Source organism: Leptodactylus fuscus, chromosome 5 (genome assembly GCF_031893055.1).
Source record: "Leptodactylus fuscus isolate aLepFus1 chromosome 5, aLepFus1.hap2, whole genome shotgun sequence".
Lineage (NCBI taxonomy): Eukaryota > Metazoa > Chordata > Amphibia > Anura > Leptodactylidae > Leptodactylus > Leptodactylus fuscus.
The window spans coordinates 1,836,064-1,908,152 of NC_134269.1; the positions used below are offsets into that span (position 1 = coordinate 1,836,064).

At 42.4% G+C, this 72,089-nt stretch overlaps 7 protein-coding genes across 7 annotated transcripts; 4 read left to right on the forward strand and 3 right to left on the reverse strand.

The window, feature by feature from the left end:
• Positions 1-738: 738 nt before the first annotated feature.
• On the forward strand, positions 739-1,686 carry LOC142204655 (olfactory receptor 1468-like). Its single transcript, XM_075275962.1, has one exon. The coding sequence runs from the start codon at positions 739-741 to the stop codon at positions 1,684-1,686; it is 948 nt and encodes a 315-aa protein (XP_075132063.1).
• A 12,576-nt stretch (positions 1,687-14,262) lies between these two features.
• Positions 14,263-15,309, forward strand: LOC142202263 (olfactory receptor 6N1-like). Its single transcript, XM_075272322.1, has one exon. It carries the CDS (start codon positions 14,272-14,274, stop codon positions 15,307-15,309), a length of 1,038 nt encoding a protein of 345 aa, XP_075128423.1. The 5' UTR covers positions 14,263-14,271.
• An 8,280-nt stretch (positions 15,310-23,589) lies between these two features.
• Positions 23,590-24,642, forward strand: LOC142202264 (olfactory receptor 6N1-like; the record flags this gene model as incomplete). Its single annotated transcript, XM_075272323.1, has 1 exon — positions 23,590-24,642. A coding segment is annotated over one exon (1,053 nt), but the record flags the coding sequence as incomplete, so codon positions are not given.
• Positions 24,643-30,776: 6,134 nt separating this feature from the next.
• On the forward strand, positions 30,777-31,664 carry LOC142204656 (olfactory receptor 11L1-like). Its single transcript, XM_075275963.1, has one exon. The coding sequence runs from the start codon at positions 30,777-30,779 to the stop codon at positions 31,662-31,664; it is 888 nt and encodes a 295-aa protein (XP_075132064.1).
• A 9,616-nt stretch (positions 31,665-41,280) lies between these two features.
• LOC142204238 (olfactory receptor 13A1-like) lies at positions 41,281-44,602 on the reverse strand. The gene is made up of 2 exons (XM_075275547.1): positions 44,248-44,602; positions 41,281-41,666 (listed from the first exon to the last, which is right to left on the reverse strand). Exons 1-2 carry the CDS (start codon positions 44,600-44,602, stop codon positions 41,281-41,283), a joined length of 741 nt encoding a protein of 246 aa, XP_075131648.1.
• Positions 44,603-51,429: 6,827 nt separating this feature from the next.
• Positions 51,430-52,380, reverse strand: LOC142204239 (olfactory receptor 11L1-like). Its single transcript, XM_075275548.1, has one exon. The coding sequence runs from the start codon at positions 52,378-52,380 to the stop codon at positions 51,430-51,432; it is 951 nt and encodes a 316-aa protein (XP_075131649.1).
• A 16,926-nt stretch (positions 52,381-69,306) lies between these two features.
• On the reverse strand, positions 69,307-70,966 carry LOC142204240 (olfactory receptor 5P52-like). Its single transcript, XM_075275549.1, has 2 exons — positions 70,726-70,966; positions 69,307-70,334 (listed from the first exon to the last, which is right to left on the reverse strand). The coding sequence occupies exons 1-2, from the start codon at positions 70,964-70,966 to the stop codon at positions 69,307-69,309; spliced, it is 1,269 nt and encodes a 422-aa protein (XP_075131650.1).
• Positions 70,967-72,089: the final 1,123 nt, after the last annotated feature.

Sequence of the window (72,089 nt, forward strand, 5' to 3'; positions counted from 1 at the left end):
ACTATGTTTATAGATAGGTTCCTAGGAGCCCTAAGAGTATTCTACACTATGTTTTAAGCTATTAACCTTGATGTGTGCTTCATATTCCATGTGTTTGACCCCAATTACATCTTCGACCCGAGTCATCTGAAACAGAAATGAACCAAATCTTGAGCGGTTCTATCTCTATGTGTATGATATGTGTCCAACAATAAGTCCAATCTTTTTTTACCCCTCTGCCTAAAGGTTTGCACAGAACTCTATCCTACAAGTAACCTACTAGATAGATAAGCTCTCTGTATAGTCAGTAGTTATTGCAGTCACTATATATTTAGAAATCATTAATATTCCTCCTGAGACTCATTATCTTTATATCTCTAATTGGAAATATCATGAGATTCGATGTAACAGGAGTCATTTGTGCTACAACCTCCAGCATTCTCTCCTCAGGGGTATAAGCTCAGGTTTATATACAGGACACAATATTCTAAGTCAGTTTTATATCCTAAATTAATCCGTGTACAACTTCTTTTATGCTACTTTATTTTTTCTTGAGTGACTGATGGAGGAAAGGAACAATATAAGGTCTGGTGACTGATATCTATTACAGAGATTATGATTATCGTTATGGTAAAACAAGAAAACTTCACTGCAACATTTACCTTCTTAAAATCAACTATAAAGAATATAAAGTCTAATCCGTCACATCCTTACATTGGTTGTAACTCTCTACAAGACGCCTCCATATAACAATTACAGATGGAGGGGCATCAACTTAATTCTACCACAGTCACTGAGTTCCTTGTATTGGGATTCCCCGAGCTGAATGATTACAAGTTGACTTTCTTCTCCATCATTCTTCTCTTGTATTCCATGACTATATGTGAGAACCTCTTGATCATTTCACTGGTGTCCACAAGCCAACGTCTCCAGTCTCCGATGTATTTCTTCCTTGGACATTTGGCCCTGTCAGATATTATCCTTGTAACAAGTGTTGTCCCTACACTGCTGGATATTATCTTAAGGGAAGGGAGCACTATACCTTTTGTATGGTGTTTTGTTCAGTCTTACTTGTACGGAGCAGTTGTCAGTGCTGAGTGTTTTCTGCTCACGGCCATGTCCTATGACCGGTACTTGGCCATCTGTAGACCTCTCCATTATGTCTCTATCATGAGTGTGAAGCTTAGATACGGCCTGGTCATCTCCTCCTGGGTCTTCAGTTATTTGTTTATACTTATCACACTCGTTCTTATATGTTACTTGCGTTTCTGTGGGCCGAATGTTGTTGACCATTTCTTTTGTGACTCGACCTCTCTTTTAGAACTCTCCTGCTCAGACACAACCATTGTGGATATTGAAATGATCGTCCTCTCTTTTCCAATAGTTTTGCTCCCCTTCGTGTATGTGATCATTTCCTATGTCTTTATTTTCATCACCATCTTTGGAATGTCCTCCTCTTCTTCTGGCTGGAAAAAGACCTTCTCTACTTGCACCTCCCATTTGGTGGTGGTTTCAATCTATTACGGCTCCATTCTTATCATCTACATGGTCCCTTACAAAGGACATTCTGTGACTATTAAGTTTATTTCCCTTTTCTACATTGTTATAACCCCCCTTTTAAACCCAATGATATACAGTCTTAGGAACAAAGATATTCAGTCTTCTGTGGTTATATATCTGATGGTTGGTGGGAAGAGAAGGGTCTAGTAGGAGAAGAGTCACAATCTGTGAAGTTGTCTCTCCGTGGTCCCTCTCTGCTACTATGGTCGAGATGTTACCTCCTCTACATTCTGTCTGTTTCTTACTTTTTACACTGATGTGCACATTCACTTTGGGCTATGCCCATATGCCCTATTCACTATGGGCTGTGCCCATAGGGTGGCAATGAATTCCCTTCTTGTTACTTAAAGGGCCAGTGCACATTTCCAGTAAACCATCCGCAGCCTCTCTCTGACAATGTACAGGTACAGCATTTGCCACATCCTGCCTAAGTCCTTTGCATGTGGGGTGGCTAAGGTTGAGCGATCGGGATCAGAAAAGATCGGATTCCGATCGGTGATCTAGTAAATTTCACGATCGTGATCTGTATTCTGATCCGGATCATTTCTGGTGGTATCGAGGTTGGAGGTTAGTTCCCACAATGCTTGGCTACTGGACAAGCATTGTGGGAAAAGCTAACATTAGGGTTCAGAAAAGATCAGATCCTGATTGGCGATCAAGCAAATTTCACGATCGTGATCAGGATTGGGAGCAGCTGGAAAATTTTTGAAAATGGGATTTTAAAAACAATACTAAAATCTCAAGATTGGCTCAACCCAGGGGTGACCAATAGTCTGGGGGCTTAGCCTGCCATAAGGGTGCTGTTGGGCTGCTTGGTGGTATCCTTTATATGTCCATTGTTGCGTTCCTTGCAGTGGCCATGTGGTACCACATCCAATAGAGCTACAATGAAGAGGTCACCATGAGTGGTCAGTGTTTGTTTCTGTACATTGTGAAGTTTAGATCCATGTATAGTACTTGGATGAGCGCCCCATCACTTTTTTCCTAAACTGTATTATACCGTGAGTTGTATTGATGAGAAGTCAAAGATTTAGGTGGACATATTTTCTTCTCTATTTCAGACTGTTAACCCTTCTTTGGTTTGGTTTTGCAGGTTCCCAGAATTATTTGGACTACTTTGATCGTTGTTTTTTTTTTTTTTTCAGGATTCTTGGTAATAAAAAGGATCAAAGAGATTTTTGTGTTGGAGTTTTATTTTGTTTTTCTTTCTGTGTGCGTTTTTAATGATTGCCTTAGCAGGGGATAGTGGTCTGATTGTGAGGTGTCCATTACTATGGTGGGACTGAGTATTCACCAGTTAATAGGTTAGCACTAACCCACCATTATTACCCCAATAACCACAGGTCCCAGGATTAGAATCAGCCAGTGATAGCCCAGAACTTTTAATAGACATCAATAAATAGCTGATCAATAGTCAACCAAAACACACAATACCTGGAGTGGACGGAGTCATGTGAACGGTAATACATTGTATCCAACAGGTAGCAGAATATGGAACTGTCTCACCACAGTCGGATGTAGAGTCCATTCAAGGGAAGTCACCTGGTTTGTAGATTGATCCTTTTTTTTTTTTTTTGCCCCTACATGTGCTACAATGACCTTTGCCATGTCACGTCCCCCTGAGAAAATTATAATTTGTCTTGTACAAAAACAAATCCTATTTGAGTTGAAAAAAAAAAAAAAAAAAAGTCTCATTGCACAATGGACATAACCTAATGGTGTACAGCTCAAGTAAAACCACAGAACATCTTTCTCTATTCTGTATCTTCAGACATATAAGAATTGGTGCCTCGGTGATAACTATATAAGTCATGTCCGGCACCTATCTGACCTGTATAACTTCGGAAAGTATTAGTATCAGTGTAGCTTCTTGTTTGTAACAGGACATATATAATAATAATACATTTTATCTCTATAGCGCCAACATATTCCGCAGCACTGTACAATTTGTAGGGTTCAGATACAGACAGAAAGATACATTACAAAGAAAGTCATTTCACACAATGGGACTGAGGGCCCTGCTCACAAGAGCTTACAATCTATGAGGTAGAGGGGGTGACACAAGAGGTAGCAGGGGCGGTATTACTTATACAGGGGTCAGACAATGTTGTAATAGAGGTGACTGTCATTACACAAACATAAAGCTGTATGAGCCATCACCAGTCGTGTCCTGTAACATGTGGATGGAGCTTGGACATATAAAGTTAGCCTGAAATGGCCTCATATCATGTGGGAGCGGGGACAGAGGAGGGTTAAATTTTGGGGATTCTAATTATAGTGCGGAAGGGTTTACGTTAGAAATTGGCATAGGCCTTTCTGATAATATGCGTCTTTAGTTTGCATTTGAAGTTGTAGAAATTGGGAGTTAATCTGATTGTCCGGGGTAGAGCATTCCAGAGAAGTGGTGCAGCTCGGGAGAAGTCTTGTATACGAGCGGGGGAGGTTCTGATAATAGAGGATGGAAGTGTTAGGTCATTGAGTGAGCGGAGAGCACGGGTTGGGCGGTAGACAGAGATGAGGGAGGAGATGTAGGGAGGTGCGGCATTATGGAGAGCCTTGTGGGGGAGGGGAAGAACTTTATATTTTATTCTATAATGAATGGGCAGCCAATGTAGTGACCGGCACAGACCGGAGGCCTCGCTGTAGTGACTGGCACAGACCGGAGGCCTCGCTGTAGCGTCTAGCCTGGTAGATGAGCCTGGCCGCTGCATTCAGAATAGATTGTAGAGGGGAGAGTTTAGTGAGGGGAAGACGGATTAGTAAGGAGTTACAGTAGTCAAGGCGAGAATGAATCAGAGAGACAATAAGTGTCTTTAGTGTATCTCTGGTAAGGAAAGGGCGTATTCTGGAGATGTTTTTGAGGTGGAGGTGACATGAACGTGTGAGTGATTCAATATGAGGGGTGAAGGAAAGGTCTGCGTCACACATGACCCCAAGGCAGCGGGCCTGCTGCCTAGGAGTTATAGTAAGGCCTGAAACTGCAATGGATATATCAGGGACAGATCTATTAGATGGTGGAAACAGTAGTAGTTCAGTCTTAGAGAGATTTAGTGTCAGATAGAGCGAGGACATGATATTAGAGACAGCAGAGAGACAGTCACTGGTGTTCTGTATGAGTGCAGGGATGATGTCACGGGAAGATGTGTATAATTGGGTGTCATCAGCATAAAGATGGGACCTGAAGCCAAATCTGGCGATGGTTTGTCCAATGGGGGCTGTGTAGAGAGAAAAGAGCAGGGGGCCGAGGACCGAGCCCTGAGGAACCCCAACAGCATATCAATGTGCTTGAATAAGACATCATCCTCCCAGTGGGCAAACCCAAGAAGAACCAAGACTAACCTTCCAACCCAAATCCAGGATGGTTTTAAAATGCGAATTCACTCTTACCAATGTTTTACCGCACAAATCTCATGTTTGACTGTATAGTTCTAAGTATTTCGTAGCAGGTTAGAAATTGGGCCCTTTGCTTCTTTCCCAATACCTATTGACTATTTTTTTTTTTTGTTTAATCTCTTTTTATTAGTTTTTAACATATACAGAAATGCAATGGAACAAAGCAGTAGTTCACTGGAAACATATAATAGAGAAAAGAAGCATGGGTAAGGCGAAGCGTTCATCATGGTATCATATCAAGCGACTTTGCCTAGTGTGCAACGTAACAAACAGTACATATTGTAATGTGTAGGACTAATAAAACAAGAAGGTAGATGAGAGATGTAACATCATCTACACCATAAAGATAAACCAATAATTCTATAATAGTAATCAAATGCTGTGAAATGGAGGATGATTATCGTGATATATGGAGGTAAGTATGTGATTGAAAGGGCGAAGGAAGAATAAGTAGTGAGGGGGGGTGGGGGGTGGAGGACAGATGTGTTCAAAGAAGGGGGGGGAGAGATAAGTTACTACCCATAGCATGGGATCACTGGAATGCTTTCCACCATCTGGACCAGATTTTGACATATTTGCCATATGTCTTTTCCTCAAAGCGTGCTATTTGATGTACCTTTTCCATCCAGAGATCTATTGATGGGGTAGATGTGTCTAACCAAAACAAGGGGATTAGAGATTTTGCAGCTCCAAGCAATTGGAACCATAAAGCCATCTTGTGTGCTCTGAGGGCACCATATGGACCTGATAATAAAACACTATCTGGGAATAGTGGCGTTGATGTTTTTAGAATTTTGTTAACTTGAAGCTCTATTTCCCTCCAGAAAGACTGTATCAAGTCACAGGACCACCAAATGTGTAGCATTCAACCAGTGTCTCTATGGCAGCACCAACAAGTATCGGAGTCACTAAGGCCATGTCTGAAAAGCCAGTCGGGAGTGTGGTACCATCTGGTAAGTACTTTATAATGAACTTCTTGCAGTCTGACATACATCGAGTGGTCATGAGAGTCTCTCAGGATATAGTTTATGTCATCTTCGGAAAAATTGAGGGTCAGTTCATTCTCCCATGCAGATAAGAAAGCTGGTTTGGACGGTTCCGTTACTCGAGAGAGTGCCATTTTGCAGGACGCTACTTTCCTTTGTGACGAGAGTAATGAAGTTAGACCTATTTCAAAAGGAGTGAGTTGTCTACTAGGGTTTGAAGAACTCAAAAGTCTCTTAATCATATTGGAGAACTGGGCATAAAGAAGAAAGTAAATTTTAAGCATGGAAACCAAAAGCTTGAAGAGCCTGCTGTGAGATTGGTGAGCTGTCTTGGATCAAATCCTTAAGTTTTATATCTTTCAGCATATTCCAAAATGAGCTACCAGCCATGGATTTTTAGAGTCCGTAAGCAAAAGAGAAGAGGTCAGGTATGCTTGGAGATGGTGTAGGCGCTGAACTCTCTTTATGTTCAAGCCAGATTTCATATGGGCCTTGAAGCAGAATACACATCTCTTTCCGTGGTCCATGCGACTTTGAAGGAAACCATAAGGAGTGGATAAAGTTGGGATCAAACAGTTATTTTGCTAAGTCTGTAGTAAGGGAATACCTATTGGGCAAAACACAAAACATTCAGCAGGACAGTTGAATAGCCTTGTAGCTGAATCGAATATCAGGTAATGCAATGCCCCCATCTCGTTTCTTTGTAATAAGTAATGCGTGTTACAACCTCGGAGGTTTGTGTTTCCATAAAAAGGCTGAAAAAAAGCCTTAGGAAGATGTATAGGCAACATCTGCAGCACATACATAACCTTTGGTATCACATACATTTGCAAAAGATTTCTCCTGCCTAACCATGACAAATAGGGCAGATCATAGTCTCGTAGAATCGACTTAAGTTCTGTAAGTAAGGGTGTATAGTTCAAGGGGTAATCATTAAGCAGGTCAGAGGGCAGGTGTATACCATGGTACATGATGGAGTTTTCTTTCCATTGGTAAGGAACCAACGTTTTCAATTGGGAAACTTGTGCTGGAGATACAGTCACATTGAGTATTTCAAATTTAACTGCGTTGATTTTATAATTGGAAAGGGCACCATAGAGAGTTATAAGGGATTGTAATTCAGGGAGGGCCACTAAAGGATTAGGCAGAAGGAACAGGACATCATCTGCGAAGGCCATTGTATATAACTACTTATTTGCTACCTGAAAACCTTGAATATTGGGGTTTTGGCGGACCGCCTGGAGGAAAGTTTCTAAAGTAAGGACAAACAGGGTAGGAGAAAGGGGGCAGCCCTGCCTAGAACCATTTGAAATCTCAAAGTGATTTGAAAGGGATCCATTTATTTTAAGTCTAGAGTGAGGCTGGGCGTAAAGAGAAAGTATGGCTCGTACAAATGCTGGGGGGATGCCAAAGGTCAGACATATAGTTCCAGTTGACTCTGTTGACTGCCTTTTCGGCATCGACGCTCAGAAAAAGAAGCAGGCGATTCGACTTTTTAGCTAATGCAATAGTGTGGAGTAGTCTATGTGTATTCTCCTTACCCTCCCTACCCTTGACAAAGCCTACCTGCTCTTCATTAACCAATTGCGGGACAAGGTCTCTCAGTTGTTTTGCAAGAAGTTTGGCCCAAACCTTTAGGTCAAAGTTCAGTAATGAAATTGGCCTGTAGTTACAACATTGTGTCGGATCTTTACCCTCTTTATGGATTATGGTAACATGTGCTTTTTGCGTTTGACGCGTCATGGGTGACCCCCGGAGGAGGGCATTACAAAAGGATGTGAGATGAGAGATTAGCTGGGTTTGAAAAGTATTATAGTAATGGGAGGTTAGCCCATCAGGGCCAGGGTTTTCACTGGAAAGTGAGGCCTTCACTTCAGTTTCTGTAATAGGTTGCATCAGAACTGATTTGTCCTCCTCTGTGAGGAAGGGCAGGTGGAGAGAATCTAAACAATTTCTTATGTGAGCGGTGTTCTCTCTAGAGTCACTTGGCGTATTAGACTCAGCTGGGTGTGCATCAGGACTTAAATTATATAGAGAAGAATAGTATTTATGAAAAGCTTCCGCAATGCTAGGGCTATCATATACTAGTGAGCCATCCTGTTGTCTAATCGCCTCTATGTGAGCTCTTGCCCTTTCGTTCCTCAGCATTGCTGTCATGAGCTTACTGCCCTTATTACCATGAACTATCCCCACATCAAGGTAGGGGATAGTTCAGGAGACTGGTTCGTTTTGAAAAACTGATCTAGTTCCTTTCCTATAAATTCCTTAATCTCAGATTTGTCTAAGACAGGGGTGCCCAATACGTCCATCGCGATCTACCGATCGATCGCAGTGGACGTATGGGTCGATTGCGGGATGCAGCCAGGGATCCCCGGTGTCTGCTTGTTCACAGTGCAGGCTGAGAGTCGACTCTCAGCCTGCACTGTGAACAAGCACTCCGGACACTTGCAGGCCGGGCAGCAGCAGCTCCGGGGGATGACGCGTTCCCCGCTCTTAGGGATGGAGGGAGCCGGGGTGCTGCTTGTTCACAGCACAGGCTGAGAGTCATCTATGGACACTGGCAGGTGGGGATGCTGCAGCCCCAGCCTGCCAGTGTCCAGAGATCACTCTCAGCCTGCGCTGTGAACAAGCAGACAGTGGGGATCCCTGGGCGGCCACAGAACGCCGCTGTCTCCTGCTCTCAAGCTCCGTCCGGCCCCGCCCACATGTACGGTTCTGCCCACAGACATGTCCCAGCCCCGCCCACAAGAAGTGGGTAGTAGATCTTTGGACTTGGTCATGTTATAAAGTAGCTCACATGCTGAAAAAGCGTGAGCACCCCTGGTCTAAGAGGTGTTCATTTAGGCGCCAGGTCCAAGCTCTAGGCGTCAGTTCTGGGAGGGCAAAGGAGGTGGAAACTGGGGCATGATGCGATATGCTTATTATGCCTATTTGTGATCAAGTGATGCTGTTAGATAGGGTGTTGAAACATAATATATAGTCTAGAAGTTGGTGAGAATTATGGGGTGTGGAGAAAAACGTGTAGTCCTTGACAGTAGGATTCAATAATCTCCAGGAGTAAACCAGGTTTAAATCCTGAAGGGTAATGTGCAATCGTCTGGTGGCCTTTTGGGACAGGGAGGATTTTTGTGAGGAAGAGTCTAATAATGGGTCTAACAAAATATTTAGATCACCTCCTAATAAAATTTCTCCTTCCAGAAATTGGGCAAGTTCAGTTAAAGAACGTAGTAACCAGGTCAATTGACCCTGATTAGGGGCATAGAGTGAAGCTATGGTTATAGGGCGGTTGGTTATACGGCTCTGCCCTCTGTGTCTACATATTGTTGTGAAATGACAAACGAGAGTGATTTCTTCCGAGGTATTGCAATTCCTTTTAAGGAGGATGCGGGGTATGATGAATAGTACCATCTATCGAAGTCAGACTTATAAGGCTTGGGAATATTGTCAGCTTCGAAGTGAGTTTCTTGCAACAGCAGGATATCAGCATTTAGTTTCTTGGATAGGGACATGAGCCAGTGCTGTTTATTTGGGGAGTTCATCCCTTTAACATTGAATGAGGATTGTGATAGAGTTATGACCCGTCGAAGACATGTTTCTCAGTGAATGTTAGATAAAGCACACAAAAAAAAGAAAAAGGGCTAATAAATTTGTTAGCTGGCGGGTGGCTTAGGTGGGGGGGGGGAGGGAAGGAGGAGTGGGGGGGAGGGAAAGGAAAAGAGAGAGAGAAAGAGAATAATAGAAGAAGGGAACAGAGGAAGGTGAGTATGCTATGCACTAGATCTATTCCAATGAAGGTCGATATTGATTGATCTAGTTTGCCTTTCAAAACCGTTATTTTGCATTGTGTCAATGGCGTATGTTCTATTGTAAAATAAATCACTATATTCCTTCAATACTATTTTTGTGTGCAGCAAGATTTATCTTCCTATGATTACATGGGTCGGAGGACCCCTTCTTTGCTAGCACCACAAATTTCTTATGAGTGTGCGGTACCACTGATTTCTCTGTGTCTGCCACTGGGTAAGTGTATTGCCTCGTAATGTTGTTGCAACTTCCACACTCTTCTACTGAGTCATTGTATGGCCTCCTCATGCCATGCTGCTGGTACATCCAAACTCTGCCACTGGATCACTTTATGGCCTTCCCATTGCTACTGCCACCTCACCAGCGCCGCACCTCCCATGAGGTGACCTGAAGCGACCGCTTCAGGCGGCACTATGCCAGGGCCTCGGGAGGGCGGCATTTTTGCTGACCTAAGCCAGTCCAGGACAAGCTGTCCTGGACTGGCTCAGAATCACCGTGTCTGCAGCCCGACATGGGAAGCGAGCGGTGTATTGGGGCGGTCCTGCTGGACGCAGCGCTGCTCCAGCGGCCGCCCCTCACACTCAGGCAGAGAGCAGGTCCTTTCCCTGCCTGCTCTCTGCCTGCAAACACCGCTCGCTCCGCTCGGTCACACCCCCTTTCCACTCGACCATGACCCTTCAGTTCGGCCACGCCCATTTCTTGTGACCCCGCTCCCTCAGCTCCTCCCCTCCTGGGGGGGCGGCTTTCTGACACCACTTCAGGCGGCAGAAAGCCCAGGTTCACCCCTGAACCTCACCATTCTGCTATTGGATTACTCCACACTCTGCAACTTGGTTTATGTATGGTCTCCCTACATTGTTGCTGCCTCCCCACTCTGCTACTGGGTAACTCTATGCTCTCCTTAGGTTGCTTCTCTTCCTCCCTATTCTGCTACTGGGTTACTGAATGGTCCTAAGGCTGCTGCCACCTCTACATTCTGCCATTGGGTCACTGTATGGTCTCCTCAAACTGCTGCAACCTCCACACTCTGCCAATGGGTTACTATATGGCCTCCTCACACTACTGCTTGCCTCCCTATTCTGCTACTGGGTTACTGTATTGCCTCATGAGGCTGCTGCCACCTCCCCACTCTGTCTCTCATCAATGTATGGTCTCCTCACACTGCTGTTGGCTTCTTGTCCTGCCAATGGGTCACTGTATGACCTCTTAGGCTGCTGCAACCTCCACACTCTTCCACTGTTTCACTGTATGGCCACCTCCCACTACTGCCTCCTGTCTATTATGCCACTGGGTTAATGTATGGCTTTCTCAAGATGTTGCCACATCCAAACTCTGCCACTGGGTCACTGTATGGGCTCCTCATGCTGATGCAACCTCCACTCTCTGCCACTGGGTCAGTGTATGGCCTTGTCATTGCTGCTGATGCCTCCACACTCTTCCACTGGGTCACTGTATGGCCTCCTCACGCTAATGCAACCTCCACACACTGCCACTGTTTTGATTCCCTACAATGCTGCTGCTTCCCCACTCTCCCACTGAGCCACTGTATGGTTTCCGAAGGCTGCTGACACCTCCACACTCTGCTGTCGGGTCACTGTATGGCCTTCTCATTGCTGCTGACACCTCCTCACTCTTCCACTGGGTCACAGTATGGCCTTCTACTCCTGCCGCATCCTCCACACTCTGCCACTGGATTACAGTATGGTTTCCTCATGCTACTGCCGCCATCCCATTCTGCCCCTGAGTTACTCTATGGCTGCCGCCACCTCCACACTCTGCCACTGCATCACTGTGTGGCCTCCATAAGCTGCTTCTACCTCCAAACTCTGCCACTGGATCAAACCCTGCCACTTTATGGCATTTTCATTGCTGCTGCCGCCTCATCACTCTGCCATTGGGTTACTGTATGGCCTCGTAAGGCTGCTGCCACCAACACACTCGCTGCTGGGTTACTGTATGTCCTTCTCACACTGATCCAACCTCCACATTTTGCCACTGTGGTACTGTATTGACTCCCTACACTGTTATTGCTTCACCACTCTGCCACTGGGTCATTGTATGGCCTCCTAAAGCCTGCTGCAACCTCCACACTCTGCCACTGGGTTACTGTATGGCTTCTTCACGGTACTGCTACCTCTAAACTCTGCCACCGTGTTACGGTCAGCAGGCTTACTTAAAATAATAATAAAGAAACAATAGCCTGCGGAGTCCAACTGGTCTCTGAACCGTAGGGCAACCAGGTGTGAATGAGGCCCAACAGTTAACTTCACTGCCGGATTACACCACCAACTGAGTGCTCCGTTACCTTACAGGGTGGCTTCCACTGCAGCACAGAGCAGCCGCAATTGAACTCAGAATCTAGTAGTTGCTTGGCTGCTGGACAAACTTAAACTATGACCATGTGCTCCCAGTAGCTTTACTGGACCACTCCCACCACAGCCACCTGCTGTTGCAGCCCAACCAGGAAGCTGACAGACTGTGTGAACTAAGTCCTAGATAAAGAGCTTAAATTTCGGAAGGGAGACCCACTTCCACAACACATAGGACACAGACAAAAACATATATCAGTTCTAGGTCACACACAGAGCAGCACCACACACAGTGAATTCAGAGATGATTCAGAGTTGAGGCTAGGGCACTGGGTTGACAAACCTGCCTCCTTAAATGGAGGGAAGGCGGGCCTGATCAGTAATCCCAGGTTCCCAAGCCAGGTGTTCATAGGCTCACACCACCATCGGTCAGAAGACTTTATTAGGCTGCAAGAGAATTAACACCTGCTATGCTGGACTGCCAGCAACAAGGAGGGAATGTTAGTGTGTTACGGTGCCACAACAGAGGAACGGGCTGCAACCCGACCTCTTGGCCGCATCTGCCGCACTGTCCTAACACAGGGGATCACTTTATGGACTTCCCATTGCTGCTGCCGCCTCTTCACTCTTCCACTGAGTCACTATATGGCCTCGTAAGGCTGCTGCCACCCCCACACTCTGCTACTGGGTAACTGTATGGTCTCCTAAGACTGCTCCTGCCTCCACACTCTGCCAATGGGATACTGCATGGCCTCCTCACGCTACTGCCACCTCCCTATTCTGCCACTGGGTCACTGCATGGCCTCTTTATGCTGCTGCTACCGCCAATCTCTGCTACTGTGTCACTTTATGGCCTTCCCATTGTTGCTGCCACCTAATCACTCTGCCACTGGGTTACTGTATGGCCTTCAAAGGCTGCTGTCACCTCTCCACTCTGTCACTGGGTTACTTTATGGCCTCCTCATACAGTGCAAGTTTTGGCTCTGCAACTGGCCAAATTATTGAAGTTTGCAGTGGTCCTAAGAGTGATGCTTGTCATGTGCATATCATACTGACTCATGGTATTGTTTGACTACCACAGTAGACTCTCCATGTGTGTTACGGGAAGGCACAATGTTCTACACCACTATACAGGTTTTCTGCAGCCAAGAAATAGCAGGGTTTTTTTTAACACTATTCCCTGCAAATAAATTCAGATAGCATAACATTTTTGGTGGGGAAATCCGAAGAAGTGGCCGAACCAAATTTTTCAACACTTTGCTCATCTTTAGTGGTAGTGCAGAGGGTGAGGTCACAGAAGAGTCATGTAATAGGGTGTCCTCATCATAGAGATGGTCCTGAAAGCCAAATCTGCTAATAGTCTGTCTACATGTAGCTTCACTTAGATTTCCTCACATGGGCAAACCAACATAACAGACATTCAGTGGATCCATAACTGCTAAATCCAATATATTTACTGCAAGTCTTAGTGTCCCATCCAAGGCTAGTAAAATGGCTACAGCGAGTGGGCAAAATGAATGTCTAAGATTAATCTTGTTCTTCAAAGAAAATCAAGTCTGTATTTAGCTTTTGTAGATGAATAAAATATAGAATATTGTAAAGAAAAAAATAGAAAATTCTCAAATTTACTAAATAAATTGTCGACATCTTATTAAACTTTCACAAACTTTCACTTTTAAAGTACAAGGAATGAAACTTCTCAAACTTTTGTAAAACTTAGTAAACTCACAGCTGAGTCTCCCCAAGGGAGCCGGAAGGAATCTCCCTGATGACAATGTAACTGATGGAAGATTCTCTATAAGATGCTCAGGATAAGAACCTCGAGTCTTTCCTCTGAACAGGAACAAATCTATGAAGATTTTCTGAAACCACAAGAATCTACAACCAGAGGGAACCAGAAGATAAGCTGAGAAGATCTGAGGCTCTCCTGCCAGTAAGTAGACTTCTATTCTATCTTGGAGCTCAGATAAATGGTTGCATTATATGGTATCTATATAAGGCCCTTCTTATCTCCCTGATTTTATATTATGAATCCTTATGACAAAGATATTCTTCATTGGATTCTGTATGTACTGAGGTGGAAGGAGTCTTCGCTTCCCGGGGAATATCAAAATCCAAATCGGTTATCAATCTGTGTGTACGACGGGAGGGAAACATCTGAATGGTCGACTTATTCTTATAGTTATCTCCAATTTATTTCTCACAGTTGACAACGATTTTGGATATTTTCCAGCCTGAATATGCAACATTACAATTTTAGTGAAGTGACGGAGATTCTGCTCTTGGGGTTTCAGAATTTAAAAGGTTTCAGTTTTTATTTCTTCCTCCTGCTGCTGCTCATCTACTGTGTGACAATATGTGGAAACCTCCTCATCATCCTGGTGGTGTCCTCCAGCAGATCCCTCCACTCTCCCATGTACTTCTTCCTCACACAGCTCTCCCTCACAGATATTCTCCTCTCCACCACCATCGTACCCAATATGCTCGACATTGTGCTGTATGATGGGAGTTCTGTGTCTTTTATTGGATGTTTGACCCAATTTTACTTATTTTCAGCCTCGGAATCATTGGAATGTCTTCTCCTGACGGTGATGTCCTATGACCGGTATCAGGCCATCTGTCACCCTCTACACTACACCTCTGTCATGAGTCTCACATTTTGCCTACGGGTCATTCTTTTGTGCTGGTTGGTGATTCTTGTCACAGTGTTGATAATTTTTATAACCATTAGATGTTTGGATTTCTGTGGACCAAACATCATTGACCATTTCTTCTGTGACTTGGAACCATTACTGGAGCTTTCCTGCTCGGACACATTTATAATGAAGTTGGAGACATTATTTCTGGTTATTATTTTTGCAATTTGCCCGGTTACTGTTATTATAGTCTCCTATGTGTATATTATTATCACTGTACTAAAGATCCCCTCTGTGACCGGGAGAAAGAAGACCTTCTCCACCTGTAGCGCCCATTTGGCTGTGGTGTCTCTATTTTATGGATCACTTATTAGCATCTATGTATTTCCTCGACAGCAAAGTGCAAAGACATTCCTGTCCCTGCTCTACACTGTAGTCACTCCATTACTGAACCCAATGATATACAGTCTGAGTAATAGAGAGATTAAACAGGCTCTCAAAAAACTTTTTAGCAATATGTTTGCACCATTCCCTATATACCGCACTATTGATCTTTCTTCTTTACCACATACAAAAAAGAACCATCCTGCCCCTTATAATGTTTCCAATTCTTGCAAACCTATGGTAGAAGTAAAGCATTAGAGATTTGGCAAACTGGTTCCGAATGAGCCGGGATTGTTACAAATTCTACCAAACCTGTTATTTTTGGTGGTTTGCCTTGCAGGAATCTAACAAACGGGTGGCCACTTTGCTATCTGTTTGAGGGGGGGCAGCAAAACGCAACCTCCACTAACCTGTCTATTACTGGGGGGACATGGTCAAAAAGTGACATGGCCACTATTTTACGTAACTCCCATTGGCTTCACTAAGTGCGTGGGCATCCAAGAAAACTTTACATTCTTACAAGGTGATGTCGGCCACAAGAATACTCATACGCAAAATGACCGCTGTTAGAGATGTGGTAACTGCAGAGGTTCTTGCACACATTTTGGTGGGACTGTTGCCTCATTAGACCATTCTGGGATGATATCATCCAATACATAACCAGGAGATCCTTCCTTTACTCCCTCAACACATCCTATTTGGTTTGGGCACCTAAATTGCTTTTAGACCGAACAGAAATGGTCTGACCACACATCTATGGATGGCGGCCAAGCTCAAGGTGGATAGACAAGCGTCACGAAGTTGGTATGCCCCACAAGACCATTGAAGCCCCATCACAGCCCTTAGTGGTGACCCAGCGCCAGTGACATTACCCTGGAGGGTGTCATGTGTTCTTTTCATTTGTACTGTTGCCACTTGATAATATCTATAGTGTATGGCGTCTGGACTAAGGTAATCTGGCAGACCAAACCTATGCAAATATAATATGTCATGATGTATCTATAGACCTCCATAGGTGCCGTATGACACCCCTGTACAAGCTGGAGCTTATATAAGAATAGAAAGTAGCATCCACTTACTTTATAAAATGATAACCCCCTGCAATGTATGCTGTATATATATATATTGTACTAGGAGGCTGTAAAAAATTCAGAATGGAATGGAATTGTAAAAAAAAAAAATGCATTTGTGCCAAATTCTTATGGGTTTTTATTTGTACGACAATCCCTATGTGGTATAAATAACCAGTTACCTGTATTCTACGAGTCAGGACGATCACGGCGATACCAAATAGAGTAATGTAATGTTTTGATGCCTTTAAAAATAAAAACTGCAAAATAGAAAAAAAAAAAAAAAAAAAAAAAAAAAGGGTTGCCATATTGTAACACCTGTAACTTTCTTATATTTATGATTATGGAGCTGGGGGCGGCGTCTTTTATGCCAGACAGGTTGCTGTTTATATTGATACTATATTGGGGGAGGTCTGATAGTTCCATCACTATTAATTCCATTTTTCCAAATTTGGAAAAAAAAAACAGCTATTTGGACATTTTGATTTTTTTCCCCCGCTACGCCGTTCAGCGTATGGGAGAAATACTTTAATAGTTCGGGTATTTTGGAGTGACAAAGGGCTTATGTTTACTTTTGTTTATTTTTATATAGACTTTTATATTTTTTGTGATTTTTATATACAATTTTTCTTCCTTTTAGGATCCAGGTCTCATCCCTCTGCTTGATGCTGTATAGGCAGCTTAGCCTTCAGCCTGCCATGCTTGGCGTGGTTGGAATGGACGCAGGGGCCTGCCATAGTTGGTTTTCTTGGCCAGTATCATCACCTTGGAAGAAATCACGGTCAGCCTTCTCCCATGGCTTTGTTTGTGAAATATCAAGCGACCCCCCAACTCCTGTTACTCTTTCAGTCTAGGAGTCCAAGTTCCTTCACCTTACCCTCACAAAGATCCTCTTCTACAAATCCAGGGAGGTGGAGATATGGAAACCTTCTCAATCCATCCATAATTGTATCAGTGTAAGGGGTTCCTTACACTGATACAAGTTGGGCCGACACACTTCCCTATTGAGCTTCCTAAAATGTATCTCAAAGTAACACATTGTCCCTGTGGTCTGTTGAATACAATAATCGTCCACCATCTTCTGATGCTCACACAGATGCACCAGCATATGTAAGGTGGAGTTCACCAAGTTGAAATGTTGCCTATAAGTTGGAGCAAAGGCAGACCATTGTACAGCAGGATGGTTTTTAGTAACATAGAGCTGAAATCTGCAGAATCTTTTCTTGCCTCACCTTCTTTAAAGGGATCCTATCATTAAACCTAAATTTTTCTGCCTATCATGTAGGAATAGCTTTAAGAAAGGCTATTCATCTCCTACCTTTAGATGCCTTCTCTCTGCTGACGTTCGGTATATAATCCGTTTTTCATCGGTATGCAAATGAGTTCTCTCGCAGCAATTGGGGTGGTCCTCAGTGATCAAATAGCACTGGGGGCGTCCCCAATGCTGTGAGAGAACTCATCAGCGCCACTTTCATCTTCTTGAGGAACAGGTTTTCTTCATGTGTTCTTCCAGCAGTGGCTTCAAACTTCTAGGCCTTCTAGGCCTCGGGTAGCCAACTGCACATGCCTGCCGGCCACAAGAAAATGGCCGCTTACAATACTATGTAAGTGGCCATTTTCTTGTGACCAGTGGGCATGCGCAGTCGGCTTTGCCCAAGGCCCGAGGCCTAGAAGTTTGAAGTCACCGCCGGAAGAAGACACGAAGAAGACCCGTTCTTGAAGAAGATGGAGGCGGGCTGAAGAGTTCTCTCGCAGCATTAGGGAAACCCTCAGTGCTGTTTGAGCACTGGGACCTGCCCCCAGTGCTGCGAGATAACTCATTTGCATACCTACTAAAACCAGATTATATACTGAATGGCGGCGCGGAGAAGACAACAAGAGGTAGGAGACGAATAGCCTTTCTTAAGGCTATTCCTACGTGTTAGGGACAAAAAAAATTGAGGTTTAATGATAGGATCCCGTTAAGTCAGTTTACAGGTTAATAAAATGGTGAACCACTGGATTAACCAGTTAAGGACCAGGCCTCATTTCTCAAAACTGAAATGTGTCACTTTAAATAGCAATAATTTTGAGACCCTATAACTTACTCAAGTAATTTTGAGAATGTTGTTTTGTGTCACATTGTACTTCATGTTCATTGTAAACATTGATCAAAATTTTTGTATTTATTTATAAAAATTTTTTGGAAATTTTGAAAAAAAAATAAAAAAATCACAATTTTCAAAATGTGAAATGCCCTGCTTATCAGACAGATAGTCATATCACCCAAATACATGAATAAATCTCATCTCCCATATCTCTGCTTTATATCGGATTATCTGTAATTTATTTTGGACATTATAAATCTTACAAGTATAGCAGCGTTTTCCCAGATTACAAGGACATTTCCCAAAATCATTTTTTAGGGACCGCTTCAGTTCTGAAGAAGATGATAAAGGCCTATATATATATATATATATATATATATATATATATATATATATATATATATATATATATATATATATTAGAAACCCCCATGAATCAACCCATTTTCAAAACGGCACCCCTCAAATAATTCAAAACAGCATTTGGGATGTTTGTTAACCCTTTAAGCATTTCACAAGAAAGTAATATGGAGGTGAAATTTAGACATTTCATTTTCATCCAATAATACATCCATTTAGACCTAAAATTATCACATTCACAAAGGGTTAAAGGAGAAAATACATCTAACAGTTTGTTTTATAAGTTTTCCTGGGCACAGAAATCCCCCACATGTGGGTGTAAACTGATGTTTGGGCAGACGGCAGCGCATGGAAGGGAAGGAGCGACACTGGGTGTATGAAAAGTAGATTTGCTGGAATAGTTTTCAGGTGCCATGTCTCATTTACAGAGCCCTTAGAATATCAAAACAATGGAGACCCAAAAAAGTGACCCCATTTTGGAATTGACAAGATCCAGACCAACAATAAAAGCACCGTGCCTACTCCCAAATTACGGTAAAACATGTAGCTTTCGGAAATTACAACCCTGACAGAATTTATCAAGGGGTATAGTGAGCATTTTGATCTCACAGCCGTTTCACAAATTTTATGAACATTGGAAAGCGTAAATGAAAAATTACTAAAACATCATTTTATCCCCAAAGTTTTCATTTTCACAAGGGGTTAAAAGAGAAATAGCATCTCATAGTTTGTGTATATGTGGTCATAATCTGCTGTGTGGATACATGGTGGGCTCAGCATGGAAAGAGCACTATTTGGCTTTTGGAGGGCAGATTTTGCTGGAATAGTTTCAGGTGCCATGTCACATTTTCAGAGCCCCTAAAGTACCAATACATTGAAACCCCCCTAGGGGAAATGTTTTTTGTTCAGGATTTTGAGGCCGTATTTGCCTCAAAATCCTGACCAAAATGATGGTCCCATTGAAATCAATGAGAGCCGCTCTGGAGCTTTATCCGTACTGGTTTCTGGAAAAAGAAGTGAGGTGCTCATTCTTCAGGCCGTTTCTCCTTGCGATTCAGCCTGAAGACACTCCCTCCTCCTGACTAATCAGGAGCGGAGTGCATGGCTGGATGCCGGTGCAATGCAATGCACTGGCTTTCAGTTGCGGCAACTCGGCTTTTGGATCGGAACCTGAGGCACCCTCTGCCTCAGGTTCCGATCCAAAAAACCTCATGTGAACTTACCCTAAAAGTGACCCTATTTTGGAAACTACACCCCTTACAGAACATATCAAAGGGTAGAGTGAGCATTTTGACCCTTCAGCTGTTTTACAGATTTTAACATTGGGACATGAAAATGAAATTGACTTTCTTTTCAATAAACCATCAATTTAGCCCCAAATTTTTCATTTTCACAAGAGGATAAAGAAGAAAAATCTCTCCACAGGTTGTTACACAATTTCTCCTGAACACGGCAATACCCCATATGTGGCCATAATCTGCTGTATGGGAACATGGTGGGGCTCAGAATGGAAGGAGCGCTATTTGGCTTTCGGAGGGCAGATTTTGCTGGAATAGTTTTCAGGTGCCATGTCATATTTCCAGAGTCCCTAGACTACCAATACAATGGAAACCTCCAAAAATTGACCCCATTTTAGAAAATAAACCCCTCAAGGAATTTATCAAGGGGTATTTTCATTTCTAGCCTAAAAATGATTCCCAGAAATTAATGTACAAAGTGAAATTTGAATTTTTTTTTAAGAAATATGCAATTTCAATGGCCAATACGTTGCACCCATTTTGTGAAATCAGAGACCTGCACTCCTAAAACTATTAAGTGGGCCATCCCGAGGTGCAAAAAATTATATATGTGGGTGTAAACTGCTGCTTGGGTGCACAATAGGGCTCAGAAGGGAAGGAGCACTGCGCTTTTTAGCTTTTGAAGTACATACAGTATTTAGAGGGACTTTCTGGATGCCATGTTGTTTTTGCAGAGCCCTGGAGTTGACTGGAATTCCCCAAGAAGTGACCCCATTTTGTAGGGGAAATTTTACAGTCTCTACAAATATGACCTGGTGTCCAAAATCAAACAATCTAAATCTATGTTCCAAAAGCCACACAGCGCTCCATCAGATCTGTGCCCTGGTATGTGCAGTGTATGCCACAAGTATGACACCGGTGTACCCCGGATAACGGGCTTCATGTCATATGTGGTATAAACTGCTGTTTGGGTACAGAAAGGAAGGAGTCCTATTTTAGTTGTTGAAGCAAATGGAGTGAGGGAAAGTGAACGTGACTTCAGAACCGTATACTCTGGTGTGGAGAGATCTGGAGTAACAGTAACTCTTCTAAATGGGGAAATGAAGCTCGACAGCGAAACTGAAAAATAATCTCAGACGCCTGTGATATGTTATAGGGTCTTTGCCTACCCTTCTGATTCCCACCTCTATAGGGCTGCCATCTTGGCTAGGCTACCAGCGCCCGCACCTCCGCTATCACCATGTCCTTATATTACTGAGGTTAAGTAAACTTTTTACATTCATAGCACAAGAAATACAATTTCTCTCAATCTTCTACAATACTAAATCACCTCAGAGCTGAATATCCTCCAAGGAGCTGCAGGGATTCTCCTCGAGGACACAACGTAACTGATGGAAGATTCCTATATAAGAGGCTCAGACTTAGAGCCTTGTGTCTTTCCTCTGAACAAGACGACATCTATAAAGAAAGATCATCTGCAAGATTTCCAGAAACCACAAGAATCTGCAGGAGGAGAAGACCAGAAGGAGGACCTGAGGCTGCCAGTGAGTAGATACTTATTGGGCCACCCCACAGCCCCGCACTGCTGCTCCTATCCTTTTCTCCAGTTTCTTACAGATGATTTCTGTTGGATTCCTTTTATATATGTACTGAGATCTAAGAAAGTCTCGATTCTAGGGAGAATGTCTTTGTATATACAAAATGCAAGATCGTGTGTCCAGCATACACAGACATTGTGCAGGTCCAAACTACCGAGTATGTCCTTGTGCAGGACCTCTCATGCCGAGATAGGTTCATATCTATTAGGGAGATGAAATATTATTGAGGAGAAGGCTGCTTATTGCCACATTCTGTCACAGTGTCGTTGAGATTATGAGAGGCAGTTACATGTCTATCCTTTTCAAGAAGCCTTCTCCTATTCTCGTCCTTCTCCTTAGACTTCTATGTTCAATCCTTTAAGTATTCTTTTATAATTGAAGTTATGTGTTCAAGGGTCGGAAATTTGGATTTTCTTGGAAGGGCCATAGAAGTGAATGGAAGGAGCTGTACATGTGGCCTACTCTCTATTCATGGCTACCATGGGACAGGGAGAAGACCCCTACTCTGAAGATAGATACTGGTGCTAGAAGTGGAGCCTAGATATAAAGACATACATGGGACATCTCAAAGTAACCTTTTCAGTGTACAGATTAATATTTTATATTTCAGAAAAAAATGGACATAGTTTGCCACATATTGTATCAATTGCTAGGGGTGATATGCCTTCTTTTTAAGGTAAACTCTTTTTTCATGTTCTGAATATGCCCTTGTTCCATGATGTCCTTATTGTGGTCAGGTTATCTTCTCATACATGTAGTGTCCTCCTGATAACCAGCCATGATGTCCTTATTGTGGTCGGGTTATCTTTTCATACATGTAGTGTCCTCCTGATAACCAGCCATGATGTCCTTATTGTGGTCAGGTTATCTTCTCATACATGTAGTGTCCTCCTGATAACCAGCCAGGATGTCCTTATTGTGGTCAGGTTATCTTCTCATACATGTAGTGTCCTCCTGATAACCAGCCATGATGTCCTTATTGTGGTCGGGTTATCTTTTCATACATGTAGTGTCCTCCTGATAACCAGCCATGATGTCCTTATTGTGGTCAGGTTATCTTCTCATACATTGTAGTGTCCTCCTGATAACCAGCCATGATGTCCTTATTGTGGTCAGGTTATCTTCTCATACATGTAGTGTCCTCCTGATAACCAGCCATGATGTCCTTATTGTGGTCGGGTTATCTTCTCATACATGTAGTGTCCTCTCCTGATAACCAGCCATGATGTCCTTATTGTGGTCGGGTTATCTTCTCATACATGTAGTGTCCTCCTGATAACCAGCCATGATGTCCTTACTGTGGTCAGGTTATCTTCTCATACATGTAGTGTCCTCCTGATAACCAGCCATGATGTCCTTACTGTGGTCAGGTTATCTTCTCATACATGTAGTGTCCCCTCCTGATAACCAGCCATGATGTCCTTACTGTGGTCAGGTTATCTTCTCATACATGTAGTGTCCTCCTGATAACCAGCCATGATGTCTTTACTGTGGTCAGGTTATCTTCTCATACATGTAGTGTCCTCCTGATAACCAGCCATGATGTCCTTACTGTGGTCAGGTTATCTTCTCATACATGTAGTGTCCTCCTGATAACCAGCCATGATGTCCTTACTGTGGTCAGGTTATCTTCTCATACATGTAGTGTCCCCTCCTGATAACCAGCCATGATGTCCTTACTGTGGTCAGGTTATCTTCTCATACATGTAGTGTCCTCCTGATAACCAGCCATGATGTCCTTACTGTGGTCAGGTTATCTTCTCATACATGTAGTGTCCTCCTGATAACCAGCCATGATGTCCTTACTGTGGTCAGGTTATCTTCTCATACATGTAGTGTCCCCTCCTGATAACCAGCCATGATGTCCTTACTGTGGTCAGGTTATCTTCTCATACATGTAGTGTCCTCCTTATAAACTGTCCACAAAAGATAATTATGACAAGCCCTAGACAATAGAAAGTTCCTGCATTCATGGTTCTATGCATTACAACCAAGACAAAATACATAAGACTGACACTTCTAAGATAGTTGGAGAAAATCTTTTTATGGTTCTATCTATGAGAAAACTGCTTTAAAACAAGACAATGAGGTGAATACTATGTGTATAATAGAGGAAAGTCTTTATGGTCAGTTCTTTATCAATTATACCCAATTTATTTCTCACAGTTGACAACAATTTTTGATTTTCTTCACCCTGAATATGCAACATTACAATTTTAGTGAAGTGACAGAGTTTCTGCTTTTGGGATTTCAGAATTTAAAAGGTTTCAGTTTTTATTTCTTCCTCCTGCTGTTGCTCATCTACTGTGTGACTATATGTGGAAACCTCCTCATCATCCTGGTGGTGTCCTACAGCAGATCCCTCCACTCCCCTATGTATTTCTTCCTCACTCAGCTCTCCTTCACAGATATTCTCCTCTCCACCACCATTGTACCCAACACGCTCCCCGTTGTGTTGTATGATGGGAGTTCTGTGTCTTTTGCCGGCTGTTTGACTCAGTATTACTTTTTTTCGGCCTCAGAGGCATTGGAATGTCTTCTCCTGACGGTGATGTCCTATGACCGGTATCAGGCCATATGTAACCCCCTACATTACACCTCAGTCATGGACCTCACGTTTTGCCTACGCGTCGTGCTGTTGTGCTGGTTGGTTATATTTATTACAATGTTGATCATTTTTTTAACCATGAGATGTTTGGATTTCTGTGGACCAAATATCATTGACCACTTCTTCTGTGACTTGGAACCATTACTGGAGCTTTCCTGCTCGGACACTTTTATAATGAAGTTGGAGACTGTGTTTTTGGTTATTTTTCTTGCAATTTGCCCGGTTACTGTTATTATAGTGTCCTATGTGTATATTATCTTCACCATACTGAAGATCCCCTCTGTGACCGGGAGGCAGAAGACCTTCTCCACCTGTAGCGCCCATTTGGCTGTGGTGTCTCTATTTTATGGATCACTTATTACCATCTATGTATTTCCACGGCAGCAAAGTGCAAAGACATTCCTGTCCCTGCTCTACACTGTAGTCACTCCATTACTGAACCCAATGATATACAGTCTGAGTAATAGAGAGATCAAACAGGCTCTCAAAAAACTTTTTGATAACATTTTTACAGCTTTTCATATAAATAAGGATTTTAGTCTTTCTTTCCTACCACCTAAAGAAAAGAGCCGTCCTCTGCCTTCTAATTCTTCCAATTTTTGCAAAACAATGGCAGAAGTACAGCCCTAGAGATGGGAGAACCAATTCAAATTGTTCCAAAATTCCACCGAACTTAACATTTTTGAGGATCAGCTTGCAAAATTCCAGCAAAATGATAGCTGTTAGCAACAATGTTGATGTCTGTTTTAGGAGGCAGCAAATGTGTGAAAAAAGTAATCACCTTTCCTTCACTCCTGTCTTCTTACTGGGCTGTTTGCCATCCAATTCAACTCCAGGTCACTACTAAGAGCCCTAATTGGACCTTTCTAGTCAAACGGGGGGGGGGGGGGGATGACATCATCATGCTTAGACACTGGCGTGATAATGTCATAGCTCCCCAGGTTAATGCTAAGCCACAATCACAGGTTTCAATGGTCACCTGAGGACCAAAAAAGATGGCAGACAACCCGGGAAGAGGACAGGAATGCTGTGGAAAAGCTTGGAAAAGGTGAGTAATTTAGTTTTTTTACACACTTTCCCAGCCTCTCACTTACTCTCGGGTCTGAAGATACACGATACCATGAATATTCGCTAAGCATCTGCTGACTTCTCAGTAACAACGCTCAAACTTGATGGGTAAAGCTGGTTAGCAGCTATTTATTGATCTGGTTTAATTTAAGCATATCACTGACTTCAGCTCTTAGTATGTAACCCTTCTGTGTCTACAAAGTGGACCATGAAAATCAAACAATCTGCTCTGTGCCTCCCAAGCAGGTGTGAGGTTGTGAAGATCTCTTAGTTCCTTCAGAAAAAAATATAGTTCCTGGGCTTGTTTACTCACTGAATACTGATCAATCAACACAGATTTTGTCTTTGGAACCTGGCTGAAATGAATTGAGTCTCCTCTTCCGCAAGCCTTTCAAGTCAACTTAAGATTAAACAGTATGGAAGAAAAACTTGGTAGAAAGCCATGTCCTTTTCTGTCTGATGTATAGATTGGGCTCCAGTTGGAGAGATGGCGTCCATATCTTTTGAGAACACTTCTGCCGACATTTGTCCAGTACAAACTTCTACGTAGAATAAGAATCTTTTCACTTCAAGATGAGCAAAATGTATCTGCTATAAATACTAAAAGTGGGAATCCAGGAGATGTATACAAAGTTTCTGTGAAAGCTGTATCAGTGTATTATGGCTGTTATTCTGAGACTATTGTGTTTCAGTTCACAAGAAGAAGTGCAGAATCCAAAGAGAAGTTTCTTATTGGGTGAAAAACAAATGAGATTCAGCATTATAGCTGGACAAACCCTTTAAGAATTAATTTAATTTTTCGGGTTCTCTTGGTTTGGGTCTTTGATTTGTTTTGGGGCTAACAAATTCGTTTTGAATCCCAGCATGCAGTGACCCAGCGGTAGAGTGAGTAGCTGGCAGTAGCGTGAGGATGCCATACAGTGACTCAGTGGCAGAGTATGGAGGAGGCAGCAGTGTGAACTGGCCACAGAGTGGCTAGTTGATATAATGTGGAGGTAGCAACAGCCTTAAGAGACCATACAATCACCCAGCGGCAGAGTGAGGAGGTGGCAGTAGCGTTAGGAGGCCATACAGTGACCCAGTGGCAGAGTGAGGAGGTGGCAGTAGCGTTAGGAGGCCATACAGTGACCCAGTGGCAGAGTGAGGAGGTGGCAGCAGCATGAGGAGACCACAGAGAGGCAAAATGATATAATGTGGAGGTAACAGCAGCCTTAAGAGGCAATGTCCTGGCTGATTCACACTTGATTCATCTTTACAAAGGTCAGTCTCGCTAAATTTTGAGTGGACAGGTGAGATCTCCGTGGGGTAACTATGGCCATGGCTGCACTTAACACCCACTCTGATGCCACACTACTGGCTGGGCAGGACAGCTTTTCCAGGGCAAACTCGACCAGTTGTGGCCACAAATCCAGTTTGGCTGCCCAGAAGTCCAGCAGATGTTCCACGATGGGCGTCAGGGTGCACTCTAAGTATGCTTGAAACTGTTGGTTCAAGTTCTGCTCTGTGTCTAGCTGCTGATTAGCAGCTTCTTCACTATGTGGGTGAAGAAAGCTGCTCATCAGCGACTCTAGGCTCAGGCTCCTGCTGATGGAGCCCATACTGCTCCTGTCACACCCTCCCACAGCTGCCATGCCAGTGGACGATGGCACAGATAGGCAGCGGTCAACTAGCTACATAGCATAGCATAGCATAGTATTTCAGTTTGTCCTACCTCTCAGCGGGTGTAATAAAGGCCCCCATTTTTACCCAGTAGTGAGAGTCTAACATTGTGGAGAGCCAGTAGTCAACCCAATTGCTATCGGCTGCATCATCATCCAATAATGTCTGCTGGTCACTGGTGTCCTCCTCAACAGTCTCTAAGTCAGGAGCCTGACTGCTTTCAACAAAAGCTTCTACACCACTCTCTTCATCACTAATACTAGAGGAAGCGGCGGATGTCTCCTCCAGATCTTGGCTGGGCACTAGCTGCTGACTGTCCTGTAATAGGTCTTCCTCGCTGTATAGTGGATCTGAGCCCACAACATAGAGTATTTCTCTAGCTGAGGGAACAGAAAAGGACAGAAGCAGGTTCACGACATCTGAGGATACAGGGCCTGCTTCAGGGACATGCCAACTAACAGTCTGATGAACCCACCGACTCTTGGCTGGGGGTGTCTGATGTGACTTGGGATGAAGTGGATGAACAAGTCAACCAGTCTACAACCACTGAGTCGCTGGTAAAGATACCACTGCGACTTGACACTGGGAACTGAAGCCTTTGAAAGTGACCCCTGCTGCCACGCCCCCTTACTCTGCTGTGATCTGTGCCTGCGCCAGAAACATTTGGACCTGTGGCCCTCGCCTGTACATGACCTGTCACCTCTCTGGGAAGAATATGCAAATCTGTCTCCCAAGATGTAAACAGGGAGACAGTGCCTCTGTTATCCTGCCCTCTATAGCAAACACTCTGAACAACATGCCCGACTTCCCAGAAGTCTTCACTGCATGATGCAAGGTTATAACCAAATCAATTTCTCAGCTACGGATGGCACCGTTTCTGTCTCTTTGGACTTCATCAGCGCAGCCTAGAGAGAATTTGGTTTAAGTGAGAGGCTGAGAGACCAGATTATTTTATCCCCAAACTTTTCATTTTCAAAATAGGTTAATGGAGAGAAAGCCCCCCACCTCCCACTCACAGTTTGTTAATCAATTGCTCCTTAACTCAGCAATGCCCAATATGTCTCATAATCTGCTGTATGGGAACATGGTGGGGCTCGGAATGGAAGGAGCGCTATTTGGCTTTTGGAGGGCAGATTTTGCTGGAATAGTTTTCAGGTGCCATGTCTCATTTGCAGAGCCCCTAAAGTATCAATACAATGGAAAACCCTCAAAAGTGACCCCATTTTAGAAACTACACACCTTAAGGAAGTGGAGTATTATCCTTTTGAGTCCAAAAATGCTTCTGAAAAATTAATGTACAAAGTGAAAATTTTAATTTATAAAGAAATCTGCCATTTTGGTGCCCAATATGTTGTACCCACTTTGTGCCATCAGAGACCTGCACTCCTAAAATTACTAAGGGGGCTATCCTGGGGACAAAAAAGTTATATATGTGGGTGTAAACTGCTGCTTGGGCACAACAGGGCTCAGAAGGGAAGGAGTTTTGCGCTTTTTAGCTTTTGTAGTACAGATTTAGAGGGACTTTCTGGACGCCATGTTGTTTTTGCAGAGCCCTGGAGAAGCCAGTAAACTGGAAATCCCCAAGAAGTGACCCCATTTTGTAGGAGAAATTTTAGGGTCTTGTACCAGTTGGGACCTTTATTAAGACCGGTGTACAACATCCTAGTCTTAATAAATCTGTCCCACTATGGTTCACTGAGCAGAGAAACAAAAACTTCTAATATTTAAGACATAAATTCTCCTTATATTATTGAGGTTAAGTAAACACAAGAAATACAAATTCTCTCAATCTTCTATAATACTAAATCACCTCGGAGCTGGATATCCTCCAAGGAGCTGCAGGAATTCTCCTCGAGGACACAACGTAACTGATGGAAGATTCCTATATAAGAGGCTCAGACTTAGAGCCTTGTGTCTTTCTTCTGAACAAGACGACATCTATAAAGAAAGATCATCTGCAAGATTTCTAGAAACCACAAGAATCTGCAAGAGGAGAAGACCAGAAGGAGGACCTGAGGCTGCCAGTGAGTAGATACTTATGGAGCCACCCTCTGCTCCTCTCCTTTCCTCCAGTTTCTTACAGAGAATTTCAGTTGGATTCCTTATGTATGTACTGAGATCTAAGAAAGCCTCGATTGTAGGGAGAATATCTTTTTCTTTCATTAAAAGAGGGGACCAACCAAGTTTTTTCTGCCTCAACATCAGCACCCAAAATTCTAGAAATCTGCTTCATATTAATCTCTATGGGAGTCGGCCTGGGGTGTTTTTCCTCAATGCAGTTTTTTTTTCATCAAGCTATAAAAAGTATCTGCTCTATCTTGAGGGACAACAAAGCTGAAAACCCCAAAGATATCAATGGCTGGATGAAAAAAAATATTACATTTCAAAAACTGGACCAAGATATAACTTTAAAAACACTCTCATTTAGAAGGTTTAAAGGTATTTTCAGATTGACAAAAAAAGCAGTGTGAATAGATCCTTAAAGTCTTTCTAGAGTTAGCGTCCAAACATCTGGATACATTTTCATAAAGGATATCCCCATGACCAGGAAAAGATTTACAGTATATTATAGATCATAACAAGTGAAACATTTTGGGAAATATAAAATAAAACATCTTCAGAATTGTAAAGATTTTCTTTAACTGTGGTCGTGGTGACAGTTTTGTGTCTTGATCAGATGCCAATGGATACAAACTTAATGTCGGAACTTATTGTGATCTGGGACTTGTCAGATATCCATCCATGATGACCTTATTGTGGTCGGGATATCTTCTCATACATGTAGTGTTCTCCTGATAACCAGCCATGATGTCCTTATTGTGGTCGGGTTATCTTCTCATACATGTAGTGTCCTCCTGATAACCAGCCATGATGTCCTTATTGTGGTCGGGTTATCTTCTCATACATGTAGTGTCCTCCTGATAACCAGCCATGATGTCCTTATTGTGGTCAGGTTATCTTCTCATACATGTAGTGTCCTCCTGATAACCAGCCATGATGTCCTTATTGTGGTCGGGTTATCTTCTCATACATGTAGTGTCCTCCTGATAACCAGCCATGATGTCCTTATTGTGGTCAGGTTATCTTCTCATACATGTAGTGTCCTCCTGATAATCAGCCATGATGTCCTTATTGTGGTCAGGTTATCTTTTCATACATGTAGGGTCCTCCTGATAACTAGCCATGATGTCCTTATTGTGGTCAGGTTATCTTCTCATACATGTAGGGTCCTCCTGATAACCAGCCATGATGTCCTTATTGTGGTCGGGTTATCTTCTCATACATGTAGTGTCCCCTCCTGATAACCTGTCCATAAAATATAATTATCACTAGGTGTATGACAAGTCCTAGACAATAAAAAAAAAATTTCAAGCTGGTTATTTTTATGGGAAAATTCCTTTAAAACAAGACAGTGAAGCTAATACTGCGTGTATGAAGGAAAGAATACTTTTTTATGGCCAGTTCTTGATCAATTATATCCACTTTATTTGTTACAGTTGTGAGAAGATGACAGGCAGAGTGCTGGAGTCCCTCTATATCATCCCCAGGTTTCTGAGCTATGTATTGTCCAATTCTGGTCTGGAGCAGACTTCAGCCCAGGTGTGGGTCATAGGATCATTACTGGCCCATAAAATGCTGAAGAACCTGCACTTCAAGGCAGATCCAGGGAATGAGAGTAGGCATCTGGGTCTGACCTGATACTCTGAGTCCATTGAGATGGTATTGTGCTTGTTGGTTTGTTCATGGAGCTGTTAGTAAGCCACACGTATAGTTAGTTTATTATTACTGTTTAGTTAGTTGCTCAGACGAGCAGGATTTTGTTTCTTATTGTTTTGCTTGAAATTAAGGCTGCATTTTATTTTACTCATTTTGTGCCTGAAGTCAAAGTGTATTTATCTTACTGTTATTTCTATGTAAAACTATTTCCTCCATATTTGGTGTCCCAGTCTTTGACTGGTTGGGTCCGCACCACTGCTTCCTACGAGATACCTTCCCCACACAGTTTACAGAAATTTTAAATATTTTCCAGCCTGAATATGCAACATTACAATTTTAGTGAAGTGAAGGAGATTCTGCTCTTGGGGTTTCAGAATTTAAAAGGTTTCAGTTTAACTTTCTTCCTCCTGCTGCTTCTCATCTACAGTGTGACCATATGTGGAAACCTCCTGATCATCCTGGTGGTGTCCTACAGCAGATCCCTCCACTCTCCCATGTACTTCTTCCTCACACAGCTCTCCTTCACAGATATTCTCCTCTCCACCACCATCGTACCCAACATGCTGCCCATTGTGCTGTATGATGGGAGTTCTGTATCTTTTATTGGATGTTTGACCCAGTATTACTTTTTTGTAGCCTTAGAATCACTGGAATGTCTTCTCCTGACGGTGATGTCCTATGACCGGTATCAGGCCATCTGTCACCCTCTACATTACACATCTGTCATGAGCCTCACATTTTGCCTATGGGTCGTTCTTCTGTGCTGGTTGGTGATTCTTGTCACAGTGTTGATAATTTTTTTAACCATGAGATGTTTGGATTTCTGTGGACCAAACATCATTGACCATTTCTTCTGTGACTTGGAACCATTACTGGAGCTTTCCTGCTCTGACACTTTTATAATGAAGTTGGAGACTGTGTTTTTGGTTATTTTTCTTGCAATTTGCCCGGTTACTGTTATTATAGTTTCCTATGTGTATATTATCTTCACCATACTGAAGATCCCCTCTGTGACCGGGAGGCAGAAGACCTTCTCCACCTGTAGCGCCCATTTGGCTGTGGTGTCTCTATTTTATGGATCACTTATTACCATCTATGTATTTCCACGGCAGGAAAGTGCAAAGACATTCCTGTCCCTGCTCTACACTGTAGTCACTCCATTACTGAACCCAATGATATACAGTCTGAGTAATAGAGAGATCAAATAGGCTCTCAAAAAACTTTTTGATAACATTTTTCCATCTTTTCATATAAATAAGGATTTTGGTCTTTCTTTCCTACCACCTAAAGAATAGAACCGTCCTCTGCCTTCTAATTCTTCCAATTTTTGCAAAACAATGGCAGAAGTACAGCCCTAGAGATGGGAGAACCAGTTCAACCTGTTACGAAATACTACCCAACTTACAATTTTTGAGGTTCAGCTTGCAAAAATTCCAGCAAAATGATATTCGTTAGCAATAAGGTTGAGCCGATCTTTACTTTTCAGGATTGATTTTGAAATCCGATTTCCGATCATTTTTCATTCGAACCCGATCTCGATCCCAATTCCGATCCCAATGCAAGTCAATAGGATTTTTTTACTAATCGGAGATCGGATTTTAAAAACAATCCTATTCACTATACAGCATGGAATCTAACAACTGAACACTTTAATTGTTAGAATCCACGCTGTGTAGTGATTTTTTTTTTAATCCTCTGGCTACTTAGTCCCCCCTGGTGTCCACTTACCTGCAGAGATGGCTGGTCCGGTGCCCGGTGTTCTCGTTCTTCTTTGCCTCGCTGCCCCCGCCTCCCAGGTTAGGAGAGTGTGGGCGGGTACTGGGAGGGAGTCTCCTCTTCTACAAGCCTCTCCTGCCAATTTAAGACTAAAGAATAATAAGGAAGAAAAATTTGGTAGAGAGCCATGTCCTTTTCTGTCTGAAGTACAGATTGGCCCTGGTTGGAGAAATGGTGTCCATATCTATGGAGAATACTTCTGTTGAGTCTATAACATTTGTTCAGTAAAAACTTCTACATAGAAAGAGAATCTTTACACTTCACGATGAGAAAAATGTATCTGCGATCAATACTAAAATTGTGAGTCCAGGAGATGTATACAAAGTTTCTGTTATGCCTCCAGCAGGTATCTCATATTACATGTCTTAGCTCCATCTAGTAGCCATTATGCAAATTGCAAACCACCATACCTTTTCTTATGTGTCCCACTAGAGCCACCGTAGTTCCCGCCCACAACCTGGTGTCATCACCAGGCTACACTGTAGTTAGTCTTTTTTCACTTCAGGCATGGACCCTGCCACACCATCTTAAACCTTCTCCAATATTTGGGCCTTTAGTAGCATTGTTGGTATGTACTAGCTATACCCAGCACTATACCTTCATGTATCTACGCATATTGTTGTGTTTCCACACTCCCTAGCATAATTTCTACCTGTAGTTGTTCTAGCTAGTAGACCAGGCTCATTGAGACAGACCCAGCTCCCATTCCAGACCACATGTAACCATACGCCTCATAGATGTCTATTACCTCCCCACTACCACAATGTTACACATCTGATGTTCCTTGCAGCAATATTACATTATGTATTTTGTGTCATAGCGTGATGCTATGTAATAGTAATGCCTACATACACAGTTTGTGTCATAGAAGATTACCACATGCCCATTGTAACTGCAATGTACTGTTTTCTGTTCCCCAGTTTCACCCTATCCATTGTAATAAAAGTAAAAGTTTGGACACCGCTCCAGAGTGCATGAGTGACTGGGAAGGAGTTTAGCTGCCTTTCAACTTATACCCCATGTTAGGAGTATTTAGGTTCTTTACTTTCTATTTTTCTTACCTGGGGAGTTTTTGGCTGCGCGGTGTCTGGGGTGGCATCCTGGCGCTGCGGGGTTGTCCTGTCGTGAGTATTGGTGCACACCTTCTGACTTGCACGCGCGCACTGCTGGTTGGCAGCTTTATTTCCTGGTTTATTAGTCTGTCCTCCCATTTGCACCTGGGTGGAGTGGTCTCTACTCTGTATTTAAACCCATGCCTCCCATGGTTCTGTGCTGAGTGTCACTTTTACAGAGCTAGGCCTTAGCAGGAGGAGTAGGTGGTGTTCTGGGATAGAGGAAGTTCCGTGGTTGATTTTTGGGAGGTTTGGGTGAACGAGTTGGTTTGTGTGTTTTCCCTTCTGTGTTCACCAATCCTCCCTCTGTGTGTTATTGACTGTGTGAGTGAATTGCCTTATCCTTTGATTTCTACTCAGTTTCCCTGTGTTTGTTTCCTAGTGTAAGGTTCCTTCCCATATTGGTTTGGGGGAATCCTTTCCCACATGTTTCCTGTGTGCTGCTTGTGTTGTTAGTCAGCGCACACCCTTGTCAGTCCCTGTCAGTAGCAGCTTCACTTGTTCGTTAGGGGTGACCCCCTTTAGTCTCCAGTCCCTAGAGGTCTTATAGGGCATTCCTTCTCCCACTTCCCTCTAGGCCTACGGAATCAGTGAGAGAGGAGCTGTCGGGGTCAGGCTTAGCCTGAGTACAGCCGACCCACACCCGTGAGGCAGGGACCGGGATAGCTAGTGGGAGTAGTGCAGGGCGAGATTCCCTACTGCTATCCCTTAGCCCCGTTGCAGCTACCTGGACTGACATAACACCCCACACACATAGGGAGGACAGAACAGCTTCTGTCTCAGTGTATTATGGCTGTTATTCTGAGACTATTGTGTTTGAGTTCACAAGAAGAAGTGCAGAATCCAAAGAGAAGTTTCGTAATGGGAGAAATAGAAATGAGATTCAGCATTAGAGATGGACAAACCCCCAAGATTGTTTTCACTGGGTTGGGGTTCTTGATTCGTTTTGGGGCAAATACATTTATTATGAATTCTACCTTAAACTTGCTTAAAACATAGTGTACAACACCCTCAGGGTTACTATAAAGCTGGAGTTCCTGTTGGCCCATCACAGAAGAGCCACGGCCACTATTCAGTTCTGTGAATTCAACTGGCCAAAATGTCTATACATTGGGATGGCCAACCCCAACGATAGTGCCTGCAGCTCAGCTATGATTTTTCTGGTTTTCACCCATGGACATCATTTTTTTTTTACCATCCCTGTGTTGTGACATCATAGTGCCACAGCACAAGGATATATTATAGCGGGACCCCAGCCATTATCATCAGCGATGGCCTCGCTCTCATGGAAGAGTCACTTGCTCTACTGCATTCACTGGTGGCAGCGGCTCCTCTGTGATAACATGACCACCTCATAGCGGTGGTCCCTCTACTATCGTCTCACAAAGGCCTTCAAAAGCTTTGGAATTCACCCTGTACAAACTGCTCAAAATGATGTCTTTCATTTTATAGAAGTGAGGAAATTTACCAAAATTTGTTTTGAACATAATGTGTTGGAATCCGCTGTCAGATTCCATTTGATCACAATAAATTTTGTCCGAATTAACCTTTTGCCCCCAGTTATCACATAGGACACTTTGAGATCTCCGAGCCGTGTATCCACTCTAACACCAATACAGTCTTAAAATCTTAGAGACAGCATCAGGTATGGCTACAGGTTAACTGATGGCAGCCAATGGTAACACAATGTTTGGGAACACCGTAATGCGGTTTTTTTAGGCATTTTAAAATGTAAAAAGTTCAAAAATAATCCTTCTTTGGTGGCAAATGTTTATACAGAAGCGGTTGCATCGGAAGTAGGTGTGGCAGCAGCAGACCTACACGGGGCATGGTGAAATATGCAATTGTGTTGGGGCAGTAGCTCTGGTGGCAGCAGTAGTTAAAGCATGGAATATGGTGGACAGGCAGGAATGGTGTCATTGGGCAAGAGATAAACAGTCCCCAGCAATGTCATATCTATTCATTGTCAGAGGCATCAGGAGTAACCCGGAGCTGCTGCTGCTGTCACACTGGAAGAAGGAACAGACTAGAATATGCCCGGTAAAGGACACTGGACCCCTCAAGAGCTCCAGGGAAAGGAGAGGGGAGGGGGAACTCATTCTTCCCATACTTCCCCTGGGCCTCCTATTATCACACTATGAGGTCTGAAGAGTATAACAGCAGCACTTGCAAACTCGGAAACAAAAACTTGCAGGTGAACCTAACAATATTCTCAAAATGAATCTCAGAAGATTTCTAGTCATGATCCCCACCACTTCTCTCAATGATATGTTATAGGCTTCTTGCCTATCCCTCTGATCCCACCTCTATATCTGCCCCGAATGCCTCCACCATCAAGACTTCAAGTGCCCTTACTATAACGACCAACAAAGCTGTGCATTTCAGAGAGATCCGTCATATCTGCCTAACCCTCCCCCTCAAACACTGTTCTCATGACCTCATTAACAGGAACATTATCATCAAAATCTTCCTTAGTACCTTGGGTGCCAACTCTTAGCAGTCAGAAGGCGCCCACTCATGTAAAGACAGGCAGGAAATAACAGCTCTTTTCAGAGCTTAATACATGATGCAGCGTAGTAGCAGGGGACGTGCGCGAGGACGTGGACATGGATATTCTGCTGGGTATCCAGTCCACAGTCCAGGTCCTGGAGAGGGGCTACCAGCATTGCCTCTCGTCAGTAGCAGCAGGGGACGTGCGTGAGGACGTGGACGTGCATACCCAGCTGTATATCCACTCCACAGTCCAGGTACTGGAGAGAGGCTGCCAGCAGCAGCAGGGGACATGGGTGAGGACGTGGATAAATATAAATAATATTTCCATTATCTCCCCTTCCCCCCTGCCGGGGGTTGCAACTCTATTTTTTAGGGCCCAAGGGCCTCCAAAATAATTTTTTAGGGCTCACCTCCAAGGGCCTGAAAATTAATGTTTTATGGCTCCCCCCAAGGGCCTGAAATCTAATTTATCTAATTTTTTAGGGGTCACCCCAAGGGCCAAAAAATGAAACACTGCTGCGAGGCTCTAGTCACCCCAAGGGCCAAAAACACTGCTTTTTAAAGGCTCTACTCATGCCAAGGGCCAAAATCTGAATCTCTGCTGTTTAAAGGCTCCACTCACCCAAAGAACCGACAAATCTCTGCAGGTGAAGGCTGAACTAAGTGAAAGGGCCTAAAACTCTGCAGGTAGAGGCTGAAGTCACCTGAAGGGCCTCAATCTCTGCTGGAGCTCAGCTTAAGGGCCTGGAACTTAATTTGGAAGGGCTCATGTTAAGGGCTATAAAAGTGAATTTTGGAAGGTCTCCCCACATCACACACACACACAATGACAGGTCAGGGGGGGACTGAAGGATTTCCCATTGCCTATTCCATCTGTGGTTGTCATGGGGAACGTGATTTAAAGGGGTGCTTGTTAATGTTTGTTGAGCTTAAATTGGGGTTTGTGTCCATCCATTTGGGGAGTAAAGAAGGTTTCCAGGTATTTCCCCCCACTTTGATAGAGGTGGTATTGAGTGTGTAAAGTGTGTAGTTGTTAGGCTGTGATGTTGGGGTAATAGAGGGTCTTTGGTGTGTTAGATGCCCCCAGACATGCTCCCCCTGCTGTCCCAGTGTCATTCCAGAGGTGTTGCATCATTTCCTGGGGTGTCATAGTGGACTTGGTGACCCTCCTGAGGTGAATGGTGGGATCCCCTGAAATGAAGCATTTTCTCCATAGACTATAATGGGGTTCCATATTCCTTCCAATAGTCACATATTGAGATGCTATTCGTAACGAACATCGAATATTTTACTGTTCGCTCATCTCTAGTACAGATACTTGATATGAGGACAGGTACTAGACATGGATTACAATCAGCATTAGCAGATTTAGCTTTGAGGAAAGAACACTATAATATCACATTCAATTATTTCCATCATGTTAATACAATACAGTTTTGTCTTTGATAAATCAGGTCATTTTTTATTGTTAATGCAAAATTTTTCTTTTTTATCAAGTTTTTGATTTTTTTTTATAACTTTTGAGATTTTAGAGCAAGAAAGTCTTTTTTTATCAGGGGGCCAGCATGGATTTCCATCCCATACTCCAAAAAGACATACTGATAAGGAAAATGTACATTGTGAGCTCTATGTGGGGCTCACAATCTACATTAAAAAAAAAAAAAAAAAGTATTTTTAATCACAGAGAGAACAAAATAAAGAATGTATAAGGAATGTGTGCCTTGTGATATCCATGATGACCTAATCACAGTATCTCAGGGCGAGACTACGACAAATCTTCAGGGGGCATTTTTTAAACTATTTGCAATCTTTGCAAATGTAAAAATTAGAGATGAGTGAATGGAGTTCGATCGAATATCAGGCCGTTCGAGGTATTCGATTCCAATCGAATACCACGAGACAAATGCATTAAAAATTCGTATCCCCTCCCACCTTCCCTGGCACGTTTTTTTATTTATTTATTTTTTTGCACCAATAACTGTGCAGGGGAGGTGGGACAGGAACTACGACAACAGAGGCATCGGAAAAAAATCGGAAAAAGTAATTGGCTGGCTAAATCAGGTGACCTCCAATTTAGACGAATGGTCGATTTCAGATTCGGGTCATATGAGACTGTGAACTATGTGACTGTGAGACAAGGACAGATGTACAGGCAGGGTTAGCTAGGGATTACCTTTATTTAGGGGGGAATGTTACTCACCCAGCTCTTTGGGGCTCTATCTTGTCAGGATCCTACCTCTCTAACTCTCCATCCACACTCTCTGACCACAACCTGCTGACATTCTCTGCCCTCTCCTCTCCAATAGACACCCCAACCTCTAAACCAACATGACCCCGCAGGAACCTCAACCGCCTTGACACCTGCACCCTCTCAGACTCTCTCCTAGCACTCGCTCACTCCAGGACACAGATGCCGCTGCTGCCTTCTATAATACCGACATTACTTTTTACTTTTTTTTACTTTTTTTTACTTTTTTGGTAGAGTTGGAAGGGACCTCAAGGGCCATCGGGTCCAACCCCCTGCGAGTGCAGGTCTTCCTAAATCATCCCAGCTATATGTTTATCCAGATTCCGCTTGAAGCCTCAGCCCTTGATTCTGTAGCCCCCTACACATACACCTCATAAACCTCATAAACCATAAACCTCATAAACCATAAACCTCATAAACCATAAACACATACACCTCATAAACCACACATAAACCTCAGCCCTTGATTCTGTAGCCCCCTACACATACACCAGAGCCCGACCGATCAATAGACAATCCTGGCACACTGACCTGACTAAAAAACTGAGACGTGCCTCGCGGGTTGCAGAACGCCTCTGGAAGAAAAGCCACTGCAAGGAGGATTTCCTCAGGTACAAAGAAGCAGTTCTCTCATTTAAGAACGCACTCACCGCCGCCAAGCAGGTCTATTTCACCACACTCATATCTTCACTATCTCGCAACCCCAAACAGCTATTCTCCACCTTCAACTCCCTCCTCCGTCCTCCCGCCCCCCCCTCCAACATCACTTATCTCAGCTGACGACTTTGCCACTTACTTTAAAACTAAAATTGACACCATCAGAGACAGTCTCACCCTACTCCCCCGATAACCCCTCTACCCAACTACTTACTGTTCCTCATCCCTGACCTATTTCTCCTCCATAACTGACGAAAAACTCTCCTCCCTAATCTCCAAATCCCACCTCACCTCCTGCGTGCTCGACCCGATCCAGTCACATCTCATCCCCAAACTCGCTGAAGTCATTACTCCGGCCCTAACCCATCTCTTCAATCTATCCCTAACCAATGGATCCTTCCCCTCAGCCTTCAAACTCGCCACTGTCACTCCTATACTTAAGAAACCGTCCCTCGCCCCGTCCTCTCCAGCCAACTATCGTCCCATCTCACTGCTCCCGTACGCCTCAAAACTTCTTGAGCAGCACGTCCACTCCGAACTCTCCTCCTATTTCTCATCCAACCTGCTCTTTGACAGACTTCAGTCAGGCTTCAGACCCTGGCACTCCACTGAAACTGCACTAACAAAAGTCACCAATGACCTGCTAACCACCAAAGCCAAGCACCATCTGTCCTCCTCCTCCTCGACCTCTCCTCTGCCTCTGACACAGTTGACCACTCTCTCCTGTTAGAAATTCTCTCATCCCTTGGTATCTCAGACCTGGCCCATTCCTGAATCTCCTCATACCTCACCGACTGCACATTCAGCGTCTCCCACTCGCACACCACCTCCTCACCACGCCCTCTCTCTGTAGGAGTCCCCCAGGGCTCCGTCCTAGGACCCCTCCTGTTCTCCATCTACACCCTTGGCCTGGGCCAACTCATAGAATCTCATGGCTTTCAGTACCACTGCTATGCCGATGACACCCAAATCTACATCTCTGGACCAGACATTACCTCCCTGCTGGCCAGAATTCCAGATTGTTTAGCGGCCGTAGCCTCCTTCCTCTCCTCCCGCTTTCTCAAACTCAACATGGAGAAAACAGAGTTTATCATCTTCAGCCCACCCTGTATGGCCCCTCCACCTGACCCATCTATCAAAGTTGTCCCACAGGCCCGATGCCTTGGGGTAACCCTGGACTTTGACCTATCCTTCAAGCCACATATTCAAGCCCTCAACACTTCCTGCCGCCTCCAGCTCAAGAACATCCACCGAATTTGCCCCTTCCTCACCCAGGAAACTACCAAGATGCTCGTCCAGGCCCTCATAATCTCCCACCTAGACTACTGCAACACCCTTCTCCATGGACTCCCAGCTAACACCCTCGCCCCCTCCAGTCCACCTTAAACTGCGCTGCTCGCTTAATCCAACTCACCCCCCGATCTTCATCGGCTGCTCCCCTCTGCCAGTCCCTCCACTGGCTACCTATGGCCCAGCGTATTGAGTTCAAGCTACTAACGCTAACATACAAAGCCATCCACAACCTGTCCCCTCCATATATCTCTGAACTAATCTCCCGCTACCGGCACACACGTAACCTCAGATCCTCCAATGACCTCCTACTCCGCTCTGCTCTCATCTGCTCCTCACACAACCGCCTCCAAGACTTCTCCTGTGCATCCCCCATACTCTGGAACTCCTTACCAAGACACATAAGACTGAACCCCACAATCACAGGATTCAAGAAGGCCCTGAAGACTCCCCTATTCAGGAAGGCCTACAACCTCCAACCTCTTAGACTCCACCTCCTCCGGCAGAACCAGCGTTGATTGGCCGAATGCTGTATTCTGAATGGCATTCGACCAATCAATGCTGGTTAATGCATTCCTATGGAAAAAAGTCAGCTTCCGCAAATCGCAAGCTGAGAGGGATCCCGACGAGATAGTGGGGTAATACAGTGACTTGGGCTTGTTAGATGCCCCCAGACATGCTTCCCCTGCTGTCCCAGTTGCATTGCAGAGGTATTGGCATTATTTCCTGGGGTGTCATAGTGGACTTGGTGACCCTCCTGAGTCGAATGGTGGGATCCACTGAAACAAAGCATTTTTCCTCATAGACTATAATGGGGTTCGATATTTGTTCGAATAGTCCAATATTGAGCGGCTATTCAAAACGAATATCGAATATCAAATATTTCACTGTTCGCTCATCTCTAGTAATAATATTTTTGATCACCTGCATTTGGGTTTCCATTCAGAGAGTCCACCTAATTCATTTAAAAAAGTGTTTCCCCATGGACCCCATAGTCTATAACAGGGTCTGCATGTGGTGATTTTCTCTCTGCATTTTTCAAGCAGAAAGGGGAACAATGACACCTTAAGCCACTAAGTCTGTCTCTTTCACCTTCTCTCTGTACTTGCAGCTGTCCAAAAACCAAGTTATAGGACAGCTGATGATGTAACAGTTGTGATTGATCGCTGCATATACATCGATATATAAGATGAAACCAGTGAATTAACATCTCTGCTTTCTCTATTGGGTTCCTGGCTGTCTCCGGTCTCATAAAAGTTTCTTTTGGAATACATTTTTACTTAAAGCAATTCTGATTTCTCTGTTCCGCAATGTGTAGATGATGGGGTTACACAGCGGGGTGATGACGGTGTTCAGGAGTGACAATATTTTACTCAGGTTTACGGAGTATCTTCTCGATGGTGTAATATAAACTGTGACAAGCGTCCCATAATAAGCAGACACAACAATAAGGTGAGAGCTGCAGGTTGAGAAGACCTTCTGTCTACCATGGGTGGAAGAGATCTTTAAGATGGCCATGAATATGCAGATATAAGTGGCTACAACAAATAACAACTGCGTGAAGACGACTGCCATGACTGCAATCATCACTAAAACTTCTAAATTCTTTGTATCTGAGCATGAAATTTGAAGAACTGGAACAAGATCACAGAAAAAATGGTTAATGGTGTTGGGGCCACAGAAGTCTAATTGAAATATAAGAATTTCTGCCGTCATTGCCAAAAGGAATCCACCCGCCCAACATATCATGGCCAAACAGTGGGGCCGAGCCTGGTTCATAATGGCTGTGTAATGCAACGGGTCACAGATGGCCAAGTATCGGTCATAGGACATTGCCGTGAGGAGAGAACACTCTATAAGGGCGGAGGCACCAAAAAAATACAACTGCATGTAACAAGACAGAACGGATATGTAACATTTCCCCCATACAATGACCTTCAGGGTGTTCGGACCAACATTTGTACTTATCAGGATGTCACAGAGGGAAAGGTGAGTGAGAAAGATGTACATGGGGGATTGTAGCTGAGACGTAGAGGACACCAATCCAATAATGAGAACGTTCCCCAGCAAAGTGACCACATAAACAATGAGCAGAGCGAGGAACACAAGCAACCAAAAATTGTGAAGGTCGGGAAATCCCAAAAGTATAAATTGAAAACCTGTGGAGTCATTGTATCCGGACATTGTGAGAAGAGAGCGATATATAACAAGTAATGGGCCAAATACTCACTTATTTAACGAAATAAGAAATAAAACAGAAAAATGGAACATGAAACATCTTAGTATCTTCCAGGAGAAGTTGTGTCTTCTACCAATGAGAACGTCCCGGGTACTGAAAGATATTTGAACATTAACACTGTAGAAACTTCTATTTTACATTTGTACAGAAAATATTTCTTACAATTGCCCTTTTCCCTTCCCAATCCTTCTACAATATAATCTAAAGCAAACTTTGACTTCGGAGCTCCCATCTTGTATACTGAAAGAGGAACCAATTGTTTCCGACGCCTTAGAAACCTTGTATTGCTTGTCTCTAAGGTTGGAGTCACCTAAAGTGTAACATAGTGACCATGACGTTAAGTCATGGTGGTTCTACAAGTCATTGATCCATATGGATGATTGATTTTATTTTTTTTTGGGGGGAGGGGGAGTTACATCTGGCTTTTCCAGTTTACCAAACAATACACAAGGGAGAGAATTTTGTGGGAAAAACTTGATCTCCCCTTAAGTGGAGATAAATAAGTAGAAAACAAGGTCCTATAGCCTATGGACATCACAGTCAAGTGAGACCTGCAGGTGGAGAAGACTTTTTTTCTACGGTTGATGGACTTGATCTTTAAGATGGTGCCTATACACTCACCGGCCACTTTATTAGGTACACCATGCTAGTAACGGGTTGGACCCCCTTTTGCCTTCAGAACTGCCTCAATTCTTCGTGGCATAGATACAACAAGGTGCTGGAAGCATTCCTCAGAGATTTTGGTCCATATTGACATGATGGCATCACACAGTTGCAGTCACAGATTTGTCGGCTGCACATCCATGATGCGAATCTCCCGTTCCACCACATCCCAAAGATGCTCCTCTATTGGATTGAGATCTGGTGACTGTGGAGGCCATTGGAGTACAGTGAACTCATTGTCATGTTCAAGAAACCAGTCTGAGATGATTCCAGCTTTATGACATGGCGCATTAGCCTGCTGAAAGTAGCCATCAGATGTTGGGTACATTGTGGTCTTAAAGGGATGGACATGGTCAGCAACAATACTCAGGTAGGCTTTGGCGTTGCAACGATGCTCAATTGGTACCAAGGGGCCCAAAAAGTGCCAAGAAAATATTCCCCACACCATGACACCACCACCACCAGCCTGAACCGTTACCGATACAAGGCAGGATGGATCCATGCTTTCATGTTGTTGACGCCAAATTCTGACCCTACCATCCGAATGTCGCAGCAGAAATCGAGACTCATCAGACCAGGCAACGTTTTTCCAATCTTCAATTGTCCAATTTCGATGAGCTTGTGCAAATTGTAGCCTCAGTTTCCTGTTCTTAGCTGAAAGGAGTGGCCCCCAGTGTGGTCTTCTGCTGCTGTAGCCCATCTGTAGCCTCAAAGTTGGACGTACTGTGCGGCGTTCAGAGATGCTCTTCTGGCTACCTTGGCTGTAACGGGTGGCTATTTGAGTCACTGTTGCCTTTCTATCAGCTCGAACCAGTCTGGCCATTCTCCTCTGACCTCTGGCATCAACAACGCATTTCCGCCCACAGAACTGCCACTCACTGGATGTTTTTTCTTTTTCGGACCATTCTCTGTAAACCCTAGAGATGGTTGTGCGTGAAAATCCCAGTAGATCAGCAGTTTCTGAAATACTCAGACCAGCCCTTCTGGCACCAACAACCATGCCACGTTCAAGGGCACTCAAATCACCTTTCTTCCCCATACTGATGCTCGGTTTGAACTGCAGGAGATTGTCTTGACCATGTCTACATGCCGAAATGCACTGAGTTGCCGCCATGTGATTGGCTGATTAGAAATTAAGTGTTAACGAGCAGTTGGACAGGTGTACCTAATAAAGTGGCCGGTGAGTGTATAATATCAGCAAAGGAAAAGCCAAATGTTTTTAGACCGTAGCTTAACATGAAAAGAATCAGAACAAAGTAAGTCTAATAACTGGTCAAAGTCACAGAAGAAGCGATCAATGGCATTCGACTTACACAATGGCTGCTGAGATATGGATTTTATTAGAACTGGAATAAAACGGCTTAACCAGGAAATAAAATATTTCAGGACAAACTTAGAATGATAATTCAGGGGTTTACATATGGCCAGGTATCGGGCAGAGGACATCAGTGTCAGTAGGAGACATTCTGCACATTCAGAGTATGAAGAGAAGAACAACCGTGTGATACGTCCAAGTAAAGATATGGAGGAGCCATTGTTCAGGGTCATACGGAGCATGTTCGGGACAATGTCTAAAGTTGTCAGGACGTCGGAGGTGGTGAGCTGTGTCAGGAAGAAGTACTTGGGGGAGTGGAGGTTCCTGCTGTAGGACACCAAGGTGATGACCATGAGGTTCCCACATATAGTCACACAGTAACTCAGAAGGATGAGAAGAAATAACAAGATCCTGACATTATAAGGACCTGGAAATCCAAGGAGAAGAAATGTAGTGATGTTGTTCTTTTCAATTTCTTATAAAGCTAGTAAAAATGAAATAAAAAAGTAGGAAATCTCCCCACACCAAAATAACCTGCAACATTATACCATAGGAAGTAAAAAAAAGCCATGCCATGCTAATGTACGCTAAGTTCATACATGCTATTGGTCATGGGGTCCACTTGGGGACCTCACAAAAGGAAACCTGAACCACTTAAAAAAAGCGGTTACCCATAGAAACTTGCAGACCCCATACACAATAATGGGGTCCTCCGGGTTTCCATCCAATTTCCGCCTGAAAAATGTGCAAGAATGCGAAGCTTTGTAGGACTTTTTTCTCTGCATTTTTAATGTAGAATGGGGAACGGAATCCCCAAATGGACAGTGACACAGGGTTGAAGGTAGCTAAACAAAATGACTATTTCCTCCTATATATCGCAGGATGGCTCTCAGTTTTAACATACTGTGGATCTTGACAGGCTGATCAGAAGGGCCAGCTCTGTCCTGGGGAGCCACCTGGACCCGGTACAGGTGGGGGGTGACAGAAGGATACTGTCCGTGGTGAGCTCCATGCTGGAGAAAAATCCCACCCCATGTATGAGATGTGATAGCCCTGGGCAGTACTGTCAGTGACCGACTGCTTCACCCCAAGTGTGAGAAGGAGCTATCGGAAGTCTTTCCTCCCCGCTGTGGTTAGGCTGTACAACCAATGCCGAGCTAAGCAGAGATCATTCCTACTATCTTCTTTCCTTTATCTTTCATCTGAGCTTTTTGTATGTTGTATTTCTCCATGGTGGGACTCTTAAAGGATTATCTTATCTACATGACACAACATCTCCAAATTTCTTTAAAATTGTATCATAACCTAAGGCAAATATTACAGTCTATGGGATCATGTACATGACAGATTCCTGAAGCCTGTAAGTATTTTACCTACACCCTGCTAGGCTAGACCAGTCAGTGATATTCTCCCAAGAACCAATACAATGCTCTAGGGTCACTTATTCCATGTATTTTTTAAGGAATCAGATGAAAAACTGTACACATAGCCCCTGTACAGAAACAGGTTATATAAGGATAGAGCTTAATATAAATGCAGTTACGTAACTTGTAATGGAAACCGTCCGAAAAACAAGATACCGCACCAAAATCCTGTATGATAATGGTTACCTTGTAGATAAATCACTGACTTTGTAGAACACATGAAGAGCCAAGGAGAAGACTGGAGCAATGTATCTTATACAGACCCCGAGGTGAAGGATTTATATAACAATGTATTGTATTATATGTAATAGAAAACAAAAATGATCACGTAAGTAGAAGTAATTGTAGCAAATAATAAAGTAAATTACAAAAAATAATAAAGTAATAAGAGCAAATAATAGAGCAAATGTTCTAAGGGACGATTCCAGATAAACCAGTAAAGAATAAATAATCAATAACGTAACAAATAAGAAGACGGGAATTGAATTTCAGTTTTATATTTCTTGGCTGCGCAGACAATAGAAATTATCACGAAGCAGAAATCCCGGCTCTGATCTTCAGCTTCTTATACACTGGAAGATCAAACCCTAAGGAAATCCCGAGGCCGCTGCTCGTCTCAGGGGAAATGTAAGAAAGAAACAAAAATAACAAGGATCGCTTATTTGCAATTATGATCTATTATCATTGGCACATTATTTCATTATTTTATTTTCCAATTTAACCTTTTATTGGAAATCTGTATGACAATACATGAATAGGGTAACAGTGCAGGAGAAAAGGGAATACTACTGGAGTCTGATGATGGACAAACAGCATTTACATGGCAGCTAAGTGTTAGGATTGGGTCTCGCAGGTTGCTATCATAGTGGACAGCGCCACCGGCAGGTCAGTCTAACCATGCAGCTTTCACCTTACTGAGCATGCTCAGACGTATTGGAACTGCTCACAAACTAAGTGCCATTTCTCTCCTATTGAGCATGAGCGGTGAAGTCATCACCGCCGCCCCTATTGGGAGGGGACTTCCCTTTATATAGTGTGAGCCGACGCCCGCCGGGTGCTCACACTTTGTCTAAAATTTCCTCAAAGTCCACGGAGTGAATGGCAGTAGTCAGGGATAGGCTCCAGTATTCAGGCAGGTTGTCAGACTAGGCCTCTGTGTGGGGTTTCTCTGCTTCTCCTGGGTGCTGTTAGGTAGGGCCTGTAAACCCTAAACTGTTAGATCTACACCAGGGCTAGGAGCGGTAGACGCCGTTCCAGCTTGTAGATCTGCGGCAGGTATGGTCTCTGAGATAGCCTATGTGTACTGTCTGACTTCATGTATGGCTCCTAGCTGTGTGCGGGAGCATGGGTGTGTGATGTCTCCAAGCTGTGTGCAGGACCATGCAAACTCCCCTGGTAACTCCAAGCTGTGTGCGGCGCGTGGGTGTGTGATGTCTCCAAGCTGTGTGCCGGAGCATGCAAACTCCCCTGGTAACTCCAAGCTGTGTGCAGGAGAATGTTCTAAACTTCCACGGTGGCCCCTAGCTGTCGCAGGGGTAAGTATGTGTGTTTGCTGGCCTGGGGTGAGTGTTAACCCTTGGCAGCCATTTGTGTTTCACTTGTACTGGTGCACCTGGCCAATGAGCTAAACTGTCAGGATTTTAGTTGCACCTTGTTCACATGGAGTGTCGCACAGTACACACTGTTCACATTGAGTTCAGGCTGCAGTGTTCTGCAGTAGTTCACATTGATTTTCACGCTGCAGAGTCTTTGCAGTAGTTCACATTGAGTGCAGACATACAGCAGCCCATCATTGGGCCTGGGGACCTTGCTGCAGTGTCTTGCAGCTAAGAAGTTCTGTAGTTTCAAAAAAATATTTATATATATATATATATATATATATATATATATATATATATATATATATACACATATATATATATACACAGAACCGCAACACTAAGATGACGATGACCAAGTTCAACACAGTAGAAACAGAACAGATATCAAAAGTAAGGTCATCCCTTTGGTGTCACCAGAAGAAATGATACAATGTGCTAGAAGGAAGAGAGATATGTCTTGTAAAGTGTAGGTGGTAGGGTTGAGTGTTCGAGAAATATTGGATCCCGATCGGTGATCCAGCAAATTTCACAATCGCAATCGGATGGAAAATGATCAGAAATCGGATTTTGAAATCTCCAGAATTGCTCAACCCTAAAAGTGACTTTTCCCATAGAGAAACATTGACAAGGGTTAAGCGATCGGGATCAGAAAAGATCGGATTCTGATCGGCGATCGAGCAAATTTCACGATCGGGATCGCCTGGAAAATGATCAGAAATTGGATTTTAAAAATGATCCTATTCACTACACAGCATGGAGTCCAAATATTGACGCTTCACTTTTTGGATTCCACGGCTTCAATTTTTGGACTCCATGCTGTGTAGTGATTATATAATCCGCCAGCTACTAAGTCCCCCCTGCTGTCTGCTTACCTGCACAGAACCGCTACCGCTGCTGCTCCCCGTTTTTCTCGGTCCTCTCCTCTCTCATTTACAGGCCTGCAGAGTGCCGTGCACACCCTCACCTCCCTAGGCTAGTGTTACTGATGCTGGGAGTAGGCGGGGTTTGTTGTGCCTTAGGAGAGTGTGGGCAGGTACATCTCCCCTCCCAGTATCTGCCCACAGTCTCTTAAGCCACAAGCCCCACCTACTCCCAGCAGTAACACTAGCCTAGGGAGGCAGGGGTGTGCACAGCACTCTGCAGGCCTGCGAATGAGAGAGGAGAGGACCAAGAACAATGGGAAGCAGCAGTGGTTCTGTGCAGGTAAATAGAGCAATCGGGATCAGAATTCTGTTCCCGATCTTTTTTAGGCGGGATCGGAACCTGATCGTGAAATTTACTCGATCGCCGATCAGGATCCGATCTTTTCTGATCCCAATCGCTCAACCATAACTACTGTAATATCCCGACTGGCTCATTTGCAACATCTAGTCCAATAAAACCTAAGACTAAAGGAGCTGCCATTGTAAAGGGGGTTTGCGTTACTACATAAATTAATTGAGACACCACCATCCAGAAGTTATATATAGATGGACACTCCCACCACATATGAAAGTAGAAGCCTGGTCTACCACATTCACGCCACCATAAAGGGGAGAAGTCAGGGCTCGTTCACATCTGTGTCCGGGACTCCGTTCTGCAGGACTCGGCATGACAGGTTTCCGTCTTCTGCCGGCAGAAGACGGAAACCTAATACGGATTGCCGAACGCTGGTGTGAACCCGGCGTCAGGGACAAATTTGAATAATTGAGATGGAGTCCTTTACCATTGAAGCAAAAACTTTTCAGCCACTTCCCAGTCGGTTCTACTTTTCAAGATATCGGATATCCAATTGATTCCTGAGTACCGGTCAGAGAGTGACTGCTGAGTTTGCAAATCTGACTCCCATCTAAGAAGGTACTCCTGTTTAGAATCAGAGGGCTCATTGATAAAATAAGAATATCCACGCAACCTGGTCACTACAGAGTACTGGATTCTAGGCTTAAGCCCATTCCTTATGAAATCATTAAGTAATCTCTCTAGTCCTACGATATAGGAGTTAGGTAAGGGGAGAGTATATAAAAGTGTATAATATTCCAGGTAAAACTAGCAACTTGACTATCGCTAAGCATCCCACCAAGGAGAGGGTTCAATTGTTAACCTTGCTTAATAATGAAGAGTCCTGACGAAGCAGGGGTGCGAAACGTACGTCGGGGCTCAGAATAGAGGTCACAGTTGGTTTGTCCATTATTTCATGCCTATTTATGGAAGATTTTATAGATGAGCAAACGCCATTCGATCGAATAGGTATTCAATTGAATATCATGGCGTTTGATGTATTCGTTCACAATTGAACACAAGGCCGCATACGCAGTAAAAATTTGTGTCCCCTCCCACCTTCCCTGGCGTGTTTTTTGCACCAATAACTGCGCAGGGGAGTTGGGACAGGAACTATGACAATGGAGGCAGTGAAAAAATTTTAAAAACCCATTGGCTGCTGAAAACATGTGACCTCCCAATTCATAAGAATGGCCACCGCCCTATTCGTGTCATTTCAGTGTTGGAGTGATAGGGAGAGTGGGGTGTCAGACTGTCAGTGCGATACAGGGCTTTGGTTAGGCAGGAATTGTGAATAATAACAGATCTTCTCAGAGCTCAACAATAGCTAGCTAGCAAATCATGCAGCATAGCAGCAGGGGACGTGGGCGAGGACGTGGACATGGATATCCAGCTGGGTGTGTAGTCCACAGTCCAGGTACTGGAGAAGGGCTGCCAGCATTGCCTCTTGTCAGTAGCAGCAGGGTACGTGCGCAAGGACGTGGACGTGCATACCCAGCTGTATATCTACCCCACAGGTTCACAGATGCCGAATGTCAAGTCTTTAAAGGACCTTTAATGACACCATCACAGGTCCTTTAAAGGGATTCTACCATTAAAACCTTTTTTATTGTGGATAAGACGTCAGAATAGCCTTTAGAAAGTCTATTCATCTCTTACCTGTAGACGTGGTCTCCACTGTGCCGTTCCTTAGAAATACAGTTTTTTACCGGTATGTAAATGTGTTCTCTCGCAGCGATGGGGGCATACCCCAGTGCTCAAAAAGTGATGGGGGCATCCCCAGCACTGCCAGAAGAGTGTCTCCAAGTGCTGCCTCCTTCGTCGTCCACAGCGTCATCTTCAATTTCTTCTTCTGGGGCAGGCTTGTAACTTCTAGGCCTCGGGCCTTGGGCAGAGCAGACAGCTTAGGCACACAGGTCACAGGAAAATGGCCGCTTGCACAGTATTGTTAGCGGCCATTTGCCAGTGGCCTGTGCGCCTGCACAGTCTGCTCTGCTAGAAGTTACGAGCCTGTGCCGGAAGAAGACATTGAAGATAATGCGGCAGACGAAAAAGGAGGCGGTGCTTGGAGACACTTCTCTGGCAGCGGTGGGGACACCCCCATTGCTTTTTGAGCACTGGTGTAGAATCCCTTTAACTTTAATAATGTTTAGGAAAAAAGAAAGAGTCCTGTGGCTGCCCCCCTCCCCCCCCCTCCGAAAATGCCGTCTGAAGTGGCTGCCTCACCTCGCCTCATTAGAGGTGCGGCCCTGGCTGAAAACATCAGATTTTAGCTCCATATTATAATAAATTCCTGCAAAATATCTTTAGTGTTTTGGTTACTTTGAGGTTTATAGTTTCTCACCAAGTTTATCGAGCCTTATAATGTCCTACAAAAATAGCAGATCAAGAATGATGCAACTGTAAAGTAGACATGTAGAAAGTGTTAAATGAAGATTGTGTGATATGACTGTCTTAGAAACAGAGTTCAAATCTGGAAATTTGCCTATTTTTGTAAATTTTATTTCACATTTTTGAAGAATTACACGGAACCACTTTGGGGCTAATATAAGACTACAATGTAGTATGCCAGTCTTAATAATCAAAACCGAAATTCAAGAAAGCCTAGGAGAGAAACTATGGACAACAGTGGGGACCCAAGTCCTGTACCAGAGGATCCACGCTCAATGGCCGTGTGGATGAAACAGAAAATCCAAGTGTTGGTAGAAGAACCTTTGATTGAAAAATACAGTAGGCACAACACATTTCTCCAAGATAGCCCTTTCTCAAGTGCAAATTAGCAATGTATCATCTATATATCATTTATTGGGTTTTAAAGAGACACTCCAATGATTAATATAACTCATTATATTGTATCTAGGGCAGAAGAGATAACAGAACCTTTCTCTACTGGCCTCCTTAATGTCTCTGGTGTCTTAATAGGATCTTTTCAAAAATGTTTTTCCTTATAGCAATTCTGATTTCTTTATTCCGCAATGTGTAGATGATGGGGTTACACAGCGGGGTGATGACGGTGTTCAGGAGTGACAATATTTTATTCAGATTTAGGGAGTATCCTCTCGATGGTGCAACATAAAGTGTAATAAGTGTCCCATAATAAGTGGACACAACAATAAGGTGAGAGCTACAGGTTGAGAAGACCTTCTGTCTGCCAAGGGTGGAAGAGATCCTTAGGATGGCCATGAATATGCAGATATAAGTCACCATAACAAATAACAACTGCGTGAACACAACTGTCATGACCGTGACAGACACTTGGACCTCCACAAATTTTGTATCTGAACATGAAAGCTGAAGAACTGGAGCAAGATCGCAGAAAAAATGGTCAATGGTGTTGGGGCCACAGAAGTCTAGTTGATATATAAGAATTTCTACAATCATGGACAAAAGGAGACCAATAACCCAACATATCATGGCCAAACAGTGAGGCCGAGCCTGGTTCATAATGGCCGAGTAATGCAACGGGTCACAGATGGCCAAGTATCGGTCATAGGACATGGCCGTCAAGAGAGAACATTCTATGATTGCAGAAGCGCCAAAAAAATATGACTGCATATCACAAGACAGAAGAGATATGTAACATTTCCCCCATACAATGACCTTCAGGGTGTTCGGACCAATATTCGTACTGATCAGGATGTCACAGAGGGAAAGGTGAGTGAGAAAGATGTACATGGGGGATTGTAGCTGAGAAGTAGAGGACACCAATCCAATAATGAGAACGTTCCCCAGCAAAGTGACCACATAAACAATGAGCAGAGCGAGGAACACAAGCAACCAAAAATTGTGAAGGTCGGGAAATCCCAAAAGTATAAACTCAAACACTGTGGAGTCATTGTATGCGGACATTGTGAGAATGTAACAAGATGATAGATATAAAGCCTGTGTGTAGTCCAGTCCTGCAGTAGAATATAAACAATGCCAAATATGAAATTTAAGATTGGATTTACCAATGTTAAGACTTTTTAAGGAAGTTTTTTTTTCCTGATGTATAAAACAAAAAAACGTAACAACAAAAGTTTTTGTAAGATGTTAAACAACAGTGCGGCACAGAATGTTAGCACATTAAGTGTCAATATAAACCCTGCTACATCTGTAGATTTCCTTCAACTTGTCAAATACAACAGACACATCTTTACTCTGTACAATTTACTGTATGTTTTCCACTGCTGGATGGATGATGAGATGTTGGACATGGTCACCACACAATGTGTTTTCTTAGAGCCATCCCAATGTCCTAATGTTCCTTAAGAAGAATATTACAGGGCTTATTAATGGAGTCATCACACAATACATGAGAGAGAGAATTGTGTAGGAAAATCGTGATCTCCCCCTTAACTCATGTTAAACAGAAAACTGAGTCCCATAGAATATGGAGACCATGGTCAAGAGAGACCAGACGTGAAGACTCTTTCCCTTCGGTTTATGGACTGGATCTACAAGAAATGTATGAAATATAAGCATAATAGATAACTGAGAAAGGTCTGATAAGTGGGGTTGAGCCGATCTTGAGATTTCAAAATCGATTTTAAAATCCAATTTCTGATCATTTTCCAGCTGATCCCGATCTTGAAATTTGCTCGATCGACGATCAGAATCCAATCTTTTCCGATCCTGATCGCTCAACCCTAGTCAATGCTTCTCTATGGGAAAAGTCACGTTTAGAGTTGAGCCGATCTTCAGATTTCAAAATCAGATTTCTGATCATTTTCCAGCTGATTCCTATCGCGATCGTGAAGTTTGCTCTTTTGCCGATCGGGATACGATCTTTTTGGATCCCGATCGCTCAACCCTAGTGATAAGTAAAGGATAATTCTGTGATGTAGCCACTAGATTACTATTAAAGATATTTGAACAGGATAATTCTAATCAAATCAAATCAAGTCAAATCAAATCAAGTCAAATCAAATAGGCTTTATTGGCACGTCCAAATGGATATTTGGCATTGCCAAAGCTAGTAAAGTGGGGGGGAGTTGGAGTCGAGGGGCAGAGTATGGGGGGGGTGATTTGGGGTATAACAGTCCTTGGAGTCTCATCTTCCTCTTAGTTGGTGACCGCTATATGGGGGGGTGGGTGGTTTGGGGTATTACAGTTCATGGAGTCTCATCTTCCTCTTGTTTGGTGACAGCTGGACACGTATTGGGCAGCGATCTCCACAGTGGCCTCTTCTTCTCCCGGTAGGATGTAGAGTTCCCTCTTCTCGTCTGCAGATATGAAGTCTAGGATGTGGGCAGAGAGTCTTTGGTAGTAGACGGCCCTCACAGCTGAGTATTTGGTGCAGTGTAGCAGGAAATGGGTCTTGTCTTCTAGGGACCCCTGGTCTAATACAGGGTCATACTTACAGAAGAGGAGATCAATGGAATACGACAATGGGTGATGAGATATTGATGTTGTTATAACTGATGCTAATGTAGATATCAGTCATAGGACATCAGTGTAAGCAGGAAACATTCTGCACATTCAGGGTAAGAAAGAAGAAGAATTATGCGACACATCCCAAAATAGTTATGGGGAAGCTATTATTGAGAGTCATATGGAGCATATTGGGGACAATCTCTGAGGTTGTCAGGATGTCGGAGGTGGTGAGCTGTATCAGGAAGAAGTACATGGGGGAGTGGAGGTTTCTATGGTAGGACACCAAGGTGATGACCATGAGGATCTCACATATAGTTACATAGTAACTCAGAAGGATGAGAAGAAATAACAAGATCCTGACATTATATGGACCTGGAAATCCAAGGAGGAGAGAGGGAGAGGGAGAGGGAGAGGGAGAGGGAGAGGGAGAGGGAGAGAGAGAGACTCCCCCACCAAAGTAACCTGTAAACATCTTACTTTACTTACTTACTTTAGATTCCACATTTTACCAAGAAAACTTCTACCCATGAGTTTGTAACTAATGGACTCCAAGCTAAATACAATGATTATTTTCTCCTACACATCACAGGACTGGTCTCAATGGTAACACCCATATTTCGGAACTCCATGACAAGACAATGTCCTCACTTATTTATAGTGCCATGGTGACCTAAGGGTCCATTCACACGTAGGAAAATGGTGAGGAATTTGGAATGAAATTTCAGTGCTGAAAAAAGTCAGTGGGAGGCTTTTTTTTCAATACTGAAATTCCACACAAAATTCCTCACCATTTTCCTTCATGTGAATGGACCCTTAAGGCAAATGGTGCAGCCTACAGAATCATTTACAAGACAGATTCCTGCTCTGAAGCCTGTAAGTCTTCTTAATACACGGCTACATGAGCTCAGTCCGGGATATTCTCCCCACTACCCGTACAATGGAATAAGACCGTCTTCTAGTTTGTCACAAAATGAGATAAATAAATTGAAATTAAAAAGTTTACCTTGTAAATAAGAGGAATGAGACGCTTTGTAGGACACATAAAGGGTTAATGACCAAACCCTACTCATTTATATCTACATCGAGCCCCCCGCAGTGTAAGGTTTAGAGACCAATGTTCTTGTGGTCCCCAGAAAGTTTTATATTTAATAGAAATCAAAAATAACCAAGATAAAAAAAATTCCGTAAAATTAATTTATATATTTAAAAATTACAGCAAATATTCCTGATAAAGCAAAAAAATAAAAAAAAAAAACACAAAAAAATAATAAACATCAATAAACTAAGAAATCAGAGGACAATAATAGATTCTCAGTTTTATGTTCCTTAGCTGCGCAGACAATAGAAATGATCATGAAGCAAAAATCCCGACTCCGATCTTCAGCTTCTTATACACTAGAAGATCAAACCCTAAGGAAATCCCGAGGCCGCTGCTCGTCTCAGGGGGAACTTACACAAAGAGAAAAACAAAAATAACCAAGATGGCTTATGTAGAATTATCTACAGAAATATCTACATGACCAATGCCCAATATATACATCTATATGACCAATGTCCAGCTCATCATACAAATGATTTTGAAATTGTTTTTTCGTGACACATTGTACTTCATGTTAATGGTAAACATTGATCAATTTTTTTGTATTTATAAAAAAATAAATAAATAGGTAATTTGAAGAAAGTTTGGAAAAATCACAAATTTTCAAAATGTAATATTTTCTTCTTTTCAAACAGATAGTCTTAACATCCAGATACATGAATAAATATTATCTCCCATGTTTCTGCTTCATCTTTTAATGTATTCTGGAAATGACAAGACTTACAGATGTAACAACAATTTTCCAGATTTACAAGAAAATTTCCCAAACTAAGTTTTTAGGGAGCCCTTCAGTTCTGAAGAGGATTATAAAGGTCTATATATTAGACACCTCCATAAATCACCCCATTTTCAAAATTGCACCTCTAAAATAACAGAATTTGGGGTGTGTGTTACCCTTTATGCATTTCACTGGAATTAATACAATAGGGAGGTGACATTTAGGCTTTTTTTTTTAATTCTACATTCATTGAAGCCTAAAATTTACACATTCAAAAAAATGACCTCAGACAAAAGCCATAACAAAAAAAATGTCACTAAAAGTTCTGACATTGTCAGTATAATGTAAGGCACTAATCACACACAGTACAGTATCTCATTTAAAGGAATTTAAAAGGATGCTCCAGAGATTTTTTTGTTACACATTTTATTGTCTGAAGACTATCCCTTTAATAGCAAAACTAATAATCCTGCTTTTCATCTTCTTTGAAACTCACATGAACACAGTGACCGGTATTTTTTCTATCATGGATTGCTGTGTAACAGGAGGTCTCTCTCTGCTGCCTGCGGATACTATCGAGACCTGCCATATGACCTCAGGTTCATTAATATCCCACCCCCTGTACTGACACCCTAGGTCTTCTAGGTTATTCTCTCCCTGCTCCTCCTCTATCACCTCCATAATCTGCTCCCTATAGACCCCTCTCTAACACTCAGGCCAAAACACACCCATTACCTCCCCCAGTGTTATAAAACAGCAATTGGTGCTCATCACCCTCAGTCTGAGGTACAAGGAGGGTTAATTGTATTATTATCTCTGCAGAAATGAATATAGAAATGGGAACTAGACATGGATAGAAGTACTAGATATGGGATCAGGAAATAGACATGGATACAGGAGCTAGACATGGGCTCAGGAAACATATATGGACACAGGTGCTAAACATGGGCTCGAGAAATAGACATGGATATGGGTGCTAGACATGGGCTCAGGTAATAGACATGGATACAGGTGCTAGACATGGGCTCAGGAAACATATATGGACACAGGTGCTAAACATGGGCTCGAGAAATAGACATGGATACAGGTGCTAGACATGGGCTCAGGTAATAGACATGGATACAGGTGCTAGACATGGGCTCAGGAAACATATATGGACACAGGTGCTAAACATGGGCTCGAGAAATAGACATGGATACAGGTGCTAGACATGGACTCAGGTAATAGACATGGATACAGGTGCTAGACATGGGCTCAGGTAATAGACATGGATACAGGTGCTAGACATGGGCTCAGGTAATAGACATGGATACAGGTGCTAGACATGGGCTCAGGTAATAGACATGGATGATAGCTTCAGCAATATATTGAATCTACTTCAATGACTACTTTGCAAAGAGGGACAACACATTGTGGGTCTTAGTGGCTCAGACTTCTTTATTTGCTATTTTCTTCTCTCTTTTTTGTTCTTTTTCTTTTTTTAAGGTAAAAATCCGCATCACTTACACATTTTGCACATGCTTATAAATAAACTCCAAAAACTGGAGATGTTTGAGCAACTATATAATAGAATGTATACAGGGTTTGTGCCTGCTACTGACTAGTGATCTATAACATGACTTATCTTATGGACTTACACTAGCTCAGGGTTGCACTATCACATGTTTACTATATGGAGTTTTTGCTGCTTCCTCTTTCTATCCTTTTTGCACTATATACATGGGCAGGATGATTTTTACAATAGAAATTTTGCATCTACTCACAAGGTCATAAAAGCTCCATTTATAATAAAGGACAGTTTTGTAATTATTATCACTGTGTTGTGTATAGCAATATCCATAAGGCAGAGGAGATAACAGAACCTCTTTATTGGGTTCCTGGCTGTCTCTGGACTCTTAAAAGTTTGTTTTGAAAAATATTTTTGCTTATGGCAATTCTGATCTCTCTATTCCGCAATGTGTAGATGATGGGGTTACACAGCGGGGTGATGACGGTGTTCAGGAGTGAAAATGTTTTACTCAGGTTTAGGGAGTATCTTCTAGATGGTGCAACATAAAATGTAATAAGTGTCCCATAATAGGCAGACACAACAATAAGGTGAGAGCTACAGGTTGAGAAGACCTTCTGTCTGCCAAGGGTGGAAGAGATCCTTAAGATGGCCGTGAATATGCAGATATAAGTCACTACAACAAATAATAACTGAATGAAGACGACCGCCATGACTATAACAGACATCAAGACTTCAAAAATTTTTGTATCTGAGCACGAAAGATGAAGAACTGGAGCAAGATCACAGAAAAAATGGTCAATGGTGTTGGGACCACAGAAGTCTAATTGAAGGAAGAGGATTTCTGCAATCATTGTCAAAAGGAAACCGCCTGCCCAACATATTGTAGCAAAATATAGAGGCCGAGCCTGGTTCATAATGGCTGAGTAATGCAACGGGTCACAGATGGCCAAGTATCGGTCATAGGACATCACAGCAAGAAGAGAACATTCTATAAGTGCGGAAGAACCAAAAAAATATAACTGTATGTCACAAAACAGAAGAGATATGTAACATTTCCCCCATACAATGACCTTCAGGGTGTTCGGACTAATATTTGTACTTATCAGGATGTCACAGAGGGAAAGGTGAGTAAGAAAGATGTACATGGGGGATTGTAGCTGAGACGTAGAGGACACCAATCCAATAATGAGAACGTTCCCCAGCAAAGTGACCACATAAACAATGAGCAGAGCGAGGAACACAAGCAACCAAAAATTGTGAAGGTCGGGAAACCCCAAAAGTATAAACTCAAACACTGTGGAGTCATTGTATACAGACATTGTGAGAATGTAAGAGGAGAGCGATGTATAACAAGTAATAATGTTATGGGCCAAATACTCACAATTTAGTGAAATAATAAACAAAAACATGGAACATATAACATTTGTGTATCTTCCCCAATAAGTTATATCTTCTGCTGATCCAGGTCCAGGGTACGGAAATATTCACTTTTCCTTTACTGTGCAAATATTTCTTCAAATTATACTTTTCCCTCTCCAATAAAACACAATATAAACTAAAGCAACTTCCCAAATAGATGTGACTTCAGGGCTCCCATTTTGTTTACTCACCACATAATACAATAAGAGGGATAATCTTCCCTTAACTGGAAGTTAAATAATAGAAGGGGAAAAAAATACCATAAAATATGGACACCACGGCCAAGTGAGATCCACGGGGAGGAAGTTATGTTCCTTCGTTGGATTGAATTTTGAAGATTGTGTATAAAATACAATCATAAGAGATGTCAATAACTAAAAACGGGGTAAGAAGAAAGGAAAAGCAGGTGACGCATCCAATAGTGTCTGTAATATGGCGTTTGACTTACACAATGGGAGCTGAGATATAGATGTCAGTATAACTGAGGCTGCAGTAAAGCCTAACCCCGGAAATGAAAGATTTCAGGAAAACCGTAGAATGACAAACCAGGTGTTCACGTATGGCCAGATATCGGCCCTAGGACATCACTGTCAGTAGGAGACATTCTGCACACTCAGGATAACAAAAGGAGAACAACTGTGTAATACATCCCAAAATAGATATAGGGGAGCTATTGTTAAGGATATGAAGCATTTTCTGAAGAATCTCTGAGGTTGTCAGGATGTCGGAGGTGGTGAGCTGTGTCAGGAAGACGTATATGGGGGAGTGGAGGTTCCTGCTGTAGAACACCAAGGTGATGACGATGAGGTTCCCACATATATTGCCTATAAAGCTAGGAAAATTTAAAAAAAAAAAAAAAAAACTAGAAAATCTTCCCATACAGAAATCACCTACAATATTACCATAAGAAGACCACTGAGCCCTAGCTATGTATTTCTAAGTAATGTGGACTCATCGCTAAACAAAATGACTATTATCTCCTCTGAATCTCAGGATCGGTCTCAATTTTAACATACTATGACACAAGATCCCCAAGTTAAAATAGTATTATGATTTGAAGCAAATATTACAGTCTATGGGATCATGTACATGGCAGATTCCTGTGTATGAAGCCCAACACTGCCGCACTAACATAGAGTAATAGCCCCAATGGCCAATACAAGGCTCTAGGCCACTCTATTCCTTTACTGACTCAGACAAGAATTGTACATGCCCCATACAGAAACATGCTAGATATGGAAGAGCTTCATATATACACAGTTACATCATTTATATTGTAAAACATCCTGAAAACAAGATATCTCACCAAAATCCTTGTAGATAAATCACAGACTTGGCAGAACACATGAAGAGCTAAGGAGCAGACTGGAGCAATGTATCTTACACAGACCCCGCAGTGGAGATTTCTATAACAATGTTACGTGTGGGCACCAGAAAGACTTATATGTCATAGAAAACAGAATAAACTAAAATGACAAGTAATTATAGCAAATAATAATAATAATAATAATAATAATAATAATAATAATAATAATAATAACAATAATAAAGCGAATGTTCTAAAGGATGATTCCCGATAAACCAGTAAAGAATTGTTTCCCCTTAGTTTCTTATTGATTTATTTGTGTCATTGTCTGAATTCTAAGTAACACAAGGATCCATTATCAGTTTTATATTTCTTGGCTTACAAGCAATAGAAATTATCACAAAGCAAAAATCCCAGCTCTGATCTTCAGCTTTTTATACACTGGAAGATAAAAACCCTAAGGAAATGCCGAGGCCGCTGCTCATCTCAGGGGGAACTTACCCAAAAAGAAAAGCAAAAATAACCTGGAAAGTTTATGTACAAATCTAATCTCTATATTCATAAAAATATCTATATACCAGTGAAGTTTTGTCTCCATAAACATTTCTTAAAATATAAGGATTGTAGTTTGTGGTCTTATAATATTATATATAAGCTCATAACTACAGATTTAGATATTCTGGGATTTATAACCTGGACAAAGAGAAATAGAAAGAGGTGAAAAGTTTGGCTGGTTCAGGTCAAAGATTTCTTTAATGGGATTCTATCACTAGAATTACCTCTTTACAATAAATACACGTAGGAAAAGAGTCAAGAAAGAATATTCTTCTCTTAACTTTAATATTCTGATCCGGATCGCTGTTCCTAACAAATTTCTTTTTTCTTCCTTATGCAAATGAGTTTTCTCGCACTACTGGGGAACTTGAAAACTCTCCAGCCATGGCCTCTGTCTTCTTCTCCGCCTTCTTTTCTCGCACTCCTCTTCACCTGGTCCGAAAACAAAGATTGTGTATGTTTGTTGGCCATTTTTCCTGTGGCCCCACCTGTTTGACCACAGGAAAAATGGCCTTGAGGAAGAAACTTACCGTGTTCCAAAACGTATAGCCTTATTATGCCTTTACATCTGCTTCAACTCCCTGTGGTTACTATGTAACTATTGTTAGGGGCATAAGACCCCTGAGTTATTTTGTCATAGTTCTTATTAAATATCAGGCCTGAAGAAATCACACCCATTATCAGGCCTGGAGAAGTCACACACACACACACAGCTGATGGTGTATCAAGTGAGTTCTAATTTAATGGTGCAAAAAAGGTAGTTTAAACACAGTACAGACAAAAGCAGGTTGGACTATTCTAATAACATAACGTGGTTGGCATAACATGATTGGTTGTAGAGTTATAACATAAACCTAGCAGATGACTATTGGCTAAGGCCTAATGTAATCTGCATCTCATTATTACTTTCCAAACTGGGATGGACTTTCTCATGAAACAAAGAAAGTTCAAAATACTTATGTTTGAACTAACATCTCACACTATGTATATCTCACACCAAGAAGAGATAAGATTACTCCAACACTAGAAAAAATGTAGAAGGTTCACAGCTCACCCAAAATGAACAGAGTTGGCTAAACCTTTGTGTGCACGAAAGATATACCCCCGGCTAGGGCAATAATGTAACCAGAAAAACAAACAATCTTCAGCACAAGAAGGTATTTCTTTAAAACATAGTATTTATTTCAAAAACATTTTAAAAAATAGTACCAGATGTAGAAAAAATATATATAGCACTTACATGGTAGATTCCATAAATAAACGCATGTTTTGAGAAAAGTCAACCAGCCCACGTGTTTCAGGACATCCGTCCCTTACTCATGGCGATGTACTCAATGCCCAAACCCTTAAAGCAATATAAAGTTTAGCACACAGGTGTCAATGCTACAAGTGATTACCATTTAATTAAAAACAAACTAAAACCAAAACAAAACAAACAAAGCCAATGTAAATAAATACAAAATATCAAGAAAATATGAAAGGATAATCCTGCAAAGAAATATTGACCCAAGAGATATAGCAAAAAAAGAAAAAATGAAAAAAAAAAAAAAAAAAAACACACACAAAATTCGCACTCACAATACTGAATGGTCACCTATATAACATGTGAGCAACTGAAAAAAGAAGAAATAAGCCAAATCGGAAAAAAAGGAAAACAGAACATAATCCATGATCCACTAAGTAAGTGACCATGGGCATGTAAATAAAACAGCCCATGAATATGCATTTATAAGGGTAAACCGCAAAAAGGTACTCACCCCAGCATGTAGAAACGGAGAGACGCCTAAAACTGCCCCTCCTGACATTACAGATTCGAACAACACCACAAAGACAAGGAAAAGCGCAATTCAGATTCCTTCATGATAGAGAAACAGAGAGTTACCTAGACAACGGTCACATGATACATCACATGACCGGGACCCAACCTTTGTATCAGAAGGGAGTATGCCAATAAAACCGGTCATGTGACACATCATATGATCGGAACCAGACTATTACATCCAAGACGAGTATACCAGTAAAAATAGATGAATAGAAACTTCTTAAATCGAAAATCATGAAACGAATATAATAAAGCTAAGAATGGAATTCAAAAATGGATATGAAATAAATAACAATGTGAACAGACCAAAGTTCATGGACACCACAATTGAATGATACGTTAATAAAAGTAAATTAAATCAGATTTAAAGTTTAACCCCCTAGGTGTCCTTGTACCAAGCTCAAAGATCCAATAAGCCTCCCGTTTAAGCACTTTTCTACGCCAGTCACCACCTCGAGCTGGGCATTCAACACGTTCGATTGCACAAAAACGAAAAGAGGAAGTATTACCCTCATGGTGAGTAATAAAGTGCTTAGAAGCCCCAGAGGTGTTACTGGTAGTGGTCTTACTGCAATCTGACAGATGTTCCGAGATTCGGACCTTTAAAGGTCGAATTGTACACCCTACATAATACAAATGGCAGATGTTGCACCAAACCAAATAAATAACGTGATCAGTTTTGCAATTAAGAAAGTGCTTAATACGATGCTTCTTATGAGTGTGTATATTCTCAAAGGAGGCAGATTTCTCAGCAAAACGACACACTTGGCACCTTGGTGCACCACACTTGAAGAAGCCCTGTACATCAAGCCAGGTCTTGCTGCCAACCATATTTGAGTCAGTATACATGCTTGGAGATAATGTACTGCCCAAGGATCTCCCACGACGCGAAATAAACCTGCACCCCCTCTCCAAAATCCTAGTGGCTATATCATCCTGCCTCAAAATGGGAAGATGTTTTTTTATTATCTTTACTACCTCATCGTAGTCCCTACTATAGCTGGTGCAAAAGAAGATACTATCCACAAATTTACCATTCTCCCTACCCCTGATGTTATCTGATAGGAGGAGGTCCCTAGGTTTTTTATCTACAATGGCAGAGGCTCTCTGTAACTGCCAGTTACGATATCCCCTATGTTTCAACCTAGTGTGGACTTCCCGTTTTTGTATTTGAAAATCAGTGTCTAGAGAACAGGCTCGTTTAGTTCTGAGAAGCTCTCCCACTGGAATTGACCTGATAGTATGACGGGGATGACAACTGGTCGTGTGTAGGACCGTATTGCCTGATAAATCCTTCCGGAAAACTTTAGACAAGACCAAACCTCTTTCCAAGTCACCCACAAGGGAGACATCCAAAAAATCAATGGAAACCCTTTCCACTCTATAGGTGAATTTCAAATTCATGGTGTTGTTATTAAAGTGCTCCATCAGTGCCGGTACGGCCGCCACACCGCCTGACCACACCATAAGTAGGTCATCAATGTAGCGGCCGTACCAGCGCAGATGTCCCCCATGTGGATTTGCATTGCTGTAAACAAAAGTTTCCTCCCACCATGCCATGTATATATTGGCCAGGGTGGGTGAAAAACGGGACCCCATAGGGGCCCCGCGAACCTGTAAATAAAATTTTTTATCAAATTTGAAAAAATTATGTTTTAGTAAATAGTCCGTCAAAAGAACAACAAATTCACACAGCTCAACAGAAAAATTGGAATATCTACGTAGATGACTAGAAAGGGCTGATAGAGCCAGGTCATGTGGAATGGACGAATATAAACTCTCCACGTCACAGGAAATCCACACCAGATCTGATTCCCACTTAAAATTCTGAAACGTTTTCAAAACTTGTTTCGTATCTCGCAGGTAGCCAGGGATTTTTTGGATCAAGGGTTGGAGTAATGAGTCCACCCACTCGCTAACACGCTCGTTAAGCGAATGGATGCCCGCTATGATTGGGCGTAATGGAGGGGGACTAATGTTCTTATGGACCTTTGGTAGGCCATGGAAGATGGGGATTACCGGGTGATCAATAATAAGGTGATCTTTCTGATCTTCCCGAATAATCCCCATCTTCACACCCTCTGATAATAAATTCTCCAAGACCCTTGAAAAAGTCAAAGTGGGATTCGAATTAAGAACCCTATAAGTCAAAGGATCACCCAGTATTGACATGGCACTGTCATAATAATCTGTTTTATTCATTACAACTACAAGACCCCCCTTATCTGCCATTTTTATAATCAAAGAATCATTACGTGATAACAAATCAAGTGCAAGTTTCTCTCTTCTAGACAGATTGTTCTTCAAATGTGTATGTTTGGCAGAGTTGGCCAAAACCCTTAAATCCCTTTCTACCGCATGCTGAAAAATCTTTATTTATTATTTCGCGTCGTGGGAGATCCTTGGGCAGTACATTATCTCCAAGCATGTATACTGACTCAAATATGGTTGGCAGCAAGACCTGGCTTGATGTACAGGGCTTCTTTAAGTGTGGTGCACCAAGGTGCCAAGTGTGTCGTTTTGCTGAGAAATCTGCCTTCTTTGAGAATATACACACTCATAAGAAGCATCGTATTAAGCACTTTCTTAATTGCAAAACTGATCACGTTATTTATTTGGTTTGGTGCAATATCTGCCATTTGTTTTATGTAGGGTGTACAATTCGACCTTTAAAGGTCCGAATCTCGGAACATCTGTCAGATTGCAGTAAGACCACTACCAGTAACACCTCTGGGGCTTCTAAGCACTTTATTACTCACCATGAGGGTAATACTTCCTCTTTTCGTTTTTGTGCAATCGAACGTGTTGAATGCCCAGCTCGAGGTGGTGACTGGCGTAGAAAAGTGCTTAAACGGGAGGCTTATTGGATCTTTGAGCTTGGTACAAGAGCACCTAAGGGGTTAAACTTTAAATCTGATTTAATTTACTTTTATTAACGTATCATTCAATTGTGGTGTCCATGAACTTTGGTCTGTTCACATTGTTATTTATTTCATATCCATTTTTGAATTCCATTCTTAGCTTTATTATATTCGTTTCATGATTTTCGATTTAAGAAGTTTCTATTCATCTATTTTTACTGGTATACTCGTCTTGGATGTAATAGTCTGGTTCCGATCATATGATGTGTCACATGACCGGTTTTATTGGCATACTCCCTTCTGATACAAAGGTTGGGTCCCGGTCATGTGATGTATCATGTGACCGTTGTGTAGGTAACTCTCTGTTTCTCTATCATGAAGGAATCTGAATTGCGCTTTTCCTTGTCTTTGTGGTGTTGTTCGAATCTGTAATGTCAGGAGGGGCAGTTTTAGGCGTCTCTCTGTTTCTACATGCTGGGGTGAGTACCTTTTTGCGGTTTACCCTTATAAATGCATATTCATGGGCTGTTTTATTTACATGCCCATGGTCACTTACTTAGTGGATCATGGATTATGTTCTGTTTTCCTTTTTTTCCGATTTGGCTTATTTCTTCTTTTTTCAGTTGCTCACATGTTATATAGGTGACCATTCAGTATTGTGAGTGCGAATTTTGTGTGTGTTTTTTTTATTTTTATTTTTTTTTTATTTTTCATTTTTTCTTTTTTTGCTATATCTCTTGGGTCAATATTTCTTTGCAGGATTATCCTTTCACATTTTCTTGATATTTTGTATTTATTTACATTGGCTTTGTTTGTTTTGTTTTGGTTTTAGTTTGTTTTTAATTAAATGGTAATCACTTGTAGCATTGACACCTGTGTGCTAAACTTTATATTGCTTTAAGGGTTTGGGCATTGAGTACATCGCCATGAGTAAGGGACGGATGTCCTGAAACGCGTAGGCTGGTTGACTTTTCTCAAAACATGCGTTTATTTATGGAATCTACCATGTAAGTGCTATATATATTTTTTCTACATCTGGTACTATTTTTTAAAATGTTTTTGAAATAAATACTATGTTTTAAAGAAATACCTTCTTGTGCTGAAGATTGTTTGTTTTTCTGGTAAGATTACTCCAGCCTTGGGGCTAACGATCAATAGGCTATACACTATGTTTACACACCCTAAGTGACCTCCACATCAAAGGTGAGGCCCTAAAGACAAACAGAGAGATAAGGATTCATTAACATTCCATGCTCCTTATAACGTAAAGGGGTCTCTTAGACTCTAAACAGACGTACTTATATGCTTTTATATATAAAAGGTTACAAGATGGCTGACAAAATACAAAGATGGAGGATTTTAACTCTAACACTATTTTATGGATAAAGAACAGAGATGAGCGAATACCGTTTGATTGAGTAGATATTCGATCGAATATCATGGCGTTCGAGGTATTCGATTCCAATTGAATACCCCGAGGCAAACGCATAAAAAAAATCCGTATCCCCTCCCATCTTCCCTTGAACTTTTTTTTGCACCAATAACTGTGCCGGGGAGGTGGGACAGGAACTACGACAACGGAGGCAGTGACAAAAATTGAAAAAAAACATTGGCTGCTGAAAACATGTGACCTCCCATTTATAAGAATGGCCGCCGCCGTATTCGCCATTTTTGCGGTCAGAGTTAGAGAGAGAGACATAGCAGCTGAGGGCTAGATAGCGATTAGCTTCAGATAGGCAGGGAAAAACCAAAGAAAAACAAGAGCTCTTCTCAGAGCAATATTCACAAAATAGTAGGCATCCACAGCAGTTACTTTTCTTTTCCTTTTTTTTTATGGTAGAGTTTGAAGGGACCTCAAGGGCCATCGGGTCCAACCCCCTGCGAGTGCAGGTTTTCCTAAATCATCCCAGCTATATGTTTATCCAGATTCCGCTTGCAGATTTCCATTGATGGAGCGCCCACCACCTCCCGTGGCAGCCTATTCCACTCTCTCACTCCCCTCACTGTCAGAAAGTTTTTCCTAATGTCTCATCTGTATCTCTTTCCCTTTAGTTTCATCCCATTGCTTCTTGTACTTCCTTGTGCTAATGAGAATAGGGGAGATCCCTCTGCACTGTGACTACCTTTCAGATATTTGTAGACTGCTATTAAATCTCCCCTCAGCCTTCTCTTCTGCAAACTAAACAATCCCAGTTCTTTTAGCCGCTCCTCATAGGACATGGTTTGCAGACCTTCCACCATTTTGGTTGCTCTTCTCTGGACTTGCTCCAATATATCGATGTCTTTCTTGAATTGAGGCGCCCAGAAGTGTACACAGTATTCCAGGTGTGGTCTGACCAGGGAAGAGTACAGCGGAATATTGACCTCTCTTCATCTAGATTCAATGCTTGTCTTAATACATCCCAGAATTTTATTAGCCTTTTTTGCAGCAGCACCGCACTGTTGGCTCATGTTGAATTTGTGATCTACCATTATGCCCAAGTCCTTTTCCCCTATGTTATCACTTAGTTCTATTCCTCCCATACTTCTTGTTAAATACGTTCCAACCACGTCCGCACACAAAATAGCCCGATTGCACAGCAGTTACTTCTTGTTATATACCAGACAAACAGCTTTTTTTTTTTTTTTTAATTTTATTTTTTTTTTTTTTGGGGGGGGGCACAACAAAATAGCAGCAATCTACAGCAGTTACTTCTTTCTATATACATGACAAACAGTTTTTTTTGGGGGGGAGGGTTCCCCCCCCAAAAAAAAAAAATAGCAGGAATACAAAGCAGTTACTTCTTGCTATATACCAGACAAAGAGCTTTTATTTTGGGGGGCCACAACAAAATAGCCACAATCCACAACAGTTACTTATTGCTATATACATGCAATCCAGCTTTTCAAGTTGTGTAACCCCAAAACAGGGATACAGAGCAATTAGGTTAGGCTATGTACACTCAATCCAGATATCCAGGGTGTGTACCCCCAAAACCTAGGTGGGAGACACCAAAATTCAATCCGGCTATGTACGCTCAATCCAGATATCCATGGTGTATACCCCCAAAACCTAGGTGGGAGACACTGAAATTCAGTCAGGTTATGTCCGCTCAATCCAGTTGTTCACGGTGTGTAACCCCAATACCTAGGTGGAAGACCCATAAATTAATTCAGGCATTCTCTATCCGAGGATAAACCATGTATTCCTGTATAGGTGGTGCTCTTCACCCCATGGAAAATTACAAAAATGAAAAAGATAAAAATAGTAGAGGCACTCACCAGGCCTGTTTATGCTGTGTGCTACCGTCCCTACCTTCCTACGTGTTTTTATCATCAAGACATACAACTCAGCACACAATATCACACATCAGAGGATTAGATACACAGCTCAGCACACATCAGAGGATCAGATACACATATACCCATGAGGCAGTACAGTACAGCCTTTGCTTGAGGTTTGTGACTTGTTCTAGTCTCCTTCTCTTCAGAATTGTCTTTCCCAGACTGTTTCTATTCCTTGTTGTATTACTCTTGTGATCTAAACTTCAGGCTGCACCCTGGACTACTACTCCTCAATACGTATCTACTCTTGGCTTATTCCATCTGGCCACCGGATTCTAGCCGTGTATAGCAGTATTGTAACATTGTGCTTCATGTTAGCGGTAAACCTTGATCGATATTTTTGTATTTATTTATTTATTAAAAAAATAGGCAATTTGAGGAAAATTTGGAAAAAAAATCACAATTTTCAAAATGTAAAATACATGAATAAATATTGTCCACCATATCTCTGCTTTATATCTCATCTTTTATTCGTCCTGTAATGTATTTTGGACGTTATAAATCTTACAAGTGCAACAGCAATTTCGAGATTTACAAGAAAATTTCCCAAACTAATCTTTTAGGGACCCCATCAGTTCTGAAGGGAATTATGCTAGAGTCCCCCACGTTTGGGTGTAATAGAATGTGATGGACGTGGCTTCAGGACATGTCTGGAGAAGTGGCGGCACCATGAGCGGTACAGGACACTCCTGGGACTGAGAGGAATGAGCTAAGTAATCGCAACGTCATCTTCATACTCATGATATAAAATAATCCTGTTGTCAATTCTGACACTGTGTATATGAGTGTATATGAGACCTCTCTCTCTATTGGGTTCCTGGCTGTCTCTGGACTCTTAAAAGTTTCTTCTGAAAAATAGATTTGCTTATGGCAATTCTGATTTCTCTATTCCGCAATGTGTAGATGATGGGGTTACACAGCGGGGTGATGACGGTGTTCAGGAGTGAAAATGTTTTACTCAGGTTTAGGGAGTATCTTCTAGATGGTGCAACATAAACTGTGATAAGTGTCCCATAATAAGCAGACACAACAATAAGGTGAGAGCTACAGGTTGAGAAGACCTTCTGTCTGCCATGGGTGGAAGAGATCCTTAAGATGGCCGTGAATATGCAGATATAAGTCGCTACGACAAACAACAACTGCGTGAAGACAATTGCCATGACTAGAATAGATATCAGGACTTCTAAAATTTTTGTGTCTGTGCACGAAAGATGAAGAACTGGAGCAAGATCGCAGAAGAAATGGTCAATGGTGTTGGGGCCACAGAAGTCTAATCGAAATAAGAGACTTTCTGCAATCATCGACAAGAGGAAACTGCCAGCCCAACATATTGTAGCAAAATATAGAGGTCGAGCCTGGTTCATAATGGCTGAGTAACGCAACGGGACACAGATGGCCAAGTATCGGTCATAGGACATCACGGCAAGAAGAGAACATTCTATAAGTGCGGAAGAACCGAAAAAATACAACTGTATTTCACAAAATAGAAGAGATATGTAACATTTCCCCCATACAATGACCTTCAGGGTGTTAGGACTAATATTTGTACTTATCAGGATGTCACAGAGGGAAAGGTGAGTGAGAAAGATGTACATGGGGGATTGTAGCTCAGAAGTAGAGGACACTAATCCAATAATGAGAATGTTCCCCAGCAAAGTGACCACATAAACAATGAGCAGAGCAAGGAACACAAGCAACCAAAAATTGTGAAGGTCGGGAAATCCCAAAAGTAAAATTTCAAACACTGTGGAGTCATTGTATCCGGACATTGTGGGAATGTAAGAGGAGAGCGATGTATAACAAGTAATAATGTTATGGGCCAAATACTCACAATCTAGTGAAATAATGAACAAAAACATGGAACATAAAACATTTGTGTATCTTTCCGGATAAGTTGTGTCTTCTACCGATCCAGGTCCGGGGTACGGAAATATTCACTGCAGAAATGACTGTGGTATCCTTTACCGTGCAAATATTTCTTCAAATTATCCTTTTCCCCTCTCCAATATAACACCAATGGGTCTACAATATAATGTTGATAACTAAAAATGGGGTAAGAAGTAAAAGAAAAGCAGGTGACGCATCCAATAGTGTCTGTAATATGGCGTTCGACTTACACAATGGAAGCTGAGATATAGATATCGGTATAACTGAGGCTGCAGTAAAGCCTAACCCCGGAAATAAAGATTTCAGGCAAACCGTAGAAAGATAAACCAGGGGATCACGTGTGGCCAGATATCGGCCATAGGACATCACTGTCAGTAGGAAACATTCTGCACACTCAGGGTAACAAAAGGAGAACTGTGTGATACATCCCAAAATAGATGTAGGGGAGCTATTGTTAAGGATATGAAGCAGGTTCAGGACAATGTCTGAGGTTGTCAGGATGTCGGAGGTGGTGAGCTGTGTCAGGAAGACGTACATGGACCAGCGGAGGATCCTCTCTAGTAGTGGGGTGATGACCATGAGGTTCCCACATATAGTCACACAGTAACTCAGAAGGATGAGAAGAAATAACAAGATCCTGACACTATATAGACCTGGAAATCCAAGGAGAAGATTTTTTTTTTTTTTCCCCCATTTCCTATAAATTTAATAAAAGGAAAATTTGAAAAGAAAAAGTAGAAAAAATTCCCATACAGAAATAACCTGCAACATTACCCTAAGAAGTCCACTGAGCCCTAGCTATGAATTTCTAAGTAATGTGGACTCAGCGCTAAACAAAATGACTTTATTCTCCTCTAAATCACAGGATTGGTCTCAATTTTATCATATTGTCTACAGGACACAAGATCTCCAAGTTAAAATTGACTTTAGGCAAATATTACAGTCTATGGGATCATGTACATGGCAGATTCCTGTGTATGAAGCCCAACACTGGCGCAGTAACATAGAGTGATAGTCCCGATGGCCAATACAAGGCTCTAGGCCACTCTATTCATTTACTGACTCAGACAAGAATTGTACATGCCCCATAGAGAAACATGCTAGATATGAGAGAGCTTCATATAAAGTTACATAACGTCTAATGGAAACCATCCTGAAAACAAGATATCTCACCACAATCCTTGTCGATAAATCACAGACTTGGCAGAACACAAGAAGAGCCAAGGAGCAGACTGGAGCAATGTATCTTATACAGACCCCGCAGTGGAGATTTCTATAACAATGTTACGTGTGGGCGCCAGAAAGACTTATATGTCATAGAAAACAGAAAGAATCTCATCAAATAACAAGTAATTATAACAAATAATAATAAAATAAATTATAGAAAAAAAAACTTCTAAAGGACGATTCCCGATAAACCAGAAATAAACCGGGATTTCAGCTAACACCCTCGCCCCCCTCCAGTCCACCTTAAACTGCGCTGCTCATTTAATTCACCTCTCCCTGATCTTCATCGGCTGCTCCCCTCTGCCAGTCCCTCCACTGGCTACCTATAGCCCAGCGAATTGAGTTCAAGCTACTAACGCTAACATACAAAGCCATCCACAACCTGTCCCCTCCATATATCTCTGACCTCATCCTCACCTGTCCCCTCCATATATCTCTGACCTCATCCTCACCTGTCCCCTCCATATATCTCTGA

What these genes read in the sequence shown, in the direction of transcription:
- LOC142204240 (XM_075275549.1), bottom strand. Translation starts at nt 70,966, where the DNA reads ATGGTCATCACCCCACTACTAGAGAGGATCCTCCGCTGGTCCATGTAC. An exon ending in TGGCCGATATCTGGCCACAC is followed by an intron (nt 70,335 to 70,725) that starts GTGATCCCCTGG and finishes TTATTTCACTAG; the next exon opens with ATTGTGAGTATTTGGCCCAT.
- LOC142204238 (XM_075275547.1), bottom strand. Translation starts at nt 44,602, where the DNA reads ATGGTCATCACCTTGGTGTCCTACAGCAGGAACCTCCACTCCCCCAAG. An exon ending in CATATCTCAGCAGCCATTGT is followed by an intron (nt 41,667 to 44,247) that starts GTAAGTCGAATG and finishes ATCTTGTTCCAG; the next exon opens with TTCTTCAAATTTCATGCTCA.
- LOC142204655 (XM_075275962.1), top strand. Translation starts at nt 739, where the DNA reads ATGGAGGGGCATCAACTTAATTCTACCACAGTCACTGAGTTCCTTGTA.
- LOC142204239 (XM_075275548.1), bottom strand. Translation starts at nt 52,380, where the DNA reads ATGTCCGCATACAATGACTCCACAGTGTTTGAGTTTATACTTTTGGGA.
- LOC142202263 (XM_075272322.1), top strand. Translation starts at nt 14,272, where the DNA reads ATGCAACATTACAATTTTAGTGAAGTGACGGAGATTCTGCTCTTGGGG.
- LOC142204656 (XM_075275963.1), top strand. Translation starts at nt 30,777, where the DNA reads ATGCAACATTACAATTTTAGTGAAGTGAAGGAGATTCTGCTCTTGGGG.